Genomic DNA, 72,089 nt, shown 5'->3' with positions numbered 1-72,089 from the left:
AAAGCAATTTTTGGTTGAATCCAAAAGTGCACCCTCGACCTTCAAATGCTGGGTTCGCCTCTGCATACGGTGAATCTCGAAAATTGACCCGTAGATCGTGATAATAGACCACATGGAACTTAGCGAGGAGGATACCTGTGGATCGTGATGATGGGCCATATGAAAATTAGTTCGAGGGGAAAATTGTTGGGTGTGCAAACAGAGTCTCACATTGGTAGCTGAAAAGATTGGGTGCCCATCATATTTTTGAACCCCATTTGTCACAATAGTAGATGCTTCCCTTATGTCAAGTATATATGTATATGCACGAACTTTGACCTAAATACACTATAATTTTATGATGAAGGAGATTTGATTGAACCATGGCCGATTAGGGGAGCAGAAGAGGATTTATCTGAATTCTCTTTGGTGGAAAATTATATTGTGTATATAAAATTAATTTTTTAATGTATGTATGCTAAATGTTGGTGAATCCTCTTGGCTATTTTGCTTGTTTAATTTTTTATTTTTTAAACTCCTTTGATGAAAATTCTACTTCTGCTACTATGTTATACCTCTTCTACCAGTGTTGCTCCGTCCTTGATCATTGTATTAATGCACCTAATTAATCCGTCGTACGCGCTGAGGATTAGATTTGTCAGTATTTAATTAGGTTGAAATACCTTTGATAGAATTTTAAGGAATTATTAGTAAATAGTGCTTATATTTTGGTTTTCAAAAATATTCATTCTACATCTGAGCAAAGACACCAATTTACCAGTATCTTTCTAATACCTTGTGCCCTACAAGCAAAGGACCTCGTACGAGACATTAGATCTTAGATAAATAATAATAAAGATACCAATATACAAAATAACAGTACGAGATAATCAATTATATATTTGACCTGTAGCTATATAAAGCAAGTGGATACTTTTTCTTTTTAACCAATGATGGCTATTGTAGAATAGTAATGCTTGAGATTTCGAATTCGAACCCTGAATATAAAGTTGCTTTTCTTAAGGAGTTTTTTATCCTTCGTTCTCCGTAAAAATAGCAAGGGCTAGTCAGTTTTCGGACTGGTTATTTAAAAATAGCCAGCGTTTGCAAAGTCATTGAAAAATAGTCACTATTTTACTGCAATATGGAAAGTTCCAAATATACTGGAGATCAGTGCACCTGTGTATGAACTTCCAGCATATTATGCTGGAATTTCAATACGTAAAAAGTTCCAGCATAATATACTGGAGATTGAAGCACCTGTGTATGAACTTCCAGCATATTATGCTGGACCAGTATATTATATTGGACTCCAGTATAGTATGCTGGATTTTCCAGTATATTTATACTTATGTTAGAACTCCAATATAATATACTGGAGTTCCAGTATATTATAGTAGAATTTTAGTATATTATGCTGGAGTATTTTCCTGATTTTGAATAGTGTTTTCGTTCAAATTTATCTTTACATAAAAGTGGCTAAATTTCAATTACTTTTGAAACTGTGACTATTTTTGAATGATCACTTATAAATCTGGCTATTTTTGAATTCCCCCCTCCCCCCTCCTTCTCCCCCTCCCATCACCCCAAAGTAGGATTTTTTAATGGAAATTCAAATTTAGTCGGACCCTAATACGGACCAGACAGTAGGCGAAAAACCAAAAAATAATAATAACATTTTTTCCTTTTTAAGACATTTGAAGTTCTTACCTAGGTAAAATTACATCAATCAACATGGTATAAAAGCATAGTGTACTTTGAATATTTCGTTGTCCAATTTGAGGTGAAGCTTAACAGAAAGTGCAGCTTTGTTGATTAACAAAAGTTTGCATGGAATATTATTATTCAATTAAAGAATCCAATTAGTCACAGCTTACGAGCTAATCAATTGAATATGTCAATAGGGACCTTTGTCTTAGTCCTTTAAGCTTTAGTCTTAAATAAACTAATGTAAAATTCTTTATATCCTTTGTCCTCTAGTCATATTCCATGTGTATTTGGTGGCAAAGTTATTATTTGCAAGGGTCCATAATCCTGCTCGTACTATTATGTCCAAAGAGAAAAATCCAAAATATGAAATAAAAAAAACTGAGATATATGTATAGAGTGTTATGAATAGTTTGTACATTGGATACTACTTTGGATACTACATTGGATACTACATTGGATGCTATATTGGATGCCCATGTTGTGAATAACTTAAAGATTAAATTTCCTATTTTATGTCCATCATCTTTACTTTTTATGCCTATAAAAGGCCATGTAATTGCAATGAAAAATTACACTAAAGTGAAAGAAGAAAACACTTCTCCATTCTCTCTATCTCTTCTTGTTTACATTTTACTGCATTGCTTTTATTTTATAACACGTTATCTGCACGAAGCTCTAATTTTATTCTTAACTCCCGCTAAATTGAGCCATATTTTATTAAGGTATGTATCATTATAATCATTTTATTTATGGCAGTACATATCATATGCTCATTGTTTGCAGATTACTTGTGCGCTTGGGCATCTTAAATAGTTTAAGTACATTGCAGTGATAAAATAACTATTTCCTTCCGTGTTCAACTCTTAGAGGACCTCAAAGTCATCAAACTAGCTATGCACTAATGTCATACTTATAATATTCATGGACTCCCTAGATCAAAACATATCTTTAAGGCATTTTGAAGAACTGTGAGAAATAAATTGACAAGCAATAATTTTATAGTTTAATTACTTTATATTTATTGGAACATATAAATAATGTTAGTCACGTTCAGTTCTATTAACACATATATATCAATAATATAAAGTGAAATGAAACAAGTATGTAATTTCTACTTTATGGCAAGAATAAAATGAAATAGTAGATTGTTAACATGATATAGCTCTATTTTCATTTCTTTTACCTTAATCGTTTTGTTTTCATTAATTGTTTATTATTATAATTATTTCTCTAACTTATTCATCTTTTATGATAGTTTTCACTATGTCAAATTTATCAAAACTTGAATTTGTGGCACTTGACATCACCGGGAGGAACTATTTATCATGGGTTCTTGATGCTGAAATTCACCTTGACGCTAAAGGTCTTGGAAATACTATTATACAAGGAAATGAAGCATCAAATCAGGATAAAGCGAAGGCCATGATTTTCCTTCGTCATCATCTACATGAAGGGTTAAAAACTGAATATTTAACCGTAAAAGATCCACTTGAATTATGGATTAATTTGAAGGATCGATATGACCACCTAAAACTTACGGTATTACCGAAAGCTCGGTATGAGTGGATACATTTAAGGTTGCAAGACTTTAAAACCGTAAGTGAGTATAATTCTGCTATCTTTAAAGTAAGTTCTCTATTAAAATTATGTGGAGACACTATCACAGATGAGGACTTATTGAAAAAAATATTTTCTACTTTTCACGCTTCAAATGTGGTGCTACAACAACAATACCGTGAAAAAGGTTTTAAAAAATATTCTGAGTTAATCACATGCCTACTTGTGGCTGAGCAGAATAATACTCTATTAATGAAAAATCATGAAGTCCGTCCCACTGGGTCAGCTCCATTTTCGGAAGTGAATGCTGTAGCAACATATGATAAGTTTGAAAGAAAATAAAATAATTACCGTGGTCGTGGACATGGTCGTAAACGTGGACGTAGCAGGGGGCGAAACAATTATCGTCATTATGGTGGAAATAAATTGGAGCACAATAAGGGTTCTCAAATTAATCATTCAAAAGGTAAAGCTAGTATGTGTCACCGATGTGGTATGAGAGGTCATTGGGCACACATTTGTCGTACGCCAGAACATTTTGTCAAACTTTATCAAGCCTCCCTCAAGAAAAAAGAAAATAATGTGGAGGCACACTTGGCCTTTCAAAATAATGATGATGAAGCAGGTCTCTCAAATAAATATGATTCTAAGGCACATCTTGCATATGAAGATGATGATTTTGAAGGCCTAACAAATATTACTCATTAGAAGTTGGGGACTTCTTTGAGGATATTGACTAAAGAACTAATCATCTTACTGAGGAATGAAGCTATAAAAGTTGTTATGTTTATGTTTGCAACTAGTTTATTTTTCTTGAGTGTATTTTCCTAATGCATCATGTGTTGCTAGTTTCTACATTTCTAATGTATTTCTTAATGTTTTTTTCCTGCTTGTCTTTCATATTTCTTATGATGTATTATTTGTCTTTTTTTATGAAGAATATGAAAATTCCTCAGTCTTCAGTTGGACTCAAGATTAATAAAGATGATATATGTCTTCTGGATAGTGCTACAACACACACTATTTTAAAAGATAAGAGATATTTCTCTTATTTGGTAATGAAAGAAGCGAATGTTAATACAATATCCGGTAGTACAAGATTAATTGAAGGTTCTGGAAGAGCCAATTTATTACTACCAGGAGGAACAAATTTGGCTATTGATGAAGCACTATATTGTAGTAAATCTCAAAGAAACTTATTAAGTTTCAAAGATATTCGCCAAAATGGCTATCATATTGAGACTACAAATGATGAAAAGATTGAATATCTTTATATTACTACAATAATGTCCGGTAAGAAATATGTGCTTGAAATGTTACCTGCTCTTTCCTCCGGCTTATACTACACAAGTATTAGCAGGATTGAAACACATGCCGTAGTAAACGAGAAGTTTACTAATCAAGATAATTTTATTATTTGGCATGACCGGTTGGGCCATCCTGGTTCTAATATGATGCGTAAAATAATTGAGAATTCACATGGACATGCAATGAAGAATCAGAAGATTCTTCAATTTAAGGAATTCTCTTATGCTGCGTGTTCTCAAGGAAAATTAATTATTAGACCATCAACTATTAAAGTTAGGATGGAATCCCCTGCATTTCTGGAACGTATACAGGGTGATATATGTGGGCTCATTCACCCTCCATGTGGACCATTCAAATATTATATAATTTTGGTAGATGCATCTACAAGATGGTCACATGTGTGCTTACTATCAACTCGCAATATGACATTTGCGAGATTGTTGGCTCAAATAATAAAGCTAAGAGCACAATTTCCAGATTATGCAATTAAGACAATTCGTCTTGATAATGCCGGTGAGTTTACATCCCAAGCCTTTAATGATTATTGTATTTCAACTGGGATAACAATTGAGCATCCGGTTGCTCATGTTCATACACAAAATGGTCTAGCAGAATCATTGATCAAACGCCTCCAATTAATTGCTAGACCAATGCTTATGAGAACAAAACTTCCCATTTCAGTATGGGGTCATGCTATTTTGCACGCAGTAGCACTTGTGCGGATAAGGCCCACAAGTTATCATAAAGTCTCCCCATTGCAATTGGCTTTTGGTCAGGAGCCAAATATTTTCCATCTTAGGATCTTTGGTTGTGCGATATATGTTCCAATTGCTCCACCACAACGCATAAAGATGGGTCCTCATATAAGGTTGGGGATATATGTTGGATATGAATCTCCTTCTATTATAAAATATCTAGAGCCAATGACTGGAGATTTATTTACGGCAATATTTTCTGATTGCCATTTTAATAAATCAGTATATCCAACATTAGGGGGAGAAAATAAGCAACTGAAAAAGAAGATAGATTGGAATGCATTATCACTGTCTCATTTAGATCCTCGAACAAATCAATGTGAACAAGAGGTTCAAAAGATTATTCATTCACAAAATATTGCAAATCAATTGCCAGATGCATTCACTGACCTACCAAGGGTGACTAAGTCACATATTCTAGCTGCTAATGCTCCAATTCGAGTTGATATCCCGACAGAACAATTAATTAAAGCAAATGAGTCTAAGCCATGCTTGAAACGTGGTATACCAATCGATTCTAGGGATAAAAATCCTCGAAGAAGAAAAGGAGCAAGTGATCAAAGTGAACAAAACACAGAGGTAGTGGCTCAAGAAGAGCCCCAAGACGTAACAAATGATAAGACCTTAGGGGAGGTCCAGGTACCTAAAAATAATAAAAATGAAGAGATATCAATAAGTTACGTCTCAACCGGGAAAAGATAGAACCGAAATAATATTGTTATCGATAACATTTTTGCTTATAATGTTGTTGTTGAAATAATGCAACAAGATGAGGATCTTGAACCAAAATCTGTCAATGAATGTAGGCAGAGAAATGATTGGCCAAAATGGAAAGACGCTATCCAGTCAGAGTTACCTTCATTTGGAAAACGTGAAGTCTTCGGACCCATAGTTCTAACACCTGAAGGCATAAAGCCAGTAGGGTATAAATGGGTTTTTGTGCGAAAACGAAATGATAAAAATGAATTCGTTAGATATAAAGCACGACTTGTGGCACAAGGGTTTTCCCAAAGGCCTGGAATTGATTATATGGAGACATATTCTCCTGTAGTGGATGCTATCACCTTCAGGTATCTCATAAATATGGCAGTACAAGAAAAACTTGATATGCATCTAATGGATGTTGTTACAACCTATTTGTATGGATCATTAGACAACGAAATTTTTATGAAAGTACCTGAGGGATTTAAAGTGCTAGAAGCATATAAAAATTTTCGAGAAACTTGTTCAATAAAGCTTCAGAAATCTTTATACGGATTGAAACAATCAGAACGTATGTGGTACAATCGCCTGAGTGAATACCTGTTGAAAGAAGGGTACAAGAATGATCCAATTTGTCCCTGTGTCTTTATAAAAAGGCCTGGATATGAATTTGTTATAATCGCCGTGTATGTTGATGATTTAAATATCATTGGAACTCCTGGGGAGCTTCCAAAAACAGTAGACTGTTTGAAGAAAGAATTTGAAATGAAAGATCTTGGAAAGACAAAATTTTGTCTTGGTCTACAAATTGAGTATATGAAAGATGGAATATTTGTCCATCAATCGACATACACCGAAAAGATTTTAAAGCGATTCTATATGGATAAAGCACATCCATTGAGTACCCCGATGGTTGTGAGATCACTTGATATAAAGAAAGATCCATTCCGACCTCATGAAAATGATGAAGAGCTTCTTGGTGCCGAAGTACCATATCTTAGTGCAATTGGGGCATTAATGTATCTTGCCAATAATTCCCGACCAGATATAGCTTTCTCAGTAAGCTTATTGGCAAGATTTAGTACTTCGCCAACACAAAGACACTGGAATGGTATTAAACATATATTCAGATACCTCCAAGGGACCATTGATATGGGTTTATTTTATTCAAATGAATCCAAGCCATCATTGATTGGTTATGCAGATGCAGGATATTTGTCTGATCCACACAAAGGTCGATCTCAGACAGGCTATTTATTTACAAGTGGAGGTACAGCCATATCATGGCGTTCGACAAAACAAACTATGGTTGCTACTTCTTCAAATCATGCAGAGATAATAGCCATTCACGAAGCAAGTCGAGAATGCGTTTGGTTAAGATCTATAACTCAACACATTCAGCAAACATGTGGTCTTTCTTCGAAAGAGAATATTCCAACAATATTGTATGAAGACAATGTTGCATGCATAGCTCAATTGAAAGGAGGATATATCAAAGGAGATAGAACAAAACACATTTTACCGAAATTCTTTTTCACTCATGATCTTCAGAAGAATGGTGAAATAGATGTACAACAAGTTCGTTCAAGTGATAATTTGGCTGATCTGTTCACTAAGGCATTACCAACCTTAATATTTGAAAAGCTGATATATAAGATTGGAATGCGTCGTCTTCGAGACATTAATTAATTTTTCATCAGGGGGAGTAACTACACGCTGCACTCTTTTCCTTAACCAAGGTTTTGTCCCACTGGATTTTCCTGGTAAGGTTTTTAATGAGGCAGCAAGCAATGCATATTATAAATAACTATGTACATCCCAATATTTTTTTTGTAAGTTTTTAATGAGGCACATTATCTTACATGGACATCCAAGGGGGAGTGTTATGAATAGTTTGTACATTGGATACTACTTTGGATACTACATTGGATACTACATTGGATGCTACATTGGATGCCCATGTTGTGAATAACTTAAAGATTAAATTTCATATTTTATGTCAATCATCTTTACTTTTTATGCCTATAAAAGGCCATGTAATTGCAATGAAAAATTACACCTAAGTGAAAGAAGAAAACACTTCTCCATTCTCTCTATCTCTTCTTGTTTACATTTTACTGCATTACTTTTATTTTATAACATAGAGGAAATTAAATTCCTACATTGTGTTGAGGTCCTACGGAAATACTTCCTTTAATTTACAAGTCTATATGCACTTGATGGCACTAATATCTTTATCGAGTACTCTAAGAACAATGACATGCACTTTAAATCCCAAATATTCTTTTAATTATTACAAAATCCAGATTTTTAGAATTCATCAAAAAAAAAAAAAAAAACTGAGACTCCTACTCCATATTAGTTATAAATAATGGACAAGCAAGCACACCTAAAGTATGTATTTGAATTCGAATATCAATTTATAATTGTTATAGTTAAATTATTTGTTTAGAATAACGGCAAAGTTGTTTTATATGATTTATAACCTATAGGTCACCAATTCGAGGTAGAGGCGAACTTAGGAAGGTCTCGGGTGTATTTTGCATTCAACTAAAATCTGGTTTGTATATAGGGTACAATTACTGTCACTACTTTGTAAAGATATATACATATATACGTTGAATTTTTACTGAACTTTTTGGGTGCTGGTGACCTCTCCATTTACAATATAGGTCTGCCTCTGATTCAAGCCATGGAACCAACCACTAACGCTTGCATCAGTAGGCTACCTGCATCATATTCCTATTAGGTGCATCTCTTTCCGGATCCTGCATGACTACGGAATACCTCATGCACCGAACTGCCCTTTTTATAATTAAATTATTTGATTGGTGTTAGTATAGAGTGCATATAAATATTTTTCATGACGATAATATTAATTAGTAATGGAATAGAAATAATCTGAATAATGAGCATAACATGGAAGTATACTTTGTGGCACCCATTAGACATTACTATAGAAAGCTCAAAATGAAGACAAAGTGCATATGTAATCAAATAGTGATATTTTGAATAGTAGCATATATAGCCACTCAAACCTTCACTTATTCTATCTTTTACTACTGCCAACTACACACTATGGCAATGTACATATAATGAGAAAATGGACCAATTTATTGTCTAAAGGGAGTGAGATATGTATCTGTTTTAGTCAACTAGGAAATCAATTTTGCTTTTGCCATGTTCTGCTCCATTTTCAAGTGTACTTCAAAAACCAAAAGTTTAAAACAAAAATCAAGATTACATTTATTAAAAACGAGAAAAGGGTAACTTCCTCTGTCAAAATTAGAGTTATATATACATCAATAACATCACATGCATAAACAATCATGTTACCCTATGTTTTTCTCCCTCAATCCCAAATTATCTGTTGTTTTATGTTTTTGACATTCAACTTATATAAATTTTGAATTATAGAATGTATTTTTTATCATATTGATATGAAAAAGATTACAACTAATAATACTTTTCGTTAGTTTTTGAATATTTAAATTTTATCTAATTCAATTTAGATTTAAAGATTAGTTAAATTGATTCACGAAAAGGTACCCTTTTTGGGATGGGGGAGTATTAAATATAGCTTCAAAGATTAGTCAAGTTAAAAAGTTATGTGTTCATATCTACTATTTATTAAAGAAGTGAATTTTTAAATATAAATTTATACTCCACATTAAATGTATTGAATTCAGATAAACCAGCTAACCTAAAACAACATTTATCCATGTAGTCAAACCGTGTATAATGATGTCTATATATACCAAGTACCAACTATTCTTGAAAAAACAATCACTTATTGTAACAAACCCGATCGATCGTTTTGGAAATTAACATCTCGTTCGGTGGCTTAAGACCTCGAGCATCTTCGTATAATGTGTTATGAATTGCGTGTGTGGTTGACTTTGGGTTTCGGACAATTTTGGATCAATTTTGAAGAACAATTCTTGTTTTGGAAGCTTAAGTGAAAAGAGTTGACCGGAGATTTGACTTTTGTGTAGACTACTTCGGAATTGTATTTCGATGATTCCAATAGCTATGTATGGTGATTTCGGACTTAGATGTGCGTTCGGATTTGAATTTGGATGTCCGTAGGTTTATTTGAACCATTTTGGAAAAAATCGGAAAGTTGAAGTTTTGAAATATTCATAAGTTTGACCAAGAGCTGACTTTGATGATATCAGGTTCAGATTTCAATTCCGAAAATTGGAATAGATTTGTTATATCATTTATGACTTGTGTGCAAAATTTAAAGTCAATCGGAATTGATTTGATAGGTTTCGGCACGAGTTTTAGAAGTTGGAAAATTTAAAAATTCATAAGTTCGATTGGGGTGCGATTCGTGGTTTTTATGTTATGTTTCAGGATTTGAGGCCTTGAGTAGGTCTGTATTATGTTTTGGGACTTATTGGTATGTTCGTACGGGATCCCGGGGGGCTTGGGTGAGTTTCGGATCGCTTTAGGTTGTGTTGCGTTGCATTTGTTTTTTATGTTTCGACATCGTTTCTTCAAGATTAAATGGTACCACATTAAGCATATGAACCTAAAATTTAGTTTTTAATAATGGATTAGATCTGTATTGTAATTATGGATCCATAACAAAAAGAATTGTCAAATTTGAACATCTTATGAGAGAGTTATGCCCATTCCGTGTCGGGAAAGATTGTTGGTTTCTGGTGTAGTATCCAGGGCTCACAATGGTGAACATTTTATCATAATTGCGACTTTTGCACTGTTCAAGTTCAGAATTGCGATATTTTCCAGCCATGTTCTTGTTCGCAATTGCGAATCATGGATCGCAAATGCGACATCTGCAGCTTGTTTTCAGTTGTGTAATTCAGGTTTTGCTTTATTTTTGATATTTTAAACCCTAGGTCCGAGGGTGGGAGATGTTGAGAGAGAAATTTCATCTACAATCACTGGGTAAGTGCCCTTGTTCAATTTCTATGCATACTTCATGATTATATTTAAGTTTTAACATCAAAATAGAGAGAATCAAAGTGAAAATTTTAAAAAATTGTAAAATCTTTCAAAAATGAAAAATGAAGATTCGAAGGGCGATTGATATCGAAAATTGATAATTTTGGTATGGTTGGATTCGTATCGGAATGAGTGTTCGGATTTTGTGAATTTTTATCGGGTTCCGAGGTGAGGGCCTGGAGTTGACTTTTGGGTCGACTTTTTAGTGTAAAATTAAAAGTCGACGTTTTATTATCCAGAATTGTTTCCTATAGATTTTAGTTATTTTGGCTAGATTTGAGCCTTCCGAAGGCCGTTTCACACGAGAATGTCATTTTAGAGTGTCGGCCTAACTTCGTAATGGTAAGTATCTTGCCTAACCTTGTGTGGGGAAAACTACCCCTTAGGTTTGAGATGATTGTGCTGTTTGCATTATGTGAAAGCCGTGAACGCGAGGTGACGAGTGGGTACACAGCCTAGATGTGGTAATTGACCGGTTTCGGGCGTCTATATACTTCCCGTGCCTTTACTTGATATTTTGCATTCTTATGCTTTAGTTAGAGATGTTGCCTTCCTTATTATATTGGTACCTCTTAATTGTTAAGTTCCTTCTATGACTCTGTGCTTATCTACTACCTATCCTAATTGTTGCGATTGTACATCTTAGTTATCACGTGTCTTACTTGTCCTGTCATTTTTGTAAGTTTGCCGTATTCCTTTGACTTTTACATGATTCTTTTATTGTCGTGTACTCTTACCCTTGATTGTACAAATTCCTGTAAATTGAGTTATTGAATTGTTGTTGTTGATTTAAATTATTGTGGATCAGATTACACACCGCAACAGGTTGAATAAGGGAGAATTTAAATTGATACGATGTGATCGGGTTGCACACGCAACAGATGAAATATGGGTAGATTGATATGGTGAACTAAAGGCAAATTATGAAATTGACTCTGATTATATGGTGAGATTGGGTTGCGCACCATAATATATATTTACTTATTATTATTATTATTGATAATTATATGGTGGAATAAATATGGATAGTGTTGTACTGTGGGATCGGGTTGCGTGCCGCAACAGTTTATGTATTTTGTATTCCTTATTGTATTGTGTTTGCTTCGGTTCTTTCGTACGAGACTCTGAGAATTTGGTAGTTCTGGTTTTAATTGATTTTTTAGGATTGAGTTGTTTTTCATTAATTTTCTGCCTCGCCATCATTTCTTGTTTTCATTTCCTATTACTATTATTTTGGTGAATTTTATTTTAAAGATGAATTTATTACGTTGAGTCATTTTCTCATATCCTGTTGAGTTGTTAGTAACATAATGGTTTTAAATAAAATAATTAATAACATGTTTACCTTATGTGACTCTTAAGTTTGCACTCGTCATTTCATTCGGTACCTTACTATTTTAATAGTCGTTATGTTTCAGTTTAAGCGATTTCTCAACTTAATCTCCTTACCCTATTTGATGTTTCTACTTTACTTAATAAGAAATTGCTATTATATTTTAATTTATTAAATTCTATATTTAAATCAGTAGCTTATCTGATGCCTTTTTTTTATTTGAAAATGTTATTCTCTTGACCCAAATATTTTCCAAATAGGCTCATTTTATCATTGATTTCCATTTTGGTTCAGAAACTGTAATTTTACTTTATTATATATGAACAGATCCCTTGAATATTATTTATAGCATTTGACACGGATACTATGTACCTGGTAGCATGTGGATTTTGTCATGCTAGGTGATATGAAAGAAATGTGGCCACGAGGTTCCATATGTGTTTAGAAGTTGTGATTTATGATCTGAGATTACGAGAAGTGGGATTATTGAAATTTGTGTATTAGGAATGATTTGATTGGTTGAGTTGTCATTGTTTTCCCTACTTGAATACATTCATACTTCATCTGTACACCGACTATGTTGTTTCTTAATTACTTGGTTCTTTCTCGTTGCTATTCGTGTTCCCATCATCTTCACTGTTGATTGTAATTTTAATTCTTTTTGTTATTGGTCTCACATTGATATTCCTTCCTTGTTAGCTTTTTGTCATATCTTGCACAGGTCTACATGTCCGGTAGGTATCTTGACTCAGCCTTGTCACTACTATACCGAGGTTAGGCTTGATACTTACTAGGTACCACTGTGATGTACTCATGCTACGTTTCTGCATATTCTTTTGCAGAACCAGGTACTTCTGATCGAGTTGGTTTTGAGCCTTATGTTGTAAGGTGATCAGGTCCAACCCTACACCATTACAGAGTGGCAAGAGTGGTCGGAGCAGCTTTTACCCGAGAAGGTCGGGATCGAATCCACAGGGAGCTACAACAATGTTTGGAGTTGGATTTCTATCTAATCTAGTAGTGCATAGTGCTCTTGATTACACTTCCAATCATATTTGATTATTTTTACTTCTAATTTTAGGCTAATGATATGCGAACTTAAGCTAAGTATGAATGCTTGTAAGGTTTTCTAGATGGTTAAAGAGGCACTAGGGAAGTGACTTTCCACTAGGTGAATACTTAACGGGGTCTAAAACCTAAGGCAAAGTTTTTATGTTTGGGATCGCGATATAGCCAATGCACGACACTACTCACTCTATACCTCTCGGTAGCTTGAGTAACTTTGCCCTAATTGACTTTTTCAAGAACAATTGGGTGTCAAAATTATGCAAGCAATATAGGCTCAAGTCAGGTACTACTATCTCTAGGTTTAACCCTTTAATTGGGGCTATCAATCTCTTAAATACGCCCCAATTCCTTGTTGACCTGATTTTCCTAGACTCAAACTCTCTTTCTCAAGAAGAGCCCAAGTCAAAAAGGCACAAATTAGTGTTTGCAACCACTAATTCAACATGAAAAATACAAATCAGGCCAAATATCAACCACCCATAAACATCTAAGCCTTAAAACAAGAGACCCATCAAATACTCACACTAGGGTTGAGCCACAACCCTAACTAATGGATTTAGCTACTCATAATAATGGAAGAAATCAGATATTTAGATGAAGTGTAACCCATAAAATATAATTACAAGCTAAGATTTGAAGATTCAATGTTAAACTAGCTACACAATTGCTCAAAATAGCTAAAAGCATCGTTCATGTGCTCAGCTACAGATAAGATACCTTAAAAATCTGAAAAAGAAGTATTTATACAAGGCCAAATTTTTTGGACAAAAATACCCCTGACGGAGGTACCGCGGCCGTGGTGAAGTTTTTTTGCTTCACATCTAAATCTCAAAATCTTGCCACCGCGGTACGCAGTAAATGGACCGCGGCCGCGGTGGCTTCACCACGGACCGCAACAAATGGACCGCGGACCGCGGTGTCTTGAATCATCCAAACTTCACATTTTCTTAAACCCTTCTCCGTGGACCGCAACAAATGGAATGCGGCCGCGATGAGGCTACTGCGACCGCGAAGAATCAACCGCGGACCGCATTGCTTGAACTTCCAAAATAGCATCCAATTTGATCTTTGCCACTGCGGACTGCAACAAATGCATTCCGGTCGCGGTGGGTCCATTGCTGCCATGGTGAATTTACTGTTGTCGCGGTGCTTTGACTTGTTCTTTGCACTTGTACAGGTTTCATAATTACTTGTAACAATTTTAATCCAAAACTCAAGCAAAAAGGAGTATAAAATATACTAGAATCCCTAGTTATCAACTCCCCCAAACTTAAGCTCTTGCTTGTCCTCAAGCAAACAAAGTAAGTCCCACCTCCTTAAGAATAAAACCAAGAAAATTCAGCTGACCTAAAGTGACCTCATCTAGCATCAATTGGGACTAACAATTGCCCTCAATTCAAATGAATCATTAACAACATTCAACCTTTTAAGCACCATAGTTTTAGTGCGACACAAAAGCATCAAGAGTTGACTCAACTCATCAAAGAAAATCTTTCTACTACTTTGATCATTGTGGAACCCAAACTTATACTCCTCACTCTTCCATAAGCAAAATCTCACTTTTTTATTGTAGCACTCAGAATGAGGATTGTGGAAAACACACTCATCTCTCTCAAAGAAAGGTCACAAGTCCGGCTCTAAGTACCATAAGCTTGCCCCTTATGTGAGTTACCACTAGTGTAAGCTTCACTCAACTCAAGATATTATAGGGCTTTTGTGGGGATACAATGAAGGATTTTGGTTTAGGGTAGGAAATATTTGGTCTAAGAAGGTTTCATCTTCCCTTAAGCACTTCATTTGCTTCATTTTGGCACACATTCTCTTGACTTTTTTGAGTCATTTACTTCTTTCTTAGGGGTTAGAGAGACACACTGTCACTCTTTCTTGTTCATTTCAAATCTTTTTCTCCTTTCTAAACTTTCCACACCTTTCATCTCTTTACTTTTATTGAATCCCTTCATTTCTTCTACATTGTGCATTCTTTTTGACTTTTTAATTTTCTTTGTTTTTCTTTCTGCCTTTCTTTTTTCTTCATTTTTGTACCTTTTACCAATTTGTTGTGTTCCTCGTATCTCCCCCCAAACTTATGTTTTTGCCTTGTGCTAAGGAAAGATCGGGTGCCAAGAGAGGGTCTTTTTAGAATGGGTAAAGGCTTGTATCATGGTCTTTGAAAGAAAAAGGGCTATGGCTCAAGGGGGTTGACCAGGGATATTATCATTGGTAGGATATGGATGTTTTCAAGATATCATTCGGATCAAGGAGATCCTATAATCACTTCTCAAGTCAAACTACACTTATAATTTTGCCTAGACAAACATTCAGGGAAAGTTCTAGACTCAATGGCATGTGACTTGGACTTTCAATTCAAATTCTCACCACACAACCTATAGGATTGCTAAAGAGACAGATTCGGGGCCGCACAATAACCTTATCTAAGATTTGAGCAACGCAAATGGTCCGGAAAAATCACTTGATGATTATTAGCCAACACAAGAGTCTCAAGGTCACAACTGACACCATCATATACACACTAATTTGTTTTTGACCATAAGATCAAAGGCAAATGTGTTAGGCCCAAGAGAAGCTTTGCTTGAGGCACCATTACTCACTAGATACTATTAACAAAAAAAAAAACAAAAAGAAAACAGACTCAAACCCTTAAGAAGGTTGTCATGCCATCCATTATAGGGAAGAGCCACCCGATTCACACAAATTTCACCTTTGGAAAGAAATGTGGCATGAAGAAAACTAAAGGCTTATTGAACGCAAAACCCAAAATAAGAAGCTACGACCTGAAAAGAAGCTACTAAAATGAAGTAAGAAACTATGAAAGAAAATGCGGAAGGTAAATTAAATATGTATAATAGGGGGTTTAAACGAATATACATAAGAGGGAATGAATATATACATCAAAAAGTAACTTTATATACAAACCAAGGTTGAAAAATACGAAAAGCAAAATAAACTGGTAAAATTATGTACATACCAAAAGTGAAAAAGCATAACAAATGTTGATACCCAATTTTTTTCTATGTATTTTTTCATGAAAATACTTTCAAAATAGCATATATATGCATATATAAGTATGTCCAAGTGTTTCAATAATTTTCCTAATTTCTAAAAGATTTTTAAACTGATTTATTGCTCATTTTAGCAGTACAAAAACCAATAATTATTCCTAAAATTATCATTTTTGTGAATAAATTACTTTATTATAATATTTATACCAAAATATAGCTAGTGTAATTTTTATACATTTTTGTACAAATTAATTTGGTATTTTAAAAGCTAAATTGCATATAATTGCAATTTTAGCCTATTTTAAGATTAATAGCATTTTATAATTATGAAATTGGTTCCAATATTTTTAAATTAATATTTATATATCATTAATTGATTCAGTACCTTTACTTTATTTTCAGAAGTCATTTTCTATTTTTATAAAAAATAAAAAGGGAAAAGTGACTATTTAAAATCTGGCCCATTTTGTTTCAATTATAGCCAAAATTGGTTCCCCTAATTGATCCAATTTCAAACCCAATTTCGGACCAGCCCAATTCCATTTAACCCAACCGTTAACCCATTTAAAACTACCAGACCCAAACCCCTTTTAATCCAGGTCGTTGATCAATCTGATCAACGGCCACGATTTCCCCTTTCCTTTTTTAATCCGTCCACAACCCTAACCCTAACTCATTTCGTTCTATCATCCGCCTCTAAATACCCCCCCTCTCTCAAACTCTCTCGAAGATTCTTGAAACCCTAATCATCTCCTACTGTCTTCTACCTTCAGCTCACCTCCATGGCCTCTCAAGCCATGGATGGCTTAAACTAATCTCCCTCCGCTCTTAAACACTTGGTGTTCGAAGTTTTGAAGTTTGACCTCAATGATTTCTGTTCACATCCTTTCCGATTCAAGGTGTCACACCTCTTTTTTCACCTACACCCCGCAAAGGGGCGTAAAAGGGAGTTTTTTCAATTAAAGGACAATCGAAACGAGATTTTATTTAAAGATTCAGAGTCTCCATTTGGGAGATTTATGGTGTCCCAAGTCACCGGTTGAATCCCAAATCGAGGAAAAGATTGACTCTGTATTACAGTCCGCGAACCAGAAATCTGAGTAAGGAATTCTGTTAACCCGGGAGAAAGTGTTAGGCATTCCCGAGTTACGTGGTTCTAGCACGGTCGCTCAATTGTCATATTCAGCTTATTTATTTTGTTTTAATAAATTTTGAACCTATGTGCAAATTTTAACTGTTTACCGCTTTTATTATTATTATTATTATTTTTTAACGAGAATTGCAACGTCGTGAAAATACACCTCGAACCACGTCACATCAATGCAACTGTGGTTATTGACACATTTCAACTCTGTTGAGATTTAGATTTGGGTCAAATAAATGTGCACCCGAGTTTAAGAAAGTAAATTATTAAAGGCGCGCCTAAAACGACTAACGTATCATTATTTTTGGGTAGGGCCGTGAAATTTTGCTAAACGGCCCATCCCGAAGTCTAAGTAATTTTACCAACACGTATAGAGGGCCCCGGAGCTTGTGTATTTTTGTTTGTCGAGGCTCGTCTCATTCATTATTTTTAAAAGGAATTTGCAACGTCGTGGAAATGCATCTCGAACCACGTCACAATCAATGTACCTGTGATTAGCGACACATTTCGACTTCGTTGAGATTTGGATTTGGGTCACATAAATGTGCACCCGAGTTTAAGAGAGTAAATTATTTAAAGCACGCCGGAAGTGACTTGAACGTTATTATCTTTTGGGGAAGGCCGTGAAATTCGCTAAACAGCCCGTCCCTAAGTCTAAGTATTTTAAAAATAAATATTTATTGAGGGCCTTGCAATTTTGTATTTTTTTATTCGGCGAGGCTCATCTCATTTTTATTCAAGAATATCCTAAAGCGACTATGATTTTCTATTTATTGGTCTCTAAGACTAAAGATAAAATCCTAATCAATTAGCATTAAAACTTCGGGCTTCAAGTTCAAGTCCGGGTCCAAACAAAAGGAAACACCTTCTAGTTTGAACTCGCTACCTAACTTAAGATTTGCCGCCTGCCGTTGTAAATATTAACAAACCAGCTACCATTTCGATCCAGTTCAACTGTAGCTTTATCATATGAATTGGATTATTGGAGTTAACTATGTGGAATACAAAGCCATTTTTGAGCTCTTTTTACGATTTGTTGAAAAATGCATCAATGCTTAAAAACTGACATCAAGCTAACATTAATCACTAACATTTGAGAACTAATATTAGTTACTAACATTATTTACATTGCTATTTAAAATGATGTTATTTGCTCAAGTGAACTCGCAATTTCAGAATTAGACCTATTAAACCAACATGCTGATTTCCATAAACTATTTGAACCTGTTTTGTGACATAAACTATTTGAAACTATTTCATGACTACTGAAAAAAAAGAATTAAATACAGTATATTTCATAACTAGTAATCACCAACTCAAATTAATTATAATTGATATTCCATGTTTGTAGAAATAGGTTCGATCAGTCCAGTTTATGCATTTCAAAGTCATTCCAATACATACTATGAAATATCAAGTGAACTACTGCTTATACATCAAATTAAACACAAAGAAACAGTTATTTTCATAAATCCATTCCAACAACTCTTTACTTTCTTTCCTTTAAATTTGAGAGCTGTAGAACATGTACCTGGATAACAGAAATACAAGAAGATGAAGGAGCAGTCAGCAACAGTAATAACACAGCAACGCAGTGACAAAACAATCCAGTGACAGATTAAAAAGGAAGGAACCAGCAGAGTTCCAGCAACACCCAATGAAAACAGTAGCCAATAACCAATAACAAACTCAGGAAGAACCAATTGAAACCCCAGAAATACCAAACAGCAACACCAATGAAACAGCAACAGTACTAGTTCTGATATTCAGCAGTAAAAGAAAAGACTCACTTTTCAGTTTCTTAGCTTTCCGAACACTGAACCTTTTAGGATTAAAAACCAGCCTGTTTTTTTACTCTCAAATTACTGAACTTTTAAATGTTAAAAATCCAGCCTAGACTCTCTAAAAAAACTGAAAGAGAACTCGATCTTCTTTCTAAAAACCATCCCCTATTTATAACCCAAAATAGGTATGGGTAACATATTTTAATCAATCCTTTTTAAGCTTTTCATACCATTATGTTTTGTTCCCCACACTTGCATGCCTTGTTCCCCACACTTGCATGCCTTATTCCCCATTAGCAAATGTCTTGTTCCTCACTAGCAAATGTCTTGTTCTTCACTAGCAAATGTCTTGTTCCCAACTAGCAAATGTCTTATCCCCCAATATGTATTAAATAATGCCTTATTTTAATATTATTAGTGCTTAGTGGACAGAGCATTCAAATTAATCATTTTTAAAACTTTAAATCCTAAAATACCCCTGAAACTATTGAAATTACCATTCTACCCCATCAGCTATATCCAATCCTCCTAATCAATTAACCAAACTATAGCAGCTATAACCAATCTTAATTGAGAAATCCTAACAATTGACTAATTAAACACATGAAACTAACTCCCAATCAACAACATTAGGACAATTCAACAAGGCCAGATTCATATCAGAACAAACTTAACAGAACAATCAAGTATATCCAAATCACTAAACACAATCATCAATTGAACTCAAAACAGTAGGAAAGTCGTCAAAATGCATACACACATAATTTCAACGAATATGCAGTAGGATACTTCATGCGAAAACTTTATTAAAATGAACCCACATTAAAACGAAACCACAAATAGATCCGTGAATAACATAGATTCGAGGTAAGAGATATGACCTTTACTACTGCACTTTCTTGCTCCGTTACGCACAATGAAAACGAAACTCCAAAGAAAAAACAAAAAATCCGTGAACGAGCTACGACTGACCTTTATGCTAACGATCTGACGCCGAACAATGTTGAACTTCCGATGAAACACAGCTTTGTTCACAACACTGTTTCGATGCTTGACTAACAAACACGGACTCGGACGGAACCTCGACGCACTGCCTCGACGTACGACTGAGCACGACCTCGGATGGTTGGTCTTGTTTTGGACTGGAGGGTGGCTGGTCTCGTTTTGGACTAGAGGGTGGCTATGGAGAAGGTGAGGCAGGCTGTTTCAGGTGGTCGAACGAACTGATGGAGAAGGCTGGCTAGTGGTCATTGGTAGTAAGGCTGGCGTGAAGGGAGGTGGTCGTGGTGGGCGTGAGGCGGGATGTCGACGAGTGATGGAGTCGCCGGTGGTCGTTGGTTCGAAGAAGAAGGAGGGCAGCCATGGATGTCGAGGGAGCTTGGAGATGGCAGTGGGGTGGTCGTTGGTTCGAAGAAGAAGGAGACCAGCCATGGAGGTCGAGGGAGCTTGGAGATGGCAGTGGGGGGGTCGTTGGTTCGAAGAAGAAGAAGAAAGAGGGCAGCCATGGAGGTCGAGGGAGCTTAGAGATGGCAGTGGGGGGTCGTTTAGAGAAGATGAAGAGGAGAGGGGGCGGGTGGTTTAGGGTTTGTTATTAGGGGTTGGAAATGAGAAATGAAATGAATAAAGAGGGGTAGTTGTTTGGGCATGGGGTAGACCGGGTCAAGGATGGGGTATGGGTTGGGTATCCGGGTTTCAATTTCAAAGGGGAAGAAATTGGGATGACGGACTTTAAATTGATTTGGCCCAAATATGACTTAACACTCTTTTCTTTTTCCTTTCATTTTCTTTTAATTCTTAAAACCACAATTCCTAAATTAAATTGTAAAACCAAGATTATTTTAAGAAGATATTAATTAACCCTTAACAATAATTAACACACAAGATCAAATATTAAAATAAAATCACACAATTAAACAATAAAACTGACAAAACTACCAAAATTTATTTTTTTGTGATTTTCATTCTTTAAAATAGGATATGGTTTAATTAATTCCAAAAATGCATAATCAAATCCTAAATATGGATGCAACATGTATTTTGGTATTTTTCAATTGATTAAAACAAGGTAAACATTCACAGACAAAAATAATTATCCAAAATGTCACGCAAAATTCTCAAAATTGTACCCAAAGGCAATTTGTTTTATTTTTCGATTTCTTTTGGAGTAGTTTTCGTGAAGCAAAAATCACGTGCTCACAGCTGCCCCTCTTTGTCCGAAAACACAAAGAGTTTTCTTGTAAAGATAAAGTGAGCGGATATGAGCGATTTTTGCCTGTTGGAATACTCCGTGTGAAGCATTTTTTGAAAAGATTTAACCGAACCTTTGCTTCACAGGTTTCCTACATATCCCTGGCTAAAAGGGAATCAGGTTAATGTAGTTCAGGAAGTTTTGGTAGCTGGGACTACCATGGGACTGCAATGTTACTGTTGTTGCATGCTGTATTACTGCTTTCTGACCTCCTTATTACACCATTGCTAGAAAGAAAACAAAAGGCTAGACTAGACTAATGATTACAGAATCTTATTTATCTTTGACTTGCTCTTGCAGTCTTCTTTCAGATTTCTGAAATTGGATTCATGCTGGGGGTATTTTTGTTGTAACCCTCCGCATTACTGACTTCTGGCTTGATCTTGAAATGTATTCCTCTGTTCTGCAGGCGGGCTCCTGACTTCAACTTGAATGTGTACTCCTTTGTTCTACAGGCGGGCTCCTGACTCCAACTTGACTTTAAAAGATAATACGGCCTCCATTCTCCAGGCGGGCTCCTGACTTCAATGACTTCTTAAAAATATAACACCTCTATTCTCCAGGCGGGCTCCTGACTTCATCAACTTAAATTTTAACAACCTCCATTCTACAGGCGGGCTCCTGACTTCTTCGACTTAAAATTATAACAACCTCCGTTCTACAAGCGGACTCCTGACTTCTTTGACTTAAAATTATAACAACCTCCATTTTACAGGCGGGCTCCTAACTTCAACTACAACTCAGAATGTAATACCTCCATTCTCCAGGCAGGCTCCTGACTTCAACTACAACTCAAAAACATAGCACCTCCATTCTCCAGGCGGGTTCCTAACTCCTTTAACTTTAACTCCTAACTTCAACTATAATTTGAGATATAACACCTTCATTCTTCAGGCGGGATCCTGACTTCGACTGCAATTTAAAGATATAAAACCTCTATTCTCCAGGCGGGCTCCTAACTGCAATAACTTCTTAAAATATAACACCTCCATTCTCCAGGCGGGCTACTGACTTCAACAGCTTCTTAAAAATATAACACCTCTATTTTTCAGGCGGGCTCCTGACTTCGACTACAACTCAAAAAATATAACACCTCCATTTTTCAGGCGAGCTCCTGACTTCGACTACAACTTAAAAATATAACACCTCCATTCTCCAGGCGGGCTCCTGACTTCTGTTACGACTTAAAAGATAATAGCTCCATTCTTCAGGCGGGCTTCTGACTTCAACAACTTCTTAAAAATATAATACCTCTATTTTCCAGGCGGGCTCCTGATTTCAACTACTTCTTAAAAATAGAATACCTCCATTCTCCAGGCGGGCTCCTGACTCCTTCAACTTAAAATATGTCAACCTTCGTTCTACAGGCGGGCTCCTGACTCCTTTAACTTGAATCATCTTCTTTCAGAACTGCTTCCCTCAAAACTGGTGTTTCATTCCTCTAAAAATTGCTAGGGATAACACCGGTATTTTATTCAAAATATGTTATTTTCCTCCTTCAAAGACTACTTTCCTTAAAGCTAGTGCTTTCCTTCCTCCGAAAGCTACTTCCCTTAAGACTTGTTTGACCTTCTTCCGATGACTGCTGGGGATACCATTTTTCCCAAAACTTGTGTTATCTTGCTTCTTCCCCAAATGGGTACCGGACTTCCAGAAAATTTTCAAAATAAAAGAAAACTTTCTGCTCCAGTTTGACAATCTTTATTGTTATCATGACGTTTTTCATCATCTATAACATTTCCTATCCCTGCTTCAATCAAAGAAAAATTTTGTTAGTTTAAAACGTGGCGAATGGTCGTGCCACTCCTACTGGGGATGGTTTTTCCCCTTTCCCTTTCCCTGCTTTGCATTCTATTACAACACTTGCTGGGGATGATATTATTTGCTGGGGAAGGTTTTTCTTTTCTCTTCCTTCCCCACTATGTGTTGTCCGACCATCGCGGAACTTGGTAGATAATCTGTCGAAGTTGTTCCTGCATCTCGCAAATCTGTCGGGGATCCTCTTGGAATTTGATCCATAACTTTTCAACTGTTGTTTTTTCTGTTTTTCTCCAACTTCCCCTGGAAATTCGGTCCTCTTGGAATCTAGACCCATTCATCATTTGGTCTTGCGACAAACTTCTTTTCGCTTTGTCGCCTTATCTTTGGCCTGTCCTATCCACATTGTTTTTTTGCACCATCTTGGCAACTGGTAATAAGCTCTGAAAATCCTTTTCAAAAACAAACTGTTGGGGAGGTAAAGCCTTTAAACCAAGAAATGAAAAAGTGATCATTTCAAAAGATAGAAAAAGAAGAAGTCTTTCTGAACAAATATTGGGGAAAAGGAAAGAAAAGAACTTATCTGAATGATATAACCGATCCCAACGATCATGTCGTGCATTCCGGATTAATCAACCCAGTCTATTTGTATCAATCAATCTTTCAGACGGCCTCATCTTGCTGGGGATAAACATGCACTCAACTCTTTGCCAAATGTGGATCCTTTCCACCAATCTTGTCTTGTCACCTCATAGTGCCCTTCGAGGGGTTTTCACTAATAAGACTCTCTCATTTCTCTCAACTCCCGTTGCCTTATAGTGTCTGTGAAGGTTTTCACCGATAAGACTCTCTCGTTTTATCAGCTGCATTGCACTGTCGCATAAACAATGGATCCGCTGGGCTGGATGAGTAACCTTCTATCTAGCCTCTGTACCAATAGTAGAGTTTCTCTCAACTTACGTCGCCTTATGGTGCCTATGGAGGTTTTCACCGATAAGATTCTCTCATTTTATTTTATTTTTCCAGCTAGGGATTGGAGTGTTGCTGATATGACTCTCTTTGCTGGGGATTCTTCCGGCTATCAATTCATTTCCAGCTTATGATCCTCTTCTCTGCTGGGGATCAGAGTGTTATTCCTGACTTCTATTTGCATGACTTGGCACTTCTAGGAGGCTGATCAAGAGGTCTTTTTTGGACATCAATATGGGTTTTTTGTGTATGGCTAAATAAAAGGGGTATCAAGAGGGTTCAAAATCATTTTGATGGGTAAAACATTACAACTCTTGGAATCGAACTTTCTTCCCAAAATTAAAAACACAAACTTCTACCCCAGTTTTTCTTGCTTGGGGATTTTTATTTTTTGTTACACTATGACCGAGCCGTGAGGCGCCTACGTATCCTTTTTTGAGGAATCAGGTCAAACGTAGTTTCCAATTCCTTTGTTTTTCTTGTGACTTTTCTTTTTGTCTTTATTATCATTATTTTTCTCTTCTCTTTTTCTTTCATTTTCATTACTCATTCCAAAAGAGGGGTATGAAAGAAATAAATAAGGCTCAAAAGGGGAAGCAAAGGTTGAAGTGTTTGGATGGAAGAACAAATTACCTCTGTCATTTCAATCTCTGACACCATGCCAAATGCAAACAAACAACAATTACAATTAAAAGAAATCACACATAATATCTCTTAACTGCGTCAGAATTGATAGCCATGTCAAATTTCCCTTCGATATCTGTTAAACATAAAGCGCCATTGGACAACACTCTGGTTACAATGAATGGCCCTTGCCAATTCGAGGCAAACTTGCCCTTTGCCTCAGCCTGATATGGGAGGATGCATTTCAGCACTTGCTAGCCCACTTCAAACTTTCGGGGACGCACCTTTTTGTTGTATGCTCTTGACATTCTCTTTTGATATAACTGGCCATGACACACAACTGCCAATCTTTTTTCATCAATCAAGTTCAACTGCTCCAGATGAGTTTTGACCCACTCATCATCATCAATCTCAGCTTCAGCGACAATTCGAAGGGATGGGATTTTAACTTCCGGCAGTATTACTGCTTCAGTTCCATATACCAACAAATAAGGAGTTGCCTCTACTGAAGTACGGATAGTAGTGCGATAACCCAACAATGCAAATGGTAATTTTTCATTCCATTGCCTCAAACCTTCTACCATCTTCCGAAGTATCTTCTTTATGTTTTTGTTGGCTGCCTCAACTGCTCCATTCGCTTTGGGACGATACGGGGTGGAATTACGGTGTGTAATCTTGAACTGTTGACACGCTTCTTTCATCAGACTACTGTTAAGATTAGCACCATTGTCCGTGATGATCACCTTTGGGATTCCAAATCTACAGATGATATGGGAATGAACAAAATCCACCACTGCCTTCTTGGTTACCGACTTGAAAGTTTTAGCCTCAACCCACTTGGTGAAATAATCGATGGTGACCAGAATGAACCTATGACCGTTGGAAGCTGCCGGCTCAATCGGTCCAATGACATCCATGCCCCATGCAACAAATGGCCATGGTGCTGACATTGTATGCAATTCTGTTGGCGGAGAATGAATCAAATCTCCGTGTATCTGACACTGATGGCATTTCCGCACGAAATTGATACAATCACGCTCCATAGTGAGCCAATAATACCCTGCTCGAAGAATCTTCTTCGCCAATACATATCGGCTCATATGTGGCCCACAAACTCCCGCATGTACCTCTGTCATCACTGTCGTGGCTTGACCAGCATCTATATATCTCAGCAATCCCAAATCTGGTGTTCTTTTGTATAACACTCCTCCACTGAGGAAAAATCCATTTGCCAATCGCCGAATGGCTCTCTTTTGATCTCCGGTGGCCTGCTCTGGGTATATCCCCATCCTGAGGTATTCCTTGACATCATAAAACCATGGCTTGCCATCCATTTCTTCCTCTATCATGTTGCAATAAGCATACTGATCACGAACCTGGATATGCAACGGGTCAACGTGAATTTTGTCTGGGTGGTGCAACATCGATGCTAAAGTGGCCAAAGCATCGACAACCTCATTGTGGACTCTTGGGATGTGTCTAAACTCCACTGATCGAAATCGCTTGCTCAGATCGTGCAAACATTGTCGATATGGTATAAGCTTTAAATCTCGTGTTTCCCATTCACCCTGGATTTGATGCACCAGGAGGTCCGAGTCTCCCAAGACCAAGACGTCGTGGATATCCATGTCTGCAGCTAATCGTAAGCCCAAAATGCATGCCTCATATTCAGTCATGTTATTGGTACAATAGAAACGTAGCTGTGCCGTAACAGGATAATGATGTCCTGTTTCAGAAATAAATACCGCTCCTATTCCAACTCCTTTCGCATTTGCGGCTCCATCAAAAAAGAGCTTCCAACCTGGTTCCTTAGATAATTCCAATCATCTATATGCATCACTTCTTCATCAGGAAAATACGTCCTCAATGGCTCGTATTCTTCATCAACAGGATTCTCAGCCAAGTGATCGGCCAATGCTTGGGCTTTCATGGCCGTCCTCGTCACATATACGATGTTGAACTCCGTGAGTAATATTTGCAATTTCGCTAACCTCCCTGTGGGTATAGGCTTCTGGAAAATATACTTTAGTGGATCCAAGCGTGAAATGAGATAAGTAGTATATGATGACAGATAATGTTTAAACTTCTGTGCTACCCAAGTTAGGGCGCAACACGTCTTCTCAAGTTGAGTGTACTTAATCTCATAGACCGTAAACTTCTTACTGAGATAATAGATGGTTTGTTCCTTCCTTCCTGTGATATTATGTTGCCCTAGTACACAACCAAATGAATTCTCCAGTACCGTTAGATAGAGAATCAACGGTCTTCCTGGTTCAGGTGGGACCAACACAAGTGGGTTTGATAGATACCCCTTGATTTGGTCGAAGGCTTCCTGACATTCTACCGTACATTCTACCGCAGCATCTTTCTTCAGTAGCCGAAAAATGGGTTCACAAGTCGCCGTGAGTTGAGCGATGAACCTGCTGATATAATTCAACCTTCCCAACAGACTCATTACTTCTGTTTTGTTCTTCGGCGGTGGCAATTCCTGGATGGATTTGATTTTTGACGGGTCCAACTCAATGTCTCGCCGACTGATGATGAATCCCAACAACTTTCCAGATGGAACACCAAATGCACATTTGGCCGGGTTGAGCTTAATGTCGTACCTTCGAAGTCTTTGGAAAAACTTCCTTAGGTCTGCCACGTGGTCTTCCTGACGCTTAGATTTTATGATCACATCATCTACGTACACCTCAATCTCTTTGTGTATCGTGTAATGAAACACCGTAGTCATTGCTCTCATGTACGTTGCCCCAACGTTCTTCAAGCCAAAAGGCATTACCCGGTAGCAATAAGTCCCCCACGGCGTAATGAAGTCCGTCTTATCCGCATCTTCTTCATCCATCAGAATCTGATGATACCCAGCATAGCAATCCACAAAAGACCCGATCTCACGTCCGGCACAATTATCGATCAAGATATGGATGTTGGGTAATGGAAAGTTATCCTTTGGGCTTGCCCTATTCAGATTGCGGTAATCGACACACACCCTGATCTTCCCATCTTTCTTCGGCACTGACACCATATTAGCCAACCAATCAGGATATCGAGTGACCCGAATAACCTTTGCTTGCAGCTGCTTGGTTACTTCCTCTTTAATCTTCACACTCATGTCTATTTTGAACTTCCTCAATTTCTACTCGACGAGAGGGCATGCTGGGTTAATGGGCAATTTGTGAACCACTAAATCGGTGCTTAACCCCGGCATGTCATCATACGACCGTGCAAAAACATCTTTGAACTCAATAAGTGCTTTGATTAGTTCTTCCCTGATTTTCGGTACAATGTGGATGCTTATTTTAGTTTCCCTGATATCAACTGCATCCCCTAAGTTGATGGCTTCTGTGTCATTTAAGTTGGGCTTGGATTTCTCTTCAAACTGGCTTAACTCTCTGTTTATCTCTTCGAAGGCTTCATCCTCATCGTATTCCGATTCATCATCATAATCAACCTCTTGTACAATTAGTTTGGAATTAGATTGATTTTTTAGACTGGGTTGAAGATCTGTTGTGCATGCCATGTCATTAGAACCAATATAAAGAGAACTGTTTAGAAAGAGAAAAGAAGAAAACAAAATTAGAACAAAATAAGAAAAGAAAAGCTTTCACTTTATTAAAATACGGGATAACAGAGTTTCACACTTTGCCGAATACAAAACAAAACTGGATTACAACCCTGGAATAATCCAAAAACAAGAAAGAAAATCCAGAGCCTTCTACCAAGACTCCCTCCGGGTAGGAAGAGGAGTAGCTGTCCAATTGTTGATATTTGCCCTAGGCCCCACAAACTGTACATCTAACCTACTGGACCCTTCTCCAGCTTCTATTATGTTGACATCAGCGAACATCCTTTCAAAGCCCTCATTCAAATCTCCATCTGGCCCAATCAGTGGTCCGAGAACTTTCAGGACCGACAACTTTCTGATACCTGCCCTGACAAATGATATGGATAGGCGCGGGATGGGCTTGGGAAGGACCTAGACTTTCTTCTTCAACTTTCGGGACCATCTCACATCTCCCACTATAGGCTTGAACCCCAACCCAAAGGTATTCAGATTTTTGGGCAAAGAAACCGGCTGAACAATATCCTGAAGATCAGCCCCTAAACCTTTGCCTGGCACAAACCCGTTCTTCAATATCTCCGAGGCTACCATGACAGTTGCAGCTACGATCCTAGGAAGTGGAAGGTCCTCGCCTTCAGAAATTTTATCCACTGAAACCGTATCAAAAACCTGGTAAACCCACGGTCCCTTATCATCATCAGTCTCTATGAAGGGCACGATGGCATCACTTACGGTGCTTGCATTGTCTTCCCCATGTACTATGATATCTTGCCTATCCCACTCGAATTTAACCATCTGATGTAATGTAGAAGGCACTACTTTGGCGGCGTGGATTCAGGGTCGCCCCAGCAGAAAATTATATAACACTGCCACATCTAACACTTGAAACTCCATGGTGAACTCGACTGGACCAATTGTCAATTCAAGTATGATGTCACCCACTGTGTCTGTACCACCACCATCAAACCCTCGAACATAGATGTTGTTCTTGTGAATCCTATAACCATCGACCTTCAGTTTGTTCAATGTGGCCAAAGGATAGATATTGGCACTGGACCCATTATCGATCAGTACTCAAGTGACTACCGAGTCTTCGCACTTCACAGTCAGATAAAGGGCTCTATTATGTTCTGTACCCTCCACAGGCAACTCGTCGTCTGAAAAAGTGACCCTTGACCTCGAAAATCTTGTTTGCTATTTTCTCCAGATGATTCACAGAGATCTTATCCGGAACATGGGCTTCGTTCAGAATTTTCATCAATACCCGACGATGCTCATCTGAATGGATCAACAACGATAACAATGAGATCTGTGCCGGGGTCTTCCTCAACTGCTCCACAATGGAGTAATCTTGCGCCTTCATTTTCTTTAAAAAATTCTTCCGCCTTTTCCTCGATAACTGGATTCTTTGTCACTACTGGATTGGCCCTTCTTAACTCTGCGGGGGCAAAACACCTTCCCGAACGAGTTAACCCTTGTGCCTTACATATTTTTTCCACAACTTCCTTCCCCTTATACATGACCATTACCTGACTGTAGCTCCATGGAACAGCTTTCTCGCTGATTATCGGCAGCTGCATTACTGGCCTGATAACAACTGGTCCTATGCATGCCCCCTTCACGGCTACTGGCTTGCTTGATATCCCTTACACCGTTACTTTGACCGGCTCTAGATACTTGACAATATCAGACGAACTCTTCCCTATCACCACCACTGGATTTCCTTCTACCCTTTCCGACTGTACTACCGCTTTTTCACTTATCAACTTTTCTTTCGGACTGGCACGGATCATCATTACCGTTTGTGAGGGCTTCTTGAGCTTCCCTCCTTCGTGCACTAGTTCGATCATGTGGGTTTCATGGTGTGCCGACAATGAGTTGTGATTGATGTTAGGTGCCTCTGGCTCCTGGACCTCGATCCTATTTGTGTCAATAAGATCTTGTACGACAGTCTTCAACTTCCAACACTTCTCAGTATCATGCCCGGGAGCCCCCGAACAATATTCACAGCTTACCGAGTGGTCCAGATTTTTGGGAAGGGGATTTGGCAATTTGGGCTCCACAGGACTCAATAGGCCTAACTGCCTCAATTTGTGGAACAGAGTAGTATAGGTTTCTCCCAGCGGAGTGAATTCTCTGCCTCTGCACCCTTTCATTCCTGAAAGTCTGATTCCCACGGAAACCTGGTCCCGAAGGATTCCTGTAGGCCCTTGGTGGTGGATATGTATTTTGTAGAGGTGGATATGTATTTTGGGGAGGTGGATATGTATTTTGTGGAGGTGGATATGTATTCTGGGGAGCCAGCGCACGCCATTGCGGGCGAGCCGGAGGCTGAGTGTAAGTTTGGGCATGATGGACAGAGAAATGTGGCTCTTGTGGTGGGTAGTAGGGTTGTGGAAGGCCGTATGGAATGTGTGGGTAATTTGAGTGATAGGGCCTAGGTTGGTAGTGGGGGGGGACCTCTGGATCTGGACCAAGTACCTACCTCTATTGTTGCGACCTCTTCTCTTTTCTTCTTCCCGAGTGCACTTCCCGTGCCGCTCTGAATGGCCTGAGTTGTTGCTTTGATTGCCGAATAGCTCAGGATTTTATTGGACTTAAGTCCCTCTTCAATCATACCACCCATTTTCACTACTTCGCTGAAAGATTTTCCAACTGACGTCACCAAGTGACCAAAGTAAGTTGGCTCTAGAGTCTGTAGAAAGTAGTCCACCATTTCCCCCTCTCTCATCGGAGGATCCACTCTTGCTGCATGTTCTCTCCACCGGAACCCAAATTCTCTAAAGCTCTCTCCCGGCTTCTTCTCAAGTTTCAGCAATGTGAGACGGTCAGGGACGATCTCAAGTTTATACTAGAAGTGACCTGCGAATGCTTGTGCTAGATCGTCCCAAGTGTACCACCTGCTCGGATCCTGTCTTGTGTACCATTCCAGTGCAGACCCACTTAGACTTTGACCAAAATAAGCAATTAGCAGCTCATCTTTACCACCTACTCCTCTCATCTTGCTACAAAAACCACGCAGATGTGCCATTGGATCACCGTGCCCCTCGTATAGATCAAACTTTGGCATATTGAACCCTGCCGACAATTGAATGTCGGGGAATGGGCATAGATCTTTGTAGGCCACACTGACTTGGTTGCCTAACCCATGGATATTCCTGAAGGACTGCTCCAGGCTTTTAAACTTTCGAAGCATTTCGTCTTGCTCTGGGCTCTTAGCCGGCTTTTTAGTCTCCACCGGGAGCTCGAAGTGAGTATTATAAGTATGAGGCTCGGGTGCTTTGAAGGTTGGTTTAGGGGGGTAATATTGGTTATCATGAGCCTGAAACAACGGCTCGCTGGATGATCTTTGCAGCGTGGCTGGTGGGGGTGCCACGAAAACAGGAACATTTGGTAGAGGAGGGTTCTGATTGGGTTGTGAACCTTGGGGATCATAGGCATTTCTTCCCTGATAGTATTGGTGACTGGGGAAGCTTGTCGAAGGGCCGGGGGAGGGTATTCTGGCGTGTGTCCTAGTGGGAGAGTGGGAGTAATGGGAGGGCCAGGCGCTTTTTGTACCCTAGCTAAGGCCAACTGCATTTCTTTCATCTCCCGTCTCATCTTATCCATTTCCTCCTTTAGCATTGGATTCTCCGTCCTTTCATCCACGACACTTTGGTCTGAATAAGTCATGCTTTTTAGTACGGGCCCTTTGGATCTTGTTTGGTAATGGTAATCTGCCAGAACGTTCTAACAAACTAACTGGTTGAAATCTCTGGATAAACAACAAACTTGTTAGCGTTAGAGTTTAACACATATTGCAATTTTACGTTGGGGGATGCAATGTTCCTAGGCAGTTTAACCATTTCTAACATGTCTTTGCTTCGACTGCATGCGTCATTCCGGCTTACTTTGTTTGTGCCTCGTTTAAGTGTTGCCGAAACTTTCTTTATCTCTCTTTTTATTTCTTTCTTTTCCTTTCTTTTATTCACTTTTTCTTTAGTGGTGGTCGAATCTTATGTGGATTGCCTACGTATCGTATGCCTGTATGAATCAGACCGTGCGTAGTTCTGCCATATAAGTGAGAAAAGAAAAAAGATAATTTTTGGAAATTTTCGATTTTTTCATTAATAAACATTCTATTACAAACCAGATGCTTTTTGGAAAGGAAAATAACAGACTCGAAGCCAAACCAAGTACGAACACAATAACTACTGACATACTCTGATGCGAAATAAAGACAGACTCTAACAGACAACAGACTCTAAGAAAAAGAAAATGCAGATTCAAACTATGAACACATTAAAGTTTTAAATTTGGGTGCCCGCGGGGCGTCATTCAGCCTCGCCGCGGGTTTAGGTGTAAGGTTCCTTTCCAGCTGTTCCAATTCATACATGATTTGCTTTACAAATATCATCACCTCCGAGAAGAAGGTAGTGCGGGTCATGTTTTCACACTCCCGACATTTCCTGGTAATAGCACGAGCAATAGTCAGAATCTTGTTCCTGGTTTGGTCTTTCTCTAGGAGTAGGCATTCTATCTGATCCCCTCTAGCCTTCAAAACCCGAGAATCATGCAGATGTTGTTTCCGTAACTGCTGTATTTCATCTTCCATCGAGGCCATCAGATTGCAGCAGTGTTTACTCTTGGTTTCAAAAGCCTTGGCTTGTTTAGCCGCCTTGCTCTCTAGGGTGGTCACCTTCCTTTTTAGACTGACAATGGTCTTTTCATAATCTTTCCTCCCATATTGTAAGTATTGTGTGCACTCTTTTGCTCTCTTTACCCATTGTGCCCGGAGTTGTGCTATGGTATCCTCAGATTTCTTCAAATCATCCCGGTACTCAGCGATTTGCTTTTCCAACCCTTTTATTAACTGCTCATCCGACTGACTCCTTTGTCGTTTGTCAGCAGCTCTCTTCATTTGTCGGATTTGGGCTTTCATCGCCTCATATTCTTGGGCCAATTTGCTCTTTTCTCCCCGATCGGCATCAACTTGCAGACTATTTTCAAATTCCAGGTCTCCAATCTGTTGCCTCAGCTTGCCCATTTTTGCCCTGTAGATCTCTTCTTTAGCCAACCAACCCTACTGTTCTTGCGACGCCTGGACGAACTCCTGGAGATGAGGCCTTTTAGCCGGCCTTTCATGCTCAAGTTCTCTCGTGTACCAAGCAAGGTATCTTGGCTCCACTTCGCCTTTGGCCTGATCCTGCACGCAAGTATCTGCTTTTAAATATTACCATTTACTCCAGATTTAACGGATTCTTGCTTCAGGGAACTGTCCGTCGGGGATAATCTCAATTACTTGAGCACTAAGATCTTCCTCCTGTGGCATTGTTTGGCATCTCCCGAGTTGTCTCAAAACCCGATATGGCATGTAAGGCTGAATGCTATTGAGCCCCATCAATAGAAAGTGGGTCCTAGCTGCCGGCATATGGATGACCTCGTCAACGGGCAACCATCCTAGTGTCCATTGTATTTGGCTGGCAGTGAGGGTCCGAAAGAATGATGTCCATGTCGTAACTCCCTCGGGTAGACTGACCCCCTTGATTCTTGTGTAGAACTCTTCTATGCAAGTTTTCTTCGAGGAACCATAACTCAAGAGCTAGGAACGGTGGCAGAGATGCTCAGTCATCCATATTTGTAGCAACAAGTTACACCCCTCGAAAAAGTTCCCTCTGGCTTTGCAGGCTGTGAGAGCTCGGAAGATATCAGATACTAGCATAGGCGTAAGAGTGCTTTCGTCTTGAATGAGCAAGGTACTGACTACCCCGGCTATTTTCAGATCAATGTTTCTGTCTTTCCTTGGAAATACCAAAAGGCCCAAAAAGGTTATCATAAAAGTCACTCGTCTATGCTCGTCCCACTTCTCACGGTTACTCTTGCTGCATGACTTGTTACCTGGGTTGTTGAATCCTCCGACATGACCGTATCTGTCGTATATGAAGCGCGGATTACAAAAACCTGCGGCTAAATCTGGGTTATGGACCGTCTTGGGTATCTTTAACGAATCTAAAAATCGATGCACAGTGACAGCTCTTGGAGCAACCAGGTATTCTTGCCTCAATAGAACTTCAGCATTTCCGATGTACCTGCTATTTCCTCCAAAGTCGGGGTGAGTTCAAAATCGGAGAAGTGGAAGACATTGTGTGCCGGGTCTCAGTAGGTGACCAAAACTCTTATGATATCCCCCCGAGGTTGGATTTCCAATAAACCCTTAAGACCTTTTAGATATTTCTTGACCTCATCTTGCCCTTCACCACCTAAATCATCCCACCATAGCCGCAACTTGAAAGGGATTTTAGTCACTATTGAAAAAGGTTCATTTTGCATCGTGCTCATCCTGCACATTTATTAAGGTGATTAAGAAATAAAATTTATTTTACTCAACAAATTGACTATTTTTAATTTTTCACAGCTTAAAAGGAAGATCCGGTTCCGCACACGACTTTTCAGCACTTCAGGAATAAAGATTTTAAAGCTAGGTGAGTCAACCGGTCAAAAATCCAAAAATGACTACAAGTGGCCGTTTATGCAAAGTCAGCCTTCCGGCGTCCCTTTCAGGAACATTCGGCTATTTTCGCCAAAAACGGCATCACCCGACTTATTTGTGTTGACAATTAAAATTTGACGTTTTTGGCTATTTTTGCAAAAGGGGAGGTTGGACCCGATGAGGGTTGCCTACGTATCCTGCACCCTATGAGAATCAAACTGGCGTAATTCGGGCAGATAAAACAAGATTCTTTTGAAAACAAGACTCTTTTCAATGGCAAATAAAACCATTTTCTCATAAACCAAACCCTTTTTTTCCTTTTTTTTTTGTTTATTTTTTCTCAAAAATTCGACAGAGTTTCGACGCTATTTGGACATTGATTTTTTTTCAAAACAGACGATTAACTACCTCTATCTCTCTTTTCTCAAAGTATTCAAAAACCGGTCAGCATGCAAGTCCGAAGCAAACAAATGCATAGGTAGCAAGTTGGATGCAATATGATGGTCTTTTGTCGTTTTGGTACACCTGTCCTAGACAGACCCAACCCCTGTGTTGAGCCTCAAAAGCCAAATGCACATGATGCAAAAAAAAGTTCCTACTAGGAATCCGGCATGAAACTGAGTTATTCTAGATTTGTAACCTGGGTATTTGTTCTAGACTGTGTACCCGAGCGTACAACTCGAGTCGAGAAGGGGGCTACGTACCGAGGACCCGCGAGATCGTCCGGCTTTGTAACTTGTCCGGCCTCTTTCTTATTTCAAGGTACGACACTAACAGAATAGGGAGTCTCAACCAGCAAGCACATCCCCGGAGGTAAGAAGAGAAGGGTTTCGGCACAGTTTATATACAGTTTAGATAATATCAAAGCGGTAAAAGCAGCATTTAACACATTAGGCCCAAACATGTAAAAGTCAGATAATAAACAAAGCCAAATATAACAATTTATCTAAGCTCGAATACTGAACCCTGAACCAGAGGTTCTGGGTTCGGTCCCCAGCAGAGTCGCCAGAGCTGTTACACCTCCTTTTTTACCTACACCCCGCAAAGGGGCGTAAAAGAGAGCTTTTCCAATTAAAGGACAATCGAAACGGGATTTTATTTAAAGATTCAGAGTCGCCACTTGGGAGATTTATAGTATCCCAAGTCACCGGTTGAATCTCGAATCGAGGAAAAGATTGACTCTGTATTACAGTCCGCGAACCAGAAATCCGAGTAAGCAATTCTGTTAACCCGAGAGAAGGTGTTAGGCATTCTCGAGTTCTGTGGTTCTAGCACGGTCGCTCAACTGTCATATTCGGCTTATTTATCTGGTTTTAATACATGTTGAACCTATGTGCAAATTTTAACTATTTACTGCTTTTATTATTATTATTTTTTAATGAGAATTGCAACGTCGTGAAAATACACCTCGAACCACGTCATATCAATGCACTTGTGGTTATTGACACATTTCAACTCTGTTGAGATTTAGATTTGGGTCACATAAATGTGTACCCGAGTTTAAGAAAGTAAATTATTAAAGACGCGCCTAAAACGACTAGCGTATCATTATTTTTGGGTAGGGTCGTGAAATTTTGCTAAACGGCCCATCCCGAAATCTAAGTAATTTTACCAACACGTATAGAGGGCCCCGCAGCTTGTGTATTTTTATTTGTCGAGGCTCGTCTCATTCATTATTTTTAAAAGGAATTTGCAACGTCATGGAAATGCATCTCGAACCACGTTACAATCAATGTACCCATGATTAGCGACACATTTCGACTTCGTTGAGATTTGAATTTGGGTCACATAAATGTGCACCCGAGTTTAAGAGAGTAAATTATTTAAAGTGCGCCGGAAGTGACTTGCGCGTTATTATCTTTTGGGGAAGGCCGTGAAATGCGCTAAACGGCCCGTCCCTAAGTCTAAGTATTTTAAAAACAAATATTTATTGAGGGCCCCGCAATTTTGTATTTTTTTATTCGCGAGGCTCATCTCATTTTTATTCAAGGATATCCTAAAGCGACTATGATTTTCTATTTATTTGTCTCTAAGAATAAAGAAAAATCCTAATCAATTAGCATTAAAAGTTCGGGCTTCAAGTTCAAGTCCGGGTCCAAACAAAAGGAAACACCTTCTAGTTTGAACCCGCTACCTAACTTAAGATCCGCCGCCTGCCGTTGTAAATATTAACAAACCAGCTACCATTTCGATCCAGTTCAACTTTAGCTTTATTATATGAATTGGATTATTGGAGTTAACTATGTGGAATACAAAGCCATTTTTGAGCTCTTTTTACGATTTGTTGAAAAATGCATCAATGCTTAAAAACTGACATCAAGCTAACATTAATCACTAACATTTGAGAACTAACATTAGTTACTAACATTATTTACATTGCTATTTAAAATGATGTTATTTGCTCAAGTGAACTCACAATTTTAGAATTAGACCTATTAAACCAACATGCTGATTTCCATAAACTATTTGAACCTGTTTTGTGACATAAACTATTTGAAACTATTTCACGACTACTGAAAAAAAGAATTAAATACAGTATATTTCATAACTAGTAATCACCAACTCAGATAAATTACAATTGATATTCCATGTTTGTAGAAATAGGTTCGATCAGTCCAGTTTATGTATTTCAAAGTCATTCCAATACATACTATTAAATATCAAGTGAACTACTGCTTATACATCAAATTAAACATAAAGAAACAGTTATTTTCAGAAATCCATTCCAACAACTCTTTACTTTATTTCCTTTAAATTTGAGAGTTGTAGAACATGTACCTGGATAACGAAAATACAAGAAGATGAAGGAGCAGTCAACAACAGTAATAACACAACAACGCAGTGACAGAACAACCTAGTGACAGATTAAAAAGGAAGGAACCATCAGAGTTCCAGCAACACCCAATGAAAACAGTAGCCAATAACCAATAGCAAACTCAGGAAGAACCAATTGAAACCCCAGAAATACCAAACAGCAACACCAATGAAACAGCAACAGTACTAGTTCTGATATTCAACAGTAAAAGAAAAGACTCACTTTTCAATTTCTTAGCTCTCCGAACACTGAACCTTTTAGGATTAAAAACCATCCTGTTTTTTTACTCTCAAATTACTGAACTTTTAAATGTTAAAAATCCAGCCTAGACTCTCTAAAAAAACTGAAAGAGAACCCGATCTCCTTCTAAAAACCAGGCCCTATTTATAACCCAAAAATAGGTATGGGCAACATATTTTAATCAATCCTTTTTAAGCTTTTCATACTATTATGTTTTGTTCCCCACACTTGCATGCCTTGTTCCCCACTAGCAAATGTCTTGTTCCCCACTAGCAAATGTCTTATCCCCCACTATGTATTAAACAATGCCTTATTTTAATATTATTAGTGCTTAGTGGACAGAGCATTCAAATTAATCATTTTTAAAACTTTAAATCCCAAAATACCCCTGAAACTATTGAAATTACCATTCTACCCCATCAGCTATATCCAATCCTCCTAATCAATTAACCAAACTATAGCAGCTATAACCAATCTTAATTGAGAAATCCTAACAATTGACTAATTAAACACATGAAACTAACTCCCAATCAACAACATTAGGACAATTCAACAAGGCCAGATTCATATCAGAACAAACTTAACAGAACAATCAAGTATATCCAAATCACTAAACACAATCATCAATTGAACTCAAAACAGTAGGAAAGTCATCAAAATGCATACACATATAATTTCAACGAATATGCAGTAGGATACTTCATGCGAAAACTTTATCAAAATGAACCCACATTAAAACGAAATCACAAATAGATCCGTGAATAGCATAGATTCGAGGTAAGAGATATGACCTTTACTACTGCACTTTCTTGCTCCGTTACGCACAGTGAAAACGAAACTCCAAAGAAAAAACAAAAAATCCGTGAACGAGCTACGACTGACCTTTATGCTAACGATCCGACGTCGAACAATGCTGAACTTTCGATGAAACACATCTTTGTTCAAAACACTATTTCGATGCTTGACTAACAAACACGGACTCAGACGGAACCTCGACGTACTGCCTCAACGTACGACTGAGCACGACCTCGGATGGTTGGTCTCGTTTTGGACTGGAGGGTGGCTAGTCTTATTTTGGACTGGAGGGTGGCTATGGAGAAGGTGAGGCGGGCTGTTTCAGGTGGTCGAACGAACTGATGGAGAAGGATGGCTAGTGGTCATTGGTAGTAAGGCTGGCGTGAAGGGAGGTGGTCGTGGTGGGCGTGAGGTGGGCTGTCGACGAGTGATGGAGTCGCCGGTGGTCGTTGGTTCGAAGAAGAAGGAGGGCAGCCATGGATGTCGAGGGAGCTTGGAGATGGCAGTAGGGTGGTCGTTGGTTCGAAGAAGAAGAAGAAGGAGGAGGGCAGCCATGGAGGTCGAGGGAGCTTGGAGATGGAAGTGGGGGGGGGGTCGTTGGTTCGAAGAAGAAGAAGAAGAAGAAGGGCAGCCATGGAGGTCGAGGGAGCTTGGAGATGGCAGTGGGGGGGTCGTTTGGAGAAGATGAAGAGGAGAGGGGGCGGGTGGTTTAGGGTTTGTTGTTAGGGGTTGGAGATAAGAAATGAAATGAAGAAAGGGGGTGGTTGTTTGGGCTATGAGGCAGACCGGGTCGGGGATGAGGTATGGGCTGGGTATCCGGGTTTCAATTTCAAAGGGGAAGAAAAATTATTTGGGATGATGGACTTTAAATTGATTTGGCCCAAATATGACTTAACACTCTTTTCTTTTTCCTTTCATTTTCTTTTAATTCCTAAAAACCAAAATTCCTAAATTAAATTGTAAAACCAAGATTATTTTAAGAAGATATTAATTTACCCTTAACAATAATTAACACACAAGATCAAATATTAAAATAAAATCACACAATTAAACAATAAAACTGACAAAACTACCAAAATTCATAATTTTTGTGATTTTCATTCTTTAAAATAGGACATGGTTTAATTAATTCCAAAAATGCATAATCAAATCATAAATATGCATGCAACATGTATTTTGGTATTTTTCAATTGATTAAAACAAGGTAAACATTCACAGACAAAAATAATTATCCAAAATGTCACGCAAAATTCTCAAAATTGTACCCAAAGGCAATTTGTTTTATTTTTCGATTTCTTTTGGAGTAGTTTTCGTGAAGCAAAAATCACGTGCTCACACAAGGTTCAATGGCCTCTCCGGTCTTGCTCTGACATATCCAAGCATTATGAGCCTATTTCTGACTTATCCGACTCAGATCGGACCTTTTCCAAGCCTTTCTCGCTTTAGGGTTCCTCTGAAACCCTAACTATTCGAGGTTTTCTCTGATTGTTTCCTTAAATCTGTTCTATATCTGTGCTCTACTTGTGTTTTTAAACTTTTTTCCTAATTTTTCTTTCGAAAATTACTTCTTCCGATTTAGGGTTTTTCTGAAAAGCTTAAAATGTTTCTCTGACTTTTCTTCTTCTTTTCTTTGTGTGTATTTGTCTATACTATGTTCTTATGTTTTCTTTTCTACCACGCACTGTAGACATGTGATTTTTTACCCTCCCCAATATTTTTATATTTTAGCATGTAAATATTTAATTTAGGCCTAATATAGTTATTTCAACACATTTTGACTCTTTTACTTTATTTTATTACAAGAAAAATGAAAATTACAAAATATTTTAGATTATTTATTTTTCATAAATTTTTTATGAAAAAAAAATAATATAAAGAATAGTACCTTATTTTTATCTTTATATAATTTCGAAAACACAAAAAATAGTTTCATGTTTAGTTTAATTAATTAGGATTAGCTTTGACATTTATTTCAAACCATAAAAATATAAAAAAAAAATATATTGCATCTACATTTAGGATTTTATTTTACATTTTTAGATTAATTAAGTAAGTTGTTGTTTGACAAAAATAGAAAAATCATAAAAAAATAGTCATGTTGCATGTTACTCTTTAATTTCGAATTTTGGCAATTTTTTTTTAATTTGGTATTTAATTAGTTGTAATAATTATTAGGGTTAATTAATTTTTTAGGGTAATTTGGGTAGTCTAGCTTAGGGGAAGTGTTTACCTAACTTAGGAAGTTTCTATAATGGTAGGGTTTAGGAAATGCAATAGCTAAATTAAAAGGCACTAAGTTAAGTGGATACAATTAATATGAAGAAATGATTTGTAGTGGGGAGGAGCGCAGCATTACAAAGAGAAGAAAAAACGGAGCTGCTGAAAAAAGAGAAAAAAAACGCAGCAGTTGCTGCCCATCTTCTTCTTCAAAAATAACCTCAAAACAGCTTCATCTTCTTCATTCAATAACCACGAAAACCAGCTGAAACTTCATCCATTAAAACACTCCAAGATCAGCTCCCCACAGTTCCCGAAATCACCCACAAAGCAGCTAAAAAACAGCAACAAACCCGCCAAAAATCAGCGCAAAAAAGGCTGCCAAAACCGCCCAAAATCCAACTGAAAATCAGTCCGGAATGGCTTCATTCTCCACCTAAAAATACAGCAATAAAATACCCATCAAACCACTCTAAAAGCTGTTGATTTCACCCAGCAAAACACGCACAAGGTTCTTGAAATTGGAGGAGATCGAGTGAAGGTGCCAGCGAGTTTCAGTCGAGGTTCAAGGTTCGCTGGGGATTTTTCTTGCTATTTTCATTCCTTTGTACAGAAAGAGGTTAGATTCTCCAATATAAAATATCCAATTCTTTTCTTCAAAGGCGTAACTTCATTTTTGTTTATTTGTCAAACAGTTGTTTCTTTTATCAACTTTGTTGGTGCATTATTACTTTATTTACCATGAGTATTTGCTTTAGAATTATTTTTGTTACTAGTATGTTTATTTAAACAAGTGAACTTAATATAGAGTGAGATGCAAAAACAGAGCATAATAATTATATTGTTGAACATAAAGCTCAGATTCGTGTTTTCCTTTCTAATTTTCTAGTATTGATTTTAATTATTATTAATTATATTTTTCATGAAAGTTGAGAACAAGAAACACTAAAAATAATAGTTACGCTGGTCTAATAAATGGGCCAAATGTCCAAATCCAGAAGGCCCGTTCTTTAAATAAAGTTGACCAAGTTTTTGGCGACTAACAGATAGTCCCCAAAATCAAAATGCACATGATGCAAGCAAGCGCTCCTACTAGGGATCCGACATGAGGTTATGCTATACTAGGTTTGAAACCTGAATTTATTGTTCTAGACCTGGCTTACCCGAGCGGACAACTCGAGCCGAAGCGGGGGCAACGTACCGGGAGCACGAAAGTCTACCCGGTCTAGTTACTTGACCCAACCTCGTTTTACTTGGTATGACTTCTAACAGAAAAGTGGGCCACGCGCACGTGTGCACCATAAATTCAGAAGACTCAGAAAGAAGAAGGATTTTGTAACAGTTTATATATACAGTTCAAATAATATCAAAGCGGTAAAAAGCAACATTTAGCACATTAAGCCCAAACATGTGAATAAACCAGATAATAAATAAAGCCAAATATAACAATTATTCTAAGCTCAAATTCTTGAACCCTAAACCAGAGATTCTGGGTTCTTGTCCCCAGCAGAGTCGTCAGAGCTGTCACACCTCCTTTTTCACCTACACCCGCGTAAAGGGATGTATAAGGGAGTTTCTTCCAACTTAAAGTGACAATTAAAACGTGATTAATTTATTAAAAATTCAGAGTCGCCACTTAAGATAATTTATGGTGTCCTAAGTCATCGATTTAAATCCCGAATTGAGGTTAGTCTACCAGGAGCCAATTTTAGAGAGGTTATAGTAGCCCAATCTGTTAGTCGTGGAGAAATAATCCACAAAATCAAAAAAGAACCATTTGATCTGTATGTGACATTGGATAATATATTGTACTATCTAAAATAGTTGAGTCTTAACCATGATGTCATACACATTTAAATTTATGCCTTTAAATGAGCTGCAAATATTCTTTTTTGGGTTTGTGACCTTGTAGGGGTGGAACATATGATTCAGTATATAGAGATTTGATTTTTTTCCTTTTCATATGATTGCTCCTTTTTTTTTTCTGCAGTTGAGATGTCAGATAATATAATGGCTTATTGAAGAGCTTGCAAGGAACTGTATGGAAGTATTCTCGGTTCATCCAAGGGTCTTTATCACGACCCTAAACCCAAACTCAGTCGTAGTTACGCGGTCATGTTTAAATACATTGAGAAACGAAAATAATATTTAAATATGAAATTTTTATATTTCTATACACTATATGAAACTATATTATCCTCTCTGCTCAAAGTTTACTATAATTACATTTTATATACCCAATTATCATTTATGTACATTTTAAGGGAATTAATGATAATAATTAGTGTACTAAAATTACTCTAATGTATCTTCCACTCCCCCCCCCTCTCATGTTTCTCTCTCCACATCCCACCCCTTCCCCCACGTATCTTGCACAAGAGAGCAATAAGTCCACCATTGACAACCATTAAAAAGTTTTGAAGCTTTGAATCAATTTAATGCTATGAAACTTAAAGCTTTGAAGTTCATTAACGGATGGTTCGAAGATCAATTAACAAAAATATTTATTAGTTGTTCAAAATTTTGTAAGTTCACTGCAATATTTTGCACAATCTAGCTTGTCACCTACATATTCGATGTCAGAGAAAAGTTTAGCTTTTTCTTTTGTTTGTTTCCCTTTAATTCGAATTTGGATTTTCGAAAAATATTATTTGTTTGAATTGGGTTGATGCTTTTTTACTTCAATACCACACAAGAGGAAGTGATTTGTGCGGTGACCAATTTTTCGCTTAAGCTGTTTATGGAAGGACCTGGTTCTTCTAAGTGTTTCTTAACCTACTATTGCAGAAATAGTAAATGAGAAAAGTAATTACGTGGAAAACACCTGGCTCAAAAGGTAAAAAAACCACGACCTACTTTCCAGTAGGATTTTTCCAAACTCTCCACTAAAATCACTTAGCCAAAAATTGCATTTACAAAAACTCTTTTGTAAACCTAGGACTAACTCTAATCCCGTTGTAGCACACAACCTCAACTGTTGCGACAACTTCAAGTTAACTCTAACTTGAAAGCTCTGAGTACCTATTACAATTGCCTCTAGAAAAAGCTAAAAGGTACAATATAAAACCACCTACTACAATTGAACTAGAATAAAAGACAGACACTTGGAACTGGTTCAAGTAGCTTCAGGTTTGCACAGTTGAATCACACACGAATTGCTTGCAAAATTGCCTTGCTATTTTGCTCTCAATTCACGTTTAACTTCTGCTTTTATGTGTTACCTGTAATAGAGAACAACACCGATATTTATAGAGTTAGTAAATAGAGATTGACTAGAATTATGATGTTACTCTTTTTTGGTGGAAGAGTTCTAGTTGATCTCAACTTCTAACTCCTTCCCTTTCTTAACCTGTGTTCTCTTTGAGCAAGGAGTTCTTCTCCTTATCCAATATGCAACCTTTTCAATCAGGATCAGGAGATATTGCTTCTAGAAAGTTAGGTTTATCTCCTTCACGTGCATCTCACATGCTTAAGTCTATTCGTATCTGTGCTCCACTGGGATGGACCTGGTTTATGTCTGCGTTCCTTTGTCAGTCTTCAAAACTAACCTTTACTTGGGTCAACATGGGTGTTGTTGCAAAGAATTGAGATTCTCTCTACGTCTCTCTCTATCTCTCAATCCCTAATTTCAGTAATGTAAAACAAAGGAAAAGAGAGCAGCAATTCCACCATTGACAGCCATTAAAAAGCTTTGAATTCGAATTTGAATTTTCAAAAATCATTATTAGTTTGGATTGGGCGTTGTTGCAAACAATTGGGAATATAGTTTGGAGTTTATATCTCAATTTTGAGGGTGTTTTGGTGAAGATTAGACTTGATTTTAGCTGATATTCAGATTGAAACTCGAAGAAGAAGAAGAAGAAGAAGAAGAAGAAGAAGAAGAAGAAGAAGAAGAAGAAGAAGAAAAAGACATGATATACATTATATTTATGAAATTGTAGTAAAATTGTAGAAAAATTATAGAAAAATTATATTATGTTGTTTAAAAATTATATATATATATATATATATATATATATATATATATATATATTATTTAACTATTGTATGAAAGTTGAATAATATTGTATAAAAATTATATCTAAGTTGTATGATATTGTAGTTGTATATAACTGAGTAGAAATAATGTATGAAAATTGTAGATAAGTTGTATAAAATTTATTTTTACTATGTATAAATCAGATACAAAATATACAAACGACATATTGTATAAATTTGTATAATATTTGTATTTAAGTTGTACGTTATTGTAGTTTTATTTAATTGGGTAGAAATAATGTATGAAAATTGTAGATAAGTTGTATAATATATAATTAGTTGTATGAATTTTATTTTTACTATGTATAAATCAGATACAAAATATACAAAAGACGTATTGCATAAAACTTGTATTTAAGTTGTATGATATTGTAGTTGTATTTAACTGTGTAGAAATAATGTATAAAAATTGTAGATAAATTATAGATTAGTTCGTTTGAATCCTAACAATATGCTCAGCTTGTAAGCAAACAAAATAGTATATACTCTTTAATTTTAGATTTTGTATATACATATTTTTCCTCTAATCCCAAATTCAATGTCAATCGTTTTGTTCAAAATTTATCCCGTGGAGGAAAGTCTTTCGAATAATGGACCCATATCAAAATTTTGTTAACAGTGATGGAATTGATTTTTGTTTAAGTTTAGGAAATTCCCAAGTCCTTTTCTTTAGCAAAGGTACAAAAGCAGGTACGTTAGTGACATAAAAAAGAGGGCACTAATAGTAAATAATATGCTACTATTCGTTAAATTTACATCAATTAATTATAGTGATAGGAAACCAAAACAAGATATTCAATACGATAAACTGTCAAAATAGAAATTAGGGCAAAATTTAGAGATGCTTGTAGAAGAAAATAAAGTAACACAAAAAAAAAAGCAATGTTTTAAAGAAAAGACGAGTTAGCGGTGAGGATGAAAGCACATGTTGGCTAGGAGAAAAAAAAGGAAAAGAGTGTAACTAAATCCCTTAATTTAAGGCACAAATAATGAATTAGGGCCTTTTAAGGTGGATTATATATATTTTGTAAATAAAATTTATTTATGCCGGGTAATTAACTAAACATGAACATTAAAGATAATAAAGATTCAAATAATGTATATGAATAAAAAAATCTCTAAAGATCAATCTCTTATGGTTGGTGTTGGGCTTTAGATATCCTCCTGAGTATCCACCATCTACTGGGCTGGACCATGTGAAACCCCATTTTATTGGATCCTCTTAATATAATTGGCCCAAGAGAAACTATGCAATAAAAGTAGGAAAAATACCTATGTCCATTTATAAATAGTTTATTATTAAAATTTGTTAATTCATAAAATATTATTAATATTTGTCACATATTATTAATATTAGCCAATTAGCTATTCGTAGCAAAAAAATATCAAATTTTTGCTTTTCTTGAGTGAGTGTTATTAGAATAGATTGTGTATATCTTAAGCAGCTTAAATCTAAGTTTTGAGATGATTTGGTGAAGTTTTGAGGTGGTTTGAATTAAAAATTCGAACTAGAAGATGAACATGACAAAAAATGATATGTGTATCACACTGTGTATCACTTGTATCACATATGTATCATAATTATATCAAATGTGTATCACATGTATATACATGTATATCTGTGTGAAAGATACAAACGTGATACATGTTTGATACATGTGTCGCAGAAGAATTTTTTGAACTCGATTTTAACTACGAATTTGATTCCAAATCAGTCTAAATCACCTCCAATCTTCCTCAAATTTTGCATATTGACTCATCTATATATTTTCGATGAATCTCAACCATACCCATTGAAAAAGGTCTTTTTTCGCTTAGATTTTTGGAATCTCGTATATATATATATATATATATATATATATATATATTTGTATTTCATCCCCTTATTTGCTATCTCATCCATGGAATTTTTTTCTGTCTTACATTTGATGTTGCTAATCACGCTTAAAAATATGGAAGGAGATCTTTGCGTGTGATTCTTGGAGAGAAAGAACCTTATTGGATTTTCAATTTTTATATGTGTTTGGCTAGTTTTGAAAAGTTTATGATAAATAGCTAGAGATTGGTAAGTTGAGACTTATTTGAATATTTATGTAAGATTCCCATAAAGGTAGGATCCAAAGTAGAGGTGTTAATCGGGCCGACCCGCTAACAACCCGGTTCAACCCGGATCAGCCCGGTCCAGCCCGTTACTGTGCATATGTGTGCGGGTTGGGACGGGTTGGACGGGGGGCGGGCTAGTAACGTTAAGTTTTCGCCAAACGGGTACCCGAACCCGCCACAACCGGTTAAGCCCTTAACGGGCCGCAGCCCGCGACAAGTTAAAAATAATATTAAAAAAATGAAAGCCCGACCCGCCCGAACCCGCTAGGCCCGAACCCGTACGGGTCCTATAGAACCCGAAAAATCCTAGCCCGCCACCAGCCCGTTAACTTCAACCCGGTAACAACCCGCCCGTAACCCTAACGGGCTGACCATTTTTGTGTCCAGCCCGTCCCAGCCCGCCCGATAAACACCTATAATCCAAAGCCCGCATTAAAGCAGCTAAAGAAGTCCAAAAGTACCAGCAGAAGTGAAATCGGAGGCAAAATAGTCAACTTCAGATTCTTCTTAACGTCATGTACAAAGAAGAAGAAGAAGAAGAAGAAGAAGAATTAACGTAAAAAGTCGCCTATCCAATCGTTTAGCTAAAATAGTCGACGAATATATATATATATATATATATATATATATATATATATATTGAATAAAAAATAAAAAAATAAATCCGATCCAACGAGTATATATAATAGAGCCCAAGAAAAAGGAAGGAAACCAAAAATCTTTTTATTTGAGATACCATTTTACTCAAATGAGTAAATTTCACTTAACCTTCTTTATCTTTCGAATTTCACATTCATCTTCCCAGGAAATGGAAAACTCTTTTGAGTTAACAATTTTGATTGATTTTTCGAAATTATGAAATATTCAAAAAATATGTGTATGTGATGTTTGGCTAAAATTTCATATTTTTGCATGTAATTTGCCTTGCATTATGCCTCGATTTCGTTAATTTTGGTGTGAATATTTCTGACTCAAGCTTAATAATGTTATTTATATGTGTATGAGTAAATTAGAAGTGATTTGGGGAGTTTGCATGCAAATTGACGTCAAAAAAGGAAGAATTTGGAAGAAGTATAAGTTTGGTGTCCAGGTTGGTGCCAGACACCAACAAAAATGCCAAAGACAGAAGACCAAAAAGTTTGTTGTCCTGGTTGGTGCTAGGCGCCAAGCGAGACGCCAAAGGGCAGATTTTGTCCTAATTCCTCTGGGACTTGGGGATTTCAACCCTAAATGTCCCAACATGTATAAAAGGGGTTCTAAACCTATTTTTTGAGGAGTGGGACATATTTTGGACGAAGAAGGGGACATACTTTGGAGCAAGGGATAGCACGGAGCCGCCGTGGAGGCCAGAATTCATCAGATTCCATCTTTCTTCCATCAAACTTAGTAATCTTTACGTTTTTTCATTGATTTGTTGTTTTGCTACCATGTCTATGTGGAGCTAAACTTCGCATTCTAGGGTTGTGGTTTCCTTGAATATTGAGGTTTATTAATTACATTACTGTTAACACAAATTATCATCTTTGGTTGTTTCTCTAATTTGTGCATAATTGCTTAATTATTTGGCCAGCAGTTGAGTTCTATTACTATATATGCTATGCTTGGGAAAGGCGTGTTTAGATTAGAGTAGAATTAGAGAGAGCTTGTTTCTTAACCCGTGGGTCGAGGAAAGATTTCGCGGCTAGGATAGGAATATACCTAACCGTCTTCCTTTGTTAAAAACCGTATTATATTCGTTCATGATAGATTCAAGACCATATGAATATTTATGGATAGACGGATAGTATTGTGGGAATATGTATCAACTATATACTACTCTCTCTATATATATATACACACACTACTTTTTACTCTAATTCAATATGACACATGGAAAGACAATAGAGATGCTGCCTTAGATCCTCATCGACCGAGGCGGAGCGAGCATTTCAACTTTATGAGTTCTAATTTTTAGAACGACAATTTTAAGAACTACTAACTGAGTTCTAAATTTAATATTATATATATTTAGTAATTTTCTTAACATAAATATATTGTTTGATCAAAAGTTATTGGGTTCGACCGAACCCGCACTCAGGCTTCTACCTCCGCCCCTGCTCATCGAGCAACTCCATAAATAGTCCTTGGCAATGACAATCGCTAATAATCTTGATGCTTCGTAAGTAGAAGCTCTTTTACTATTGACGTCGTGGTAAGATGGATATGATACCTCTACCCTTAACTAGAAGTTTTCCGTTCGAGCCTTAAGAATGGAAAATATTTTAGTAGAGAGCGCTTCTTCCCTTAATGAGCTTACACGATTAGGATCCAAATTAGTCGAGGTGCTAATAGGAGTATCGGACACGTTTGGAAAACAAAAAATAAATAAAAAGCTTTTCTAGAGGAAGAAGTGAGAATCAAGAAAACCAAATTTAATTTGGATATTTTGACAAATGAGAAACGAGGGGTTACACTATTTACTTGCGTATTTGCAAACATAACCTGTACTATTATTGGCCCTCTTTTTCATAACAAACAGAATAGATCAACAAAAAATTGCATGTGGAATCACATATTATGTCTAGATTCGATCTACATTTATCTCTTTAAGCAACTCGTTAGATTTCTTGAAAGTTTAATTAGGAAATAGTGGAGGCAAGTGAACAGTTAGGGATACTCTTTGGTCAATTTAGTGAGGATTTTAATCTAAGTGTTAGGTTATTTATTTCAACAACCAACTTTAAATACATAGGCGTGTGGATTTGGAGCAAATCAAGAGAATTTACTTGCCTCATTATTTTCTCTGGCTAGCCACCAGCACAAGCATATCATGACTTATTATTAGACCACATGGATTTAGCTTTTGCAATCAGTATTCCAATTACAAAATTAGAAAGAAAAAAAGAAAACTATACTCAAAACTTATGGATTTGTCTTATTGTTGGCTAAGCTAAATCAAAGGAGTAAACTTTTAGGTCTCGTTTGGTACGAGGATAAGGAATAATTAATTTTGGGATTAAATTTAAAAAGACTTTATCCCATATTTGGTTGGGAGAAAATTACAGTATAATTAATCTCAGGGTTAGTTATCCCTGGATTGTAGTATTTTTTTTTATCCCTATGAAAAGGTGGAATAACTAATCCCGGGATAACTTCTTTCCAACCAAACTACCCCTTAATACGGCGTGATATTGTTTGTTGTAGGCTAAACTCGCAAGGTTTTCGGTAAAAGGCTTCATTCAATTAAGAGTATCATTCCTTATATGTAGTTTCCCAATCTTATCAACTATTAATAGGGTGTTTTTATATGCACACTCTGTGGGGTCCAACCCCTTAATTTAAGGAAGTTATTTTCTTCCTTTCTTCTTCATTTTCAAAGTTGGCAGAAGCAGGCAACCCACGTTTCTCATTTTTCTGTCAAAAATCACAGGCTGCAGAAGTTGAAAGGTCAAGGTTGGTAGGCATATTTTGCCTACAAAATGAGAGCTTCGGCTCTCATTCTATCATCACAATCTCAGAGGAAAATATATCTGAGAGCTAGAAAGAAAGAGTGAGGTTTCACAGACAGGATATAAGAAAATAGTCTGTGAAGAAAATAGAGAGTTTGAGCGATATTGTAGTGAGGTGAAATATCAAAAGAGGGTTATTTCTTTTGAATATTGTAGTGGTCTTTGTAGTATTTTTACTCGGGACTACAAAGTGTAAATTCCTTACTATAGTGATATCAGTTGCTCCTCTCGGGGTCGTGGTTTTTCCCTTATTCAGAAGGGTTTTCCACGTAAAAATCTTGGTGTCATTGTTACTTTTTTATTCTTGTTAATTACCGTATCTCGGTGCTACATTATTATTCCGCTTTATTACCGTGAATATTATTTTGGTAAGGGGTTTATTCCCAACAACTGGTATCAGAGCACAGGTTCTGCTCGTTCACTGAAATACTATTCACTGTCGGTAGTACTATACTTGGTGAAAAATAAAAATGTCCGGAGTAAAGTACGAGGTAGCAAAATTCAATGGAGATAACGGTTTCTCAACATGGCAAAGAAGGATGAGAGATCTGCTCATCCAACAAGGATTACACAAGGTTCTAGATGTTGATTCCAAAAAGCCTGATACCATGAAAGCTGAGGATTGGGCTGACTTGGATGAAAGAGCTGCTAGTGCAATCAGGTTGCACTTATCAGATGATGTGGTAAATAACATCATTGATGAAGACACTGCACGTGGAATTTGGACAAGGTTGGAAAGCCTATACATGTCCAAAACGCTGACAAATAAATTGTACCTGAAGAAGCAGTTATACGCCCTACACATGAGTGAAGGTACGAATTTTTTGTCACATTTAAATGTGTTTAACGGACTAATCACACAGCTTGCCAACCTCGGAGTGAAAATCGAGGAAGAAGATAAAGCCATCTTGCTATTGAACTCGTTGCCATCTTCGTACGATAATTTGGCAACAACCATCCTGCACGGTAAGACTACTATTGAGTTGAAAGATGTCACATCGGCTCTTCTACTCAATGAGAAGATGAGAAAGAAGCCTGAAAATCAAGGACAGGCTCTCATCACAGAAGGTAGAGGCAGGAGTTATCAAAGGAGTTCGAACAACTATGGTAGATCCGGAGCTCGTGGGAAGTCAAAGAACCGATCCAAATCAAGAGTCAGAAATTGCTACAACTGTAATCAACCAGGTCACTTCAAAAGAGATTGCCCAAATCCAAGGAAGGGCAAAGGTGAAACCAGTGGCCAGAAGAATGACGACAACACAGCCGCCATGGTGCAAAATAATGATAATGTTGTCCTCTTTATAAATGAGGAAGAGGAATGCATGCACCTGTCAGGTCCAGAGTCGGAATGGGTGGTTGACACAGCGGCATCTCACCATGCCACACCGGTAAGAGATCTTTTTTGCAGATATGTAGCAGGTGATTTCGGCACAGTGAAAATGGGTAACACAAGTTACTCAAAGATTGCGGGGATTGGTGACATTTGTATCAAGACAAATGTCGGATGCACATTGGTTCTAAAGGATGTGCGGCATGTACCTGATTTGCGGATGAACTTGATCTCGGGAATTGCTTTAGACCGAGATGGATACGAGAACTATTTTGCGAATCAAAAGTGGAGACTCACTAAGGGATCATTGGTGATTGCAAAGGGAGTTGCTCGTGGCACGTTGTACAGGACAAATGCAGAAATATGCCAAGGTGAATTGAACGCGGCACAAGATGAGATTTCTGTAGATTTGTGGCACAAAAGAATGGGTCATATGAGCGAGAAGGGATTGCAGATTCTTGCCAAGAAATCACTCATTTCTTATGCCAAAGGTACAACGGTAAAACCTTGTGACTACTGTTTATTTGGTAAGCAGCATAGAGTCTCATTTCAGACATCGTCTGAAAGAAAATTGAATATACTTGATTTAGTATATTCTGATGTTTGCGGCCCAATGGAAATTGAATCAATGGGCGGTAACAAATATTTTGTTACTTTTATTGATGATGCTTCACGAAAATTATGGGTTTATATTTTGAAAACCAAAGATCAGGTGTTTCAAGTTTTCCAGAAGTTTCATGCTCTAGTAGAAAGGGAGACGGGTCGAAAGCTAAAGCGTCTCCGAAGTGACAATGGAGGTGAGTACACTTCAAGGGAATTTGAAGAGTATTGTTCAAGTCATGGGATCAGACATGAAAAGACAGTTCCTGGAACCCCACAGCACAATGGCGTAGCCGAGAGGATGAACCGCACCATTGTGGAGAAGGTGAGAAGCATGCTCAGAATGGCTAAACTGCCTAAGTCATTCTGGGGTGAAGCAGTTCAGACAGCCTGTTACCTGATCAATAGGAGTCCATCAGTTCCGTTGGCGTTTGAAATCCCAGAGAGAGTTTGGACCAACAAGGAGGTGTCCTACTCGCATCTGAAGGTGTTCGGTTGCAGAGCTTTTGCACATGTACCAAAAGAGCAGAGAACAAAGCTGGATGATAAATCTGTTCCCTGCATATTTATCGGATATGGAGATGAAGAGTTCGGGTACAGACTGTGGGATCCTGTAAAGAAGAAGGTCATCAGAAGCAGAGATGTAGTCTTCCGAGAAAGTGAAGTTGGAACTGCTGCTGATATGTCAGAAAAGGCGAAGAATGGTATAATTCCTAACTTTGTTACTATTCCTTCTACTTCTAACAATCCCACAAGTGCAGAAAGTACGACCGACGAGGTTGCCGAGCAGGGGGAGCAACCTGGTGAGGTTATTGAGCAGGGGGAGCAACTTGATGAAGGTGTCGAGGAAGTGGAGCACCCCACTCAGGGAGAAGAACAACCTCAACCTCTGAGGAGATCAGAGAGGCCAAGGGTAGAGTCATGCAGGTACCCTTCCACAGAGTATGTCCTCATCAGTGATGAGGGGGAGCCAGAAAGTCTTAAGGAGGTGTTGTCCCATCCAGAAAAGAACCAGTGGATGAAAGCTATGCAAGAAGAGATGGAATCTCTACAGAAAAATGGCACATACAAGCTGGTTGAACTTCCAAAGGGTAAAAGACCACTCAAATGCAAATGGGTCTTTAAACTCAAGAAAGATGGAAATGGCAAGCTGGTCAGATACAAAGCTCGATTGGTGGTTAAAGGCTTCGAACAAAAGAAAGGTATTGATTTTGACGAAATTTTCTCACCTGTTGTCAAAATGACTTCTATTCGAACAATTTTGAGCTTAGCAGCTAGCCTAGATCTTGAAGTGGAGCAGTTGGATGTGAAAACTGCATTTCTTCATGGAGATTTGGAAGAGGAGATTTATATGGAGCAGCCAGAAGGATTTGAAGTAGCTGGAAAGAAACACATGGTGTGCAAATTGAATAAGAGTCTTTATGGATTGAAGCAGGCACCAAGGCAGTGGTACATGAAGTTTGACTCATTCATGAAAAGTCAAACATACCTAAAGACCTATTCTGATCCATGTGTATACTTCAAAAGATTTTCTGAGAATAACTTTATTATATTGTTATTGTATGTGGATGACATGTTAATTGTAGGAAAAGACAAGGGGTTGATAGCAAAATTGAAAGGAGATCTGTCCAAGTCATTTGATATGAAGGACTTGGGCCCAGCACAACAAATTCTAGGGATAAAGATAGTTCGAGAGAGAACAAGTAGAAAGTTGTGGCTATCTCAGGAGAAGTACATTGAACGTGTACTAGAACGCTTCAACATGAAGAATGCTAAGCCAGTTAGCACACCTCTTGCTGGTCATCTAAAGTTGAGTAAGAAGATGTGTCCTACAACAGTGGAGGAGAAAGGGAACATGGCTAAAGTTCCTTATTCTTCAGCAGTCAGAAGCTTAATGTATGCAATGATATGCACTAGACCTGATATTGCTCACGCAGTTGGTGTTGTCAGCAGGTTTCTTGAAAATCCTGGAAAGGAACATTGGGAAACAGTCACGTGGATACTCAGGTACCTGAGAAGTACCACGGGAGATTGTTTGTGCTTTGGAGGATCTGATCCAATCTTGAAAGGCTATACAGATGCTGATATGGCAGGTGACATTGACAACAGAAAATTCACTACTGGATATTTGTTTACATTTTCAGGGGGAGCTATATCATGGCAGTCTAAGTTGCAGAAGTGTGTTTGCACTTTCAACAACTGAAGCAGAGTACATTGCCGCTACAGAAACTAGCAAGGAGATGATATGGCTCAAACGGTTCCTTCAAGAGCTTGGATTGCATCAGAAGGAGTATGTCGTCTATTGTGACAGTCAAAGTGCAATAGACCTTAGCAAGAACTCTATGTACCATGCAAGGACCAAACACATAGATGTGAGATATCATTGGATTCGTGAGCAGGTGGAGAACGAATCTTTACAGGTCAAAAAGATTCATACAAGTGAGAATCCTTCCGATATGCTGACCAAAGTGGTACCAAGAGACAAGTTTGAGCTATGCAAAGAACTTGTCCGCATACACTCAAACTAGAAACTGCGAAGTTACCTCCTTCGGGTGAATGGGATTGGAGGGGGAGATTTGTGGGGTCCAACCCCTTAATTTAAGGAAGTTGTTTTCTTCCTTTCTTCTTCATTTTCAAAGTTGGCAGAAGCAGGCAACCCACGTTTCTCATTTTTCTGTCAAAAATGACAGGCTGCAGAAGTTGAAAGGTCAAGGTTGGTAGGCATATTTAGCCTATAAAATGAGAGCTTCGGCTCTCATTCTATTATCACAATCTCAGAGGAAAATATATCTGAGAGCTAGAAAGAAAGAGTGAGGTTTCACAGACAGGATATAAGAAAATAGTCTGTGAAGAAAATAGAGAGTGTGAGCGATATTGTAGTGAGGTAAAATATCAAAAGAGGGTTATTTCTTTTGAGTATTGTAGTGGTCTTTGTAGTATTTTTACTCGGGACTACAAAGTATAAATTCCTTACTATAGTGATATCAGTTGCTCCTCTCGGGGTCGTGGTTTTTCCTTATTCAGAAGGGTTTTCCACGTAAAAATCCTGGTGTCATTGTTACTCGTTTATTCTTGTTAATTACCGTATCTCGGTGCTACATTATTATTCCGCTTTTATTACCGTAAATATTATTTTGATAGGGTGTTTATTCCCAACACACTCAACAATCTCTCCCTCAAACTAATTAAGATTCACATGGCTCATCGCCTAAATCCACGGGTCAATTTGAGATTTATTGTATGCCAATGAACATTTATAACCACCGAAACCCAAAACTAGCTTCTTCTGTGTAGGTGCGTGTCCAAGCTACCTTTGGCATGATGATAAAGGCAGTAAATTGAGTTCCACGCCATCACTTTGATGTCTCCATACTATCTCATCAAACTATTGGCTTTGCTAGCATTTTGCTGGGCTAAACCAGCCCAAAAACACTATTAATATAATTTGATATTGTCCGTTTTGAGCCAAGTCCATATGATTTTCACCAAAAAGCCTCCCACCATTATACAAAAAAATGAGATGAAATACAAGTAGACATAAACATTTCCGTTGCTTCTTATTGCTCTTATGCAATTACTAATAGGAAGAGATGAGAAACACTTTCACATCCCATTACAAAGCTGTGGTGATCCACTGATATACTAATTAATACTTGAATTATCTGGGTTTTTCAATCTAATCAAGAAAAAAAAGGATAAAAAGAAATAAAAACTAGTCCAATAAAGCTTTCATTATATCCAAATTTGCTTCATTGGACTTGGTAAAAAAATAAAAATGACATTGTTTATCTAGGATCTTGAATCAAACACTTGAGAAATTCAAGTTGTAGAATTATTTCTCCAAATTTCTTCAAGTTCCCGAGCAAATACCTGCTGCCTGCCAACAACAATAGTGATGTGATCTTTATTCTCAACTACCTTAACACGAGCACGAGGAATTCTAGATTGTACGTTGTAGCTGCATTCGACAGGGATAAGTTCATCATCTCTACCGTGGAAAACCATGACTTCGCATTTTAGACGATTTTTCACCATGTCTAAATAACCTTCAATTTTTCCAGCAGTGCCACAAATTATGTTGTGTAATGTATGCCATGCTGCGTTGTGTGTATGACAGCAGAATCCTTCTACTAAGTATGTTTTGATCCTGTAGTTAAAATCATTTTGATAATAAGTAAACAAGAAAGTAATGCCAAAAAAGGAAAAAAGGAGATTGCTTAAGGTTTTAAAAAAAAATTAATAGGAGAAAGTTGATTAAGCTTGGTTTCTGTCAATAAATATAGATGACATAAGAAGGAATATGAGTTTTATCTACTTATGTATAAAAATACTTACACAATCAGTTATTTTTAAGGTAATTACCGTAATTTTTTATTAATTTGGTAAATTTGTAGATATGGTAACTAAACCTACTTAGGTATTGAGCCGGATTAGCAAATATATACGAACACTAACAAGAGTTGTGGTAGAGTGGTAAGTAATCCTTCATTCTTAACCAGATATCTTGAAGTCAAGTCCTAGGTATGAAATCGCCGTTGTTAAAGAGCGTTTTATTCTTAATATGGGATTTTTCGGCGTGAATTCGAATTTAATCGGGTTAAATATAAGTACTGGACAACGGGTGTAAAACAAAAGAGCAAATACATACAAACAATTTTATGTTGTCATTGTACTTTCACCCTCCTCATGTTATTATTGGGGTCAACGGTCAAGAACTGACTTGGCTGACAATGCATAGACTGATCAATGACTGAGAGATGAGAATAAATAATAAAACGCTAAGCCAACCAAGCAAAAATCTACCACTAAATCTTAAAGAGGACGGTTGTGCTTTACCCTAATCTTAAATAATCGTCAAGGAAATGACATGAATGAAATAATTAAATTTTGACCAAGAAGAAAGCAGTGGACATGCCCAAAAAGGAGGAAAAGAAAAGGTTGGAATAGTAGATGCAGTTGGTGGGCGTTGATTGAGATTTTTATGCGTTGTTTGTCTGCACGTAATTTAATGTCAAGACCTATGTAGGGTACCTTTCCTCGCGATATGAGTTTATGGGTTCTAAAACTCTAGGATAATAAATGTTAGTAATTGAATTTTTGTACATATTTAAAGAATTTTGTAATACAAATATAAATCTTGGATTGCAATTACTAGGTTTGATCGAACTCGTAACTAATATTCTAGTTCTGCCCTGCTTTTTGTCCGAGTCGTAGTAACTTCAATCTTTTGATAAATATTGGGTCATTGTATGACTTTAAGAATATATCATTAAAAATAAAATGAAAATCTTAAGGTTAGAAAATTTTAAAATATAAAAAAGATGTCATGATAACCAAATATGAAAAATGGCTTGTACTAGTAGTACATTCAAATGCTAAATTCCTTTTGTGGTCAAGAAACCATATAATCTCAAAATGTGGGACATAAACAACACATGAAATTGTTCTCTTTTCTCGACCTCCCCCGCTCCACTTGTTGTACATAATTGGCATCATAATTTAGAATTTAATTTATATGCAGACAAATGTGAATACTTTTAACACTACTCGTGCAATGCAACATGTTGTAACACCTAGTCTGTTTTATTTTCATGTAATTAGTTCTCACTTACTATGTAGAGGCGAATTCATAATTTGAAGTTTATAAGTTTTTATCATAATATCAAATTAATATCCAATAATAACTGAGTTCACAGTTAGAAATTTATAAATATTTAGTGGACTTCTTAACAGAAATACAACGTTTACGCAAAAGTTACTGGGTTCCCGAAACGTATATATAATGCTCTAGATCCACCAATGTTACTATGAACAACAACAACAGTAACAACAAACTCAGTAGTTTTCCATAAATGGGGTATAGGGAGGGTAAGATGTACACAGCCTTACCTCTACCTCTGGAAAGGCAGAGTGGATGTTTCCGATAGACTCTCGACTAATGTTACTATGAACAATTACTTATATTTATCTTTTAGGTTATTTATTGTTGTCTATCGGTGTATCTGATCTTTCGGAAACAACCTCTCTACTCTCTCGGGGTAGGGGTAAGGTCTGCGTACAAACTAACCTCCCCAGACCTCACTAGTGGGATTTCACTGGATCGTTGTTGTTGTTGTTGTTGTATCGGTGTATCTGAGTTAAAACTATTTTATTATTATTTGATGGAAAATAGAGGAGAAGTTGACCATTATGACCCCATTAAAATGCATGAACTATTCAAAGAATTGGAATCCTAATTTAAGATAGTTTAGACAATCAAACCTAATTAAATTAGAGATGAGACAACACGACCATATATAGTTAGCACAAAAGGACAATTTAGTGTGGGTAGGAAATATTTTGAAGGAACATAACGCACCTGTTTCTGGTGAGGAATTTGGTGAGAAAATCCCACAAACGATGGTTTTTGCAGATAAGAAGGCAAATGGTTCGGCTTACGTGCTCATACCAACAAGCTATGGATGCTCCAAATGCAATCGGTGGCCATACTCGTCTTGGCGCTATTCTTCTCATCATATATTGCGTAGCTTGTTCTCCCTTTGGTGTTGGAAAATATGGCTGTCATTTTGTACATTTATGTCATTAAACAAAAACAAAAAAAGATGACCTCAATTAATAAAGTCATACATCAACTTTTTTATAACACTTAATTCAGATAAAAAGGTCAAATTTGCTATATACTACAGTCAAACCTCTCAATAACCAGTGACGAAGCTAGGAATTTTATCTAAGGTGTTCAAACTTAAAAAAGTAAAAAAAAAAAAATTCAATAAAGGGTATTCAATATATGTCATATACTTCTAAAATTCAATATTTTACCGATACATATAGTATAATTTTTCTACGAAGGATGATCAGTTGATCACCCTTCTGGCTATATAGCTTCGCCCCTGTCTATAACAGTCTCGTTTGTTTCGAAATTTTTTGGCTGTGTAAAGTGATGTTATAGAAAATATATATTATAACGTAACATAAAAGATTAGTTCCAAAAAAAAAACGTGGCCGTTATAGTAAAATGTTGTTATAAAGATTGATATTTATAGAGAGGTTTGACTGTATCCTAAATTGAATAACTTTGCATTCTATTAAACTTTTGATCTAATACTACCCTGCCGTTAGGAAAAACTCTCAATTTTATTCCTAACGGATCGGAGCTCCAACATTTAGTGTTAAATTTTGACATTTTTTCTAGAAATATTTTGGACATGTAAAGTCCACCCAATATACATTGGAGCACCGCTAATGGCACATATAAATACGAGATGATTTGCCAACGACACAAGTATGAATAGATTAAAAGTATAACTAGAATAAAATTGAGCAATTTCGAATAGTATAACAACAAAATTAGACCATTTTCATTAATTAATCCTTTTGAAGATTGGTGGCAACTTACCGGTGCAAGTAAAGTGAGGGATTTAACTAAGCCAGGATGCTTAACAGCAAGTGCTAGCGCCAAAATGCAGCCCAAGGAATGTGCCACAATGTGGAAAGATTTCACTGTGTATGGCTCTAACACTGATTTTTCAATCATGTCAAGATGCTCTCTTAAGGTGTAAAGTGAATCATTTGGCTTTGGACTTCTTCCAAATCCCAGCAAATCCACCGCAAATAGGCGATATTTTGATTTTGTTGCCTTTGTAAAGTTAGGGAATAGAGTCTCTGTCCAAAATGCTGATGATGATATGAACCCATGAATGAAGATCACATTCTCTTGCACGTTCTCTGTGTTTTATTAATCACACCGATAGAAGGCATTAATATAAGAAGAAACAAAATAATATTACGTCTCCTCCAAAATAAATCTTTTGTCTCTGAGCCGAGTGTCTCCCGGAAATAGCCTCTCTACCCCTCTGGGGTAAGGGTAAGGTCTGCGTACACTCTACTTTCCCCGAACCCCACAAATGAGATTCTACTGGGTTGATAAGTGTCGTTTAAGGTTTTAGTATACATAACATTAGTCATAATTAAGGGTCATTTGACTAAATTACCCGTTATATCTCATCATATTACCTTTTTTCTATACTCAGACTTTTTAGAAGTTGACACTTATTTTGGATAGGAGGAAAAAGAGAGGAGAGTTTACTTGTCATACCTTTGGCACCATCAACATGGACAAAAAGTGTATCTTTGCAAGAAGAGGACCAAGAATTACAAGTTTTACAATCACAATCCGACCATCTTGGAATTGGATGATATTGTTGGCCACCAATTTTGCCTTGCAACATTTCCACAATGGTGGAATTAACAGTGAAAGTTGACATTCGGGTTCCCTTTTTCACTGTGGCATTTTCCAATTTGAGCCGCTTGAGTTCATTCACTGTGGATTTTGACACTTCAGAAACCAAAGAAGGCCGAGTGTAGAGTGTGTCTGATATTTCTTCTAGCTGCAATTTGTTGCGGCTAGAAGAAGTACTGAGACACACAATCTTGGATTCTCCTTGCTCGGAGACCAAGATTGTACCACTACTCGTCACAGCTGACGAGCAGTAGCACGGTTTCCACTCTGCTTCAACGATGAAATCGATTACTTTGTAAGTGTAACAAAGTAGAAAATCAAGAATGTCAAGAACTGAGAAAACAATGAAACTGATTGCTTCATTCAAAATTCTGCCTGTCATTATAAATATTGACTTGGCCTTGTCCATTGTTGACATATTAGTTTGTGTAAAGACTGAAATGGGGGCGTCAAGATTCACAAGGATTGTGTTTTTACGCTGCTTTGGTATGTCACAAAGATTATGCTAGGCACTCGTTAGCTTGACGAAAGCTCCGAGTGCCATTAGATCATGAAAAAAAAGAAGTTAAGGGCACAATAATATTTTTACCCAAGAATCTCACAATCCCATAAAAGAAAAGGTAAGGTGTTGAAAGATTATAAGCAAAAGGGACATGAAAAATGGAACATATACACAAAATGATGACACAATGTTGTTGGATTAAATTGATTGAGGAATGCGTGTGGGGTTGAGTTCTTCTCTGTTCAAAATTTGGTGGGAGGAGAAAAAAGATAGATAAATATAGACACGTAACGGCTGGTAACAGATCAGTGGAACTTTATTGATACATTAAAAACATTTGCTGGACTAAGAAAACAAGTTTGGTGGTGGTTGAACCTCTGAGTAAACAATACTTATAATGTTACTCAACCCTTTGTTTTACTCCATATATATAGTCTCACACTCCTTGTATACTTTACTAGTAACACTTCATTTTCGCTTGCAACCCCTTAAGTTTTGGTTAAATAAAATTGTGGTCCCTATATATATAAAAGAAATGCAACCGCTAAGCCGGTATAACAACATCCTTAGATCAATTAATGCTTAAAAACTATAGAAATTTCGAAGGAGACCTTTGGAGCAACAATAAAGTCGTCTCATAGGTTATATGTTCGAACTGTGAAATCAGCCATTAATGCTTGCATTACGGTAGACGGTATACATCATACCTTCTTGGGGTACGCCCCTTCCCCGTATTATGTCGAGGAAGAGGCAAATCCGAAAATAAAGAAGATAAAGAACACCAAATTTTAACGTGGAAAACCCTTCAAATCGAAGGTAAAAACCACGGGATCACAAAGATCCAAAAAGCTTCACTATAACAATAAGAGGGTTACAAAAGTTCTCCAAATTGGCTACACAACAAGTGCCAAATACGGAGCAACAAGAGCAACAAGAGCAACGACAGATCAAATGAAGAAAGAGGAGAAGTCACAAAACTGGAGCTACTATTAGGGGCTCGAAATCAGATGTTACTGGCCTCAAAATCCGATCTCCACCATTCAAATCAAATACCAAGATATTACGAACACTCGGTCAAAATTCCAGCGTGCATAAATATGGGATACTTCGTACAACTGGCTGTCCTTTTTCAAGGATAGAAATTCATTTAGCAGTAACTTCTATTTATTGTGTGTGTATATATATACACAAACTTTTATACTGAGAAGAATTTAGGTTCTGTGTACCGACAATGTATAAATTTTTTACTTCATTAGGTTAAATTAATTTACAATAGCAAATAATTTTTATAAGAAGTGTGGTTGTAAAAATTATTGATATTCTCGGTATTTATAACTTAAATCCTACTTGGAAATACATGTAGGAATCTTGTTAGTTAGATAGAATAGCAAAGCATTTCTAGAAAAGTTCATTCGCATAGCTGTAATGAATATTAACTTATGAGCTTAGTTTACTCATCTAAGTACTCATATTTTATATAAGGGAACACTAAATCGCCATTAAATATGTATTTTAGTATAAACTATAAATATTGTTACAAAACAATATATATATATATATATATATATATATATATATATATATATATATATATATATATATATATATATATATATATATATATATATATATATATATTAATCGAGACTGCTCCAGCAGGTGTAGTTTCCTCCAAACCAATGCCTTATGAATCTTCTTGCATTTAATAAAATATTTTTCTCCATCTTTTTTTCTTGGAAAAAGTGGGGAGAGGGCGGAAACATTTACGAAAAAGAAAAAATATATTAGAACGCCTACTTTGGATGCAGAGGCGGATCCAACTTTTTAACAGCGGGTTCATCTTAATATTCAATTCTTTCGATGTAATGTATAAATTTATATATAAATATTCACTAAAATTGTAATATACTCCCGTCGTTTTAATTTATGCGAATTCATTTGACAGGCATGAAGTTTAATAAAAGAGAGAAGATTTTAGAATTTGTGTAAAATGATGAACATATATTTTTTGTGGCTATAAATCATCCCATAAATGTAAATTGGTTCCAAATAAGGAAAGGGATCATTAAATTGGTTCCAAATTGTCGCTAGTGTGTGATAAATAGGTCATCTAGTGTTTTAAACCTTAATTCTATATTTCGAAGCCTCCAATAGCTCCTTTTAGCCTTCCTCGATTTGCATGCGCAGTCCGTGTCGGAAGGCTTTTATGTGAAAATTGATAAAATGTAAAATGTTGCCTTAAAAATCCATTTGAGGTGACTTCGGTCAATACTTTGAGCAAACGGACCTGGATCCGTGTTTTGACGGTCCCAATGGATCTGTATCGTGATTTGTGACTTGGGCGTATGCCCGGAATCGAATTCGGAGGTCCCTTGCTCGAGTTATCGCAGTTTGTCGAAAATTTGTAGTTTAGAGGTTTAAGGAATTTAAAGATTTAACCAAAGTTTGACTTTATTGCTATCGGGTCTAGATTTTGGTTCCGGAGCTTGGTATATGTTCACTACTGTATTTACAACTTATATGCAAAATTTGGTGAAAAACAGAGTTGTTTTGACGTGATTCAGACGACGGTTATTAAAATAGAAATTCTTAAGTTTCATTTGATTTGATGTTTGATTCGTAGTTCTAGGTGTATTTTATTTTTTTGATCGCGCAAGTAAGTTCATATGAGGTTTTTGGACTTGTGTGCATATTTGGTTTGAAGCCCCGAAGGCTCGGATGAGTTTCGGATAGGCTACAGAATGATGTTGAACTTAGGATCATAGCTGGTGCTCTATTGTTTCTAGTGTAAGCCTCAGACCTCGCAATTGCCAGGTCTGGCTTCGTATTTGTGATATGGCAAACTTCTTGTCAGGTTCCCATTTGCGAACTTTTTCCTCGCATTTGCTAAGAATAGCTAGGCACCAATAATTTGCAATTGCGAGCAATTACTTTAGCAGTTGCGAAATGGGGCTGGGGGAGTAGTGTTCGCATTTGCAATCAAAATGATCTTAATTACGAGGAGTTCAAGTTCGCAATTGCGAACAAACCATCGCAATTGTGATGGTGGCAGAGATGGGGGCCTTCGCAATTGCGAAGGATTTCTCGCATTTGCAGGGTTCGCAAGAGTCGCAATAGTCGCAATTGCTACATCTGTGCTTGGACTTAAGATGGGAAAAACGAGATTTTAGTTCATTCTTTCAAATTTTCAAACCTAGAAACCTTAGATGCGATATTTTCAAGAGCTCTTCTTCCCCAATTCGTTGGTAAGTGATTCTAACTTGCTTTCTTTCAATTATCCGTTACATTTCATAATATTTCAACCTAAAATCTAGGATTTTCATGGTAGAAATTGGGGATTTGGGTAAAATTAAGAATTTTTATAAAATTGGAATTTAGACCTCACATTAAGGTCGGATTTTGAAACAAATTAAATAACCGGGCTGAGGGGTGAATGGGTAATTAGGCTTTGGTCCGAATTTCGATTTAGACCAAGCGAGTCCGGGAGTTGATCTTTGTTGACCTTTTCAATAATGACGTAAATTGAACCTATTTCATTCGTGGGTAGTTCCTAAGGCTTATTTTGAATAGTTTGGTTGATAATTTGCTAGATTTGGTTGGTTTGGGGGCTTGTTCGAAAGGCAAATCCGTGGTTGAGCTTTGAGTCAATTTTGGAGCAAGGTAAGTGTCGTGGCTAACCTTGACTTGAGGGATTAAGACTTGTTTGCCTATTTGCTAACAAGTCGGTTGCTCTGATGGTAAGAAACCTCCACTTTCAACCAAGAGGTTGTGAGTTCGAGTAACCCAAGAGCAAGGTGGGAGTTCTTGGAGGGAAGAATGCCGAGGGTCTATTGGAAGTAGCCTCTCCACCCCAAGGTAGGGGTAAGGTCTGCGTACACACTACCCTTCCCAGAACCCACTAGTGAAATTATACTAGGTTGTTGTTGTTGTTGTTGCCTATTTGCTAAATATTTAAATATTGGGTATAACGTATATGTGAGGTGACGAGTACTTATGCGTTGTTTTTAGATTAAAGCATGCATGTGAGACCTGTTTCTTGTAATTTCTTTCTTTCTTTGATTATGATATCCATGCTTAGACTAGTTTATTACTTCTTGGAACTATATTAGGTGAATTTTTCCCTAGAATATATTGGTTCATTTGCAACTAATACTGATACCGAAAAAGACGACGACAACAACAACAATAACAACATACCCAGTATTATCTCATACTGTGGGATCTGGGGAGGGTAGTGTGTACGCAGACCTTTCCCCTACCTTATGAGGATAGAGAGGTTGTTTCCAATAGACCCTCGGCTCAGAAAAGCATAAGCACCACATTAATAAAAATATAGACAAGAAGGGACAATACCAAAAAGCCATATAAAAGCAGAATAAAAACAACAAGACAGCAAGGTGATCAACAATGAAAGAAAACAACGGTTAGTCATAAAATCCTACTACCAACCGAAAGCAAAACTACGTGCCAATACTACTGTTATGAACACTCTAGACTACCTCCTCTACTACCCTAATCCTCGACCTCCATACCTTCTTATCAAGGGTCATGTCCACGGTCAGCTGAAGCTATGCCATGTCTTATCTAATCACCTTTCCCCACTTGTTCTTTGGCCTACCTCTATCTCTCCGTCGGCCCTCCAATATTGTCAATCTCTCACACCTTTTCACCTAGGCGTTTGTGCTCCTCCTCCTCAAATGACCAAACCACATAAGCAGTGCTTCCCGCATCTTGTCCTCAATAGGGGCCACACCCACCTTGTCGCGAATAACCTCATTTATGATCCTATCTAACCTGGTGTGCCCGCACATCCATCTCAGCATCTTCATCTCTTCTACCTTCATCTTCTGGACATGAGCGATCTTTACTGGCCAACACTCAGCCCCATACAACATCGTTGGTCTGACCATCAATTTGTAGAACTTACCCTTAAGTTTCGGTAGCACCTTCTTGTCACACAAAACACTGGAAGCGAGTCTTCGTTTCATCCATCACGCCCCAATGCGATGTGCGACATCTTCATCAATCTCCCCACCCTTGAATAATAGACCCAAGGTACTTAAAATTCCCTCTCCTAGGGATGACCTGCGAGTCCAGCCTCACCTCCCCTTTCCCTCCCTGAGTTTTGCCACTGAACTTACACTCCAAGTATTCTGTCTTGGTCCTGTTCAACTTGAAACCTTTAGATTCTAGGGTCTGCCTCCAAACCACTAATTGCGCGTTCACACCATCTCGCGTCTCATCAATCAATATAATATCATCTGCAAATAGCATGCACCATGGCAACTCCCTTTGGATATGGCGCGTTAGTACGTCCATCACCAGAGCAAACAAAAACGGGCTGAGTGACGACCCCTAATGCAACCCCATCATAACCGAAAATTGGTCCGAGTCCCCACCCACCGTCCTCACTCGGGTCTTTGCTCCATCATATATATTCTTAATCAACCTAACGTAGGCAACAAGTACACCTGTAGCCTCCAAAGATCTCCACAAAACTTCCCTCGGAACTTTATCGTACGCATTTTCTAAGTCGATGAACACCATATGCAAGTCCTTCTTTCTCTCCCTATACTGCTCTATCAATTTCCTAACAAGGTGGTTGGCTTCTGTAGTTAAACGCCCCGACATAAACCTAAACTGGTTCTCAAAAATAGTCACACTTCTCCTCACCCTTAGCTCTACCGAAAAAAGAAAAGAAAAAAAGGCTAATTAGTTGGATTAGAAAATATGTAAGGATGCAAGCAGTTCCAAATCATTTTTTGCAGAAAATACAATAAGTTAAAATTATGGAAAAGTGGTTTCGTAACACCAGAAAGGAATTTAATGCCTCGCATGATTTGGCTAAACAGGTATGTACAAGAGTTTGGTTAGCAATTTAAAATACTAAAAGGCTAAAATTGTCACTTACAGCTTGTTTGGATGGTTGTTACCCATTGTATCGTATCGTATTGTTACTTTAAATATAATATTTGTTTTGATTGTTACTTAAATTTATTGTATCGTATCGTTAAATCCATTGTTACATGACGACGAAATGTGCCACTTTATGTAACGACCGATTTAGTGTGGTCGCGTCGTTACCTTGTCTTTTTCTCTCAATCTCACCCTTTATTATTATTAAATTATTTTATTTATCATTTACTCTACTTTTTTATGTAGTAATTTTACCTTGTATCATAATTTTTCTTTATAATATACAAGTTTATTCTTGTGTGATATCATGAAACGATGACAAACGACACAATCTATCCAAACATTGTATTTATCAAACGGTATAGTACAATACAATACAGTACGATACGATACATTATGAAACAATACGTAACAACCATCCAAACAAGCTGTTAAAATAGTAAAGATTCTTGCCAAGTGATAAGTAAATTAATTAAGAGCTTATGATATAATTTGCCGAATTTATTTCTCTCACATCACTGAAGAGTTAGTGAAACCATAATTAATGCCAGAAAAGAAATTCAAAGGCATGAAATCCTCCAAACCTCTTTGCATTTAATGCTAATTTTCCCTGCCACATGAGTTGCCATCACCTACAAACTGCAAAGCTAAGCCAACCCTCACCGGTCAGTGCACCGACCCCCCTCCTTATAAATGTAGCTTTATATGATCTTCTCCATTTTGTTGACTTGATCAAAATATTTCATGTTGGGACCAACCGGCTAGATATTCTTAACATGACGTGATATTGTTTGTTTTAGTTTATTATAATGATTCGATCGGTCGTTTTGTGTAATTGTGCCCCGCTACCCATTTTATTGCTTCACATATGTGAGTTTATACTTTTATGACTTACGGGGTTGGTTAGTTTCGTTCCGGGAAGCTTTCGGGTTGATTTGGACCCTTAATTCTAGAATTAGAAGTTGAAATTTGAAAATGTTCACCAAACTTTGACTTTTGTGAAAACGACTCCGGAACTGTGTTTTTAAGACTCCGATAGCTTCGTATCGTGATTTTGAACTTGGGCGTATGCCTAGAATTGATTTTGGAAGTCTGTAGGTTGATTTGTGTTGATTTGCCGAAATTCGACAATTTTAAGTTGGAAGTTTGACCGTAGGTTGACTTTTAGCTATCGAGCTCGGAATTTGATTTTGGGACTTGGAATAGGTCCGTTATGACATTTAGAACTTGTCTGCAAAATTCGGCATCGTTCAAAGTTGATTTTATAGGATTCAGACGCTTCGTTGAAATTTTAGAAGTTCTTGAAATCTCTTTGAAAATCATGCGTTTTAGAGCTCAATTCATAGTTTTAAATGTTATTTTTGTATTTTGATCGCGCGAGCGAGTTTGTATAATGTTTTTAGACTTGTGTGAATATTTGGTTTAGAGCCCCAACGGCTCGGGCGAGTTTAAGACGCTTAATGAAGTGTTGATAGGATTGAAGTTTGCTGGGTTTTTTTTTTCTGCATGCCTCTAATCTTGCATTTGCGAGATTTTAGTTCGCATTTGCAAAGTCATGCCAAGTATGCTATGCGAACCCAGTGTTCGCCTTTGCGAACCCAATGTTCATATTTGCAAACTCTTCTGGGATGGGCTAGGATATATGCTACCTCTTCACAAATTAAAAATCAATATATCTTTTACTCCCTATTTGTGGTTCTACTAACTCTAATATATATAATGGACAATTTGGGTCAATAGTGAAAAATCTCAAATAATTGAGGCTTGTTATGAATAGTTTGTACATTGGATACTACTTTGGATACTACATTGAATGCTACATTGGATGCACATGTTATGAATAACTTAAAGATTAAATTTCCTATTTTATGTCCATCATCTTTACTTTTTATGCCTATAAAAGGCCATGTAATTGCAATGAAAAATTACACCAAAGTGAAAGAAGAAAACACTTCTCCATTCTCTCTATCTCTTCTTGTTTACATTTTACTGCATTGCTTTTATTTTATAACACGTTATCAGCACGAAGCTCTAATTTTATTCTTAACTCCCGCTAAGTTGAGCCATATTTTATTAAGGTATGTATCATTATAATCATTTTATTTATGGCAGTACATATCATATGCTCATTGTTTGCAGATTACTTGTGCGCTTGGGCATCTTAAATAGTTTAAGTACATTGCAGTGATAAAATAACTATTTCCTTCCGTGCTCAACTCTTAGAGGACCTCAAAGTCATCAAACTAGCTATGCACTAATGTCATGGACTCCCTGGATCAAAACATATCTTTAAGGCATTTTGAAGAACTGTGAGAAATGAATTGACAAGCAATAATTTTTTAATTACTTTATATTTATTGGAACATATAAATAATGTTAGTCACGTTCAATTCTATTAACACATATATATCAATAATATAAAGTGAAATGAAACAAGTATGTAATTTCTACTTTATGGCAAGAATAAAATGAAATAGTAGATTGTTAACATGATATAGCTCTATTTTCATTTCTTTTACCTTAATCGTTTTGTTTTCATTAATTGTTTATTATTATAATTATTTCTCTAACTTATTCATCTTTTATGATAGTTTTCACTATGTCAAATTTATCAAAACTTGAATTTGTGGCACTTGACATCACCGGAAGGAACTATTTATCATGGGTTCTTGATGCTGAAATTCACCTTGACGCTAAAGGTCTTGGAAATACTATTATACAAGGAAATGAAGCATCAAATCAGGATAAAGCGAAGGCCATGATTTTCCTTCGTCATCATCTACATGAAGGGTTAAAAACTGAATATTTAACCGTAAAAGATCCACTTGAATTATGGATTAATTTGAAGGATCGATATGACCACCTAAAACTTACGGTATTACCGAAAGCTCGGTATGAGTGGATACATTTAAGGTTGCAAGACTTTAAAACCGTAAGTGAGTATAATTCTGCTATCTTTAAAGTAAGTTCTCTATTAAAATTATGTGGAGACACTATCACAGATGAGGACTTATTGGAAAAAATATTTTCTACTTTTCACGCTTCAAATGTGGTGCTACAACAACAATACCGTGAAAAAGGTTTTAAGAAATATTCTGAGTTAATCACATGCCTACTTGTGGCTGAGCAGAATAATACTCTATTAATGAAAAATCATGAAGCTCGTCACATCGGGTCAGTTCCATTTTCGGAAGTGAATGCTGTAGCAACATATGATAAGTTTGAAAGAAAACAAAATAATTACCGTGGTCGTGGACATGGTCGTAAACGTGGACGTGGCAGGGGGTGAAACAATTATCGTCATTATGGTGAAAATAAATTGGAGAACAATAAAGGTTCTCAAAGTAATCATTCAAAAGATAAGGGTTCTCAAATTAATCATTCAAAAGGTAAAGCTAGTATGTGTCACCGATGTGGTATGAGAGGTCATTGGGCACGCATTTGTCGTACGCCAGAACATTTTGTCAAACTTTATCAAGCCTCCCTCAAGAAAAAAGAAAATAATGTGGAGGCACACTTGACCTTTCAAAATAATGATGATGAAGCAGGTCCCTCAAATAAATATGATTCTAAGGCACATCTTGCATATAAAGATGATGATTTTGAAGGCCTAACAAATATTACTCATTTAGAAGTTGGAGACTTCTTTGAGGATATTGACTGAAGAACTAATCATCTTACTGGGGAATGAAGCTATACAACAACAACAACAACAACAACGACCCAATATAATCCCACAAGTGGGGTCTGGGGAGGGTAATATGTACGCAGACCTTACCCCTACCCCGAAGGGTAGAGAGGCTGTTTCCAGGAGACCCTCGACTTAAAAAAAACAATATGAGACGATATATTAGTACCATAAAAATGCGTAATAAAAATAAAAACAATAACAACAACAATATATAAGAGATATGAAATATGAAATACAAGATACAAAATACGAAATACGAAATAGGTGGCTGGTATAAGTACAACTAGAGGGAAAGCCCTGCATCAATAGACGACCAATGACATTCCTAGTCTAACTCCTAATTGGATAGTCTCCCTATATTGTGCTGTAGAAATATTCACACTCTCCCCTAACCTACAACCTTAATGCTCGACCTCCATAATTCCCTATCAAGGGCCATGTCGTCAGTAATCCTAAGTCGCTCCTGTCTGATCACCTCTCCCCAATACTTCTTAGGTCTTCCTCTACCTCTCCGCGTGCCCACTACAGCCAGTCGCTCACACCTCCTCACCGGTGCATCAGTGCTCCTCCTCTGAATGTGCCCGAACCATCTGAGTCTTACTTCCCGCATCTTGTCCTCCATGGGGGCCACACCCACCTTCTCTCGAATATCTTCATTCCTAATCTTATCCATCCTTGTATGCCCGCACATCCACCTCAACATCCTCATCTCTGCTACTTTCATCTTCTGGATGTGTGAGTTCTTTACCGGCCAACATTCAGTTCCATATAACATGGCAGGCCTAACCACTGCTCTATAAAACTTACCTTTTAGTAACGGTGGCACTTTCTTGTCACACAAGACTCCCGACGCTAACCTCCACTTCATCCACCCCACCCCTATACGGTGTGTGACATCCTCGTCAATCTCCCCGATCCCCTGAATAAGTTTCAAAGATATTCGCCAAAATAGCTATCATATTGAGACTACAAATGATGAAAAAATTGAATATCTTTATATTACTACAATAATGTCCAGTAAGAAATATGTGCTTGAAATGTTACCTGCTCTTTCCTCCGGCTTATACTACACAAGTATTAGCATGATTGAAACACATGCCGTAGTAAACGAGAAGTTTACTAATCAAGATAATTTTATTATTTGGCAT

The 72,089-nt window shown here is 37.2% G+C and overlaps 1 protein-coding gene and 1 long non-coding RNA gene across 2 annotated transcripts; one reads left to right on the top strand and one right to left on the bottom strand.

The window, feature by feature from the left end:
- The first annotated feature begins 41,133 nt into the window (after positions 1 to 41,133).
- LOC104217792 (uncharacterized) lies at positions 41,134 to 43,329 on the top strand. Its single transcript, XR_708850.2, has 2 exons — positions 41,134 to 41,653; positions 43,025 to 43,329. It is a non-coding gene; the product is annotated as an uncharacterized lncRNA (long non-coding RNA).
- A 12,796-nt stretch (positions 43,330 to 56,125) lies between these two features.
- LOC104242075 (probable lysophospholipase BODYGUARD 3) lies at positions 56,126 to 61,585 on the bottom strand. The gene is made up of 4 exons (XM_009797054.2): positions 60,689 to 61,585; positions 59,990 to 60,318; positions 58,952 to 59,151; positions 56,126 to 56,740 (listed from the first exon to the last, which is right to left on the bottom strand). The coding sequence occupies exons 1-4, from the start codon at positions 61,248 to 61,250 to the stop codon at positions 56,413 to 56,415; spliced, it is 1,419 nt and encodes a 472-aa protein (XP_009795356.1). The 5' UTR covers positions 61,251 to 61,585; the 3' UTR covers positions 56,126 to 56,412.
- Positions 61,586 to 72,089: the final 10,504 nt, after the last annotated feature.

The sequence above is a fragment of the Nicotiana sylvestris genome, chromosome 12 (assembly GCF_000393655.2).
Source record: "Nicotiana sylvestris chromosome 12, ASM39365v2, whole genome shotgun sequence".
NCBI classification, from domain to species: Eukaryota; Viridiplantae; Streptophyta; class Magnoliopsida; order Solanales; family Solanaceae; genus Nicotiana; species Nicotiana sylvestris.
The sequence above is the reverse complement of the archived record's forward strand: the minus strand, read 5'-3'. Positions and strand labels throughout refer to the sequence as shown.

Excerpts from the sequence above, each read along its gene's own strand:
- LOC104242075 (XM_009797054.2), bottom strand. The coding sequence starts at position 61,250 with ATGTCAACAATGGACAAGGCCAAGTCAATATTTATAATGACAGGCAGA. Across the intron at positions 60,319-60,688 it reads CCATGTTGATGGTGCCAAAG|AGAACGTGCAAGAGAATGTG; the intron begins GTATGACAAGTA and ends AATAAAACACAG. Across the intron at positions 59,152-59,989 it reads CCCTCACTTTACTTGCACCG|CCATATTTTCCAACACCAAA; the intron begins GTAAGTTGCCAC and ends ACAAAATGACAG.